This window comes from Molossus molossus, unplaced genomic scaffold, assembly GCF_014108415.1.
Source record: "Molossus molossus isolate mMolMol1 unplaced genomic scaffold, mMolMol1.p scaffold_m16_p_12, whole genome shotgun sequence".
Taxonomy (NCBI): domain Eukaryota; kingdom Metazoa; phylum Chordata; class Mammalia; order Chiroptera; family Molossidae; genus Molossus; species Molossus molossus.
The window spans coordinates 70,235,871-70,293,999 of NW_023425347.1; the positions used below are offsets into that span (position 1 = coordinate 70,235,871).

Genomic DNA, 58,129 nt, shown 5'->3' on the forward strand with positions numbered 1-58,129 from the left:
CTTAGCACCATGCCTAGCACATAGTAGGTGTTCAATGAATGTTAGCTTTAATAGTAATAATATTAACAATTATTATTAATGTCCAGTTAGATATTATTTTTATAGAAAGTATATTTATTAGGGCATTTTCTCTACTGTCTTACTCCAACACTGTTGCCTTTTCTTTCTTTCCATTGCCCCAACGGGAAACTTTGAAATTCTAGATTGTTCCATTACAGGATTGCAAAGCATGACATGAAAGAAAGTGCCTATAGGAAAAGGGTCAATAAAAAGTCTTTGGCTTATTAGCAAATCTTACCTGACTTGTGTTTTATCCACCTCCCTTCGTAGTAAACAGGAACAGGGCAGTGTATTTATTCCCTTTTGCACAGCCTTCAACAAAAGTACTAAGCAAGACCCTCCAATTCACTTGCCAAAAAGTGCAATAACAATATCTCTGGGAAAATGGAGCTTAATTTGGTTTTTCTTTTACTCCTTCTGAAACCCCTCTGGCATTAACTTAAGCCATTTCTTCTTGTTCCATTATCCATGAATATGGAAAAGTTTCTTCTGATTATAAAGGGAGGATGAGGTCAAGATTTTCTCATGAGAACCTTTTGTGTACTTAAAGCCAGAATCGAGTTAGGCCTCATCATCTCTTCTCCAGGCTAAACAGCCCTGGTTTCTTTTACCTCACTCTTAAAACCTATTTTCCATTGCTTTGGATCTCATTGGTCATGCTTCTTTTCTTTATCTTCAGTTTTTCTACTTCTTGGCAATAACCCAGACTGTGCTTAGTCTGCTAATAAGAGTCCAACTTAAAACAGTTTAAGGGGAGAATAACTTCAGGTGTTTCCATTTATTTATTCACATTTATTGAGTGTTTGCCTTGTGCCAGGCCCTGTGCCAGGTGTAGGGGACCTAGATATTAATCAGATATAGTCTCCATGCTATCCCTAGCTCACAGTCTAGGGGGAGATGTGCAATAAAATGTTATAGGTGATTGAATTATGCACAGCTGTGGGAAGCTGGAAATTGTTGAGGACAATTGGTTAGAAATAGTCATTTTGCCTGGACTACAGGTTGAGACTTCTGTAGAGGAATAGTAAGGCATAATGCAGGATGGATGGTCTGGGGAAAGTTTGTGAAGGCCCTGAGTGACAGCACAGGAGCTTGGGATTCTGGGATTCTAGAAGAAGTGGACACCCATTGCAGGTGTCGGAGTAAGGAAGTGACAGGCTTGAATCTGGCTTTTTGGATCAAGGACAGAGATACCACAAGCCTTAGTCTTATCTGCCCACCACTGCTGTTTTCTGTCTTGAAAGTGATACAGTGATGGATCCCTTATTTATATACTTGGTTTTGGTTGGTTGTGGGTTTTTTGCTCTGAAACTTTTTTTTATTTGTTGTTTTTAAATATTTTTTCATTATTTTTTTTTTTAGGGAGAGAGAGATAAAAACATCCATGTGAGAGAGAAACATCCATCAGCTGCCTCCTGCATCCCCCCATCTGCCTTGACCAGGAATCGAACCAGGACCTCTCAGTCCATAGGATGACATTCAATTCACTGAGCACACCGACCTAGCTGCTCTGAAACTTCTGTAAAAAACTAGTTCTTAAGCTCTGGCGAAATTTCATTCCCTATACAGCAAGAACTTCATGAAGAATTGAGAGAGAATTGGGTGCCCAACCTGTATAAGACCCAATGGCAGGCCAATCTATGTAGGTTTGGTCTGGCCACGTTCACCCTTCCCCAGCCCTATGCTAAGAAGAGTACAAGAATGAGGAGAGGATCCCAGGGCTTATCTGGGTATTTGGTAAGGAAAGCTAAGAAGATAACAGGCCATGTGAGAGTCAGAAGTTCTTGCTGAGAAGGAAAAGAGGCTCAAAGGAATTTGGAATGTTGCCAGAAGGAATCATGACCAACCCAAGCACTTGGAACCTGCATCATATATCTGAAAACCTCCAAATTCTATCTCTTTGCCTTCGTACTTTGCTAACGGTTTATTCCCTCATGCTGTCCAGTTGTGGTTTACAGAGTACTTTACAAGGCCACAACTGATCTGGCAAGCCATATACTAAGTTTAAATAATAGTTACTATTTATTGAGCACCTACTATATACCAGGCATTGTGCCGTGAACGGGATATATATTAGCTCATTTAATTCTCATAGCAACTCTCTGATGTAGATGTTATTGTCCCTATTTTATAGGTTATGAGAGTGAAGCACAGAGGAGTTAAGTATTATGTCCAAGGCTACCTGATTAGTATATGGTAAGGCCAGAATCGGAATCTGGGTCCTAATGGCTCGAAAACTCATGTGCTTCTTACCTCTCTAGTCCTAAAGTGGCTTCAAACAGCAGAATAACATGAAGTTCATAAAGAAATTCTGAGGCTTGTTTTTACTGTAGACCTACTAGAGGTGGAAATGGGGTGTGTGTGTGTGTGTGTGTGTGTGTGTGTGTGTGTGTAAGAAGGGAAATAAGCTGGGTTGGCAAACTTGCCTATAGGCCATTTCTGGATTACTACCAGTTTTCATATAGACTACAATGTAGAGAATGGGTTTTACATTTTTAAATGGTTTGGGGGGAGGGATCAAAAGAAGATTCATATTTTGTGGCATGAAAATTCATGTTTCAGTATCCATAAATATTTATTGAAATATAGCCATAATCATTTATTTACATGTTATTTATGGCTGCTTTTTTCTACAAAGGCAAAATTGAATAGTTGTGACAGAGACTATTTGACACATAAGGCCTGAAATAGTTACTATCTGGCCCTTTACAGAACAAATTTGCCAACTTCTACTATAGACAACAAGAAGGAAGGGACCAAGGGATTTCATCCTGTGGCAAGACTAAAGGCAAAGAGTTGAACTTTAAGGTTGTTTCTGGAAGTGTTGTGGCCATATGGAGAGAGTATAACCTGAGCTTCTTTGGGTCCTGGAAATAGTTTCGTTGGGCCACAGAAATTTGTTCAGGAATAAAAAGCACAGATAAGAAGGATTATTCTATGTACTAACATTCTCTATTGGATAATAGAGAAATATTTTGTGGCCCTGGCAGGCTAGTTCTGTTGGTTAGGGTATCATCCTGATAATGCCAGGGTTGCTGGTTTGATCCCCAGTCAGGGCACATACAAGAAGCAACCAATGATGCATAAGTAAGTAGAACAACAAATTGATGTTTCTCTCTCTCACCCTTCCTCTCTTTCTCTGAAAATCAATCAATAAATAAAAATTAAAAAAACATATTTTGTGCCCTGGCCGGTTTGGCTCAGCGGTTAGAGCATCGGCCTGTGGTCCCGAGAGACCTGGGTTCGGTTACCGCTAAGGGTACGTACCTCAGTTGCAGTTTGTCCCCGGCCCTGGTTGGGTTGTGCAAGTGGCAACTACTTGATATGTCCCTTTCACGTCAATGTTTCTCTCTCTCTCTCCCTCCCTCCCACTCTATCTGAACAAAATATCAAAAAATGTCCTCAGGTGAGGATAAGAAAAAAAAAAAATATATATATATATATATATAGTGGATGAAGTAATTCTTTCAGATATTTACTAGAGTCCTCCCTGTTTTTTTGTGCCAGATACTGGCCAGATACTGTGTTAGATGCTGGAAATATATAGATGAAAAAAATACGTCCCCTAGCCCAGCCAGTGTGGCTCAGTGGTTGAACATCAATCCCTGCACCAAGAGGTCAGCGGTTTGATTCCTCATCAGGGTACATGCCCAGGTTGTGGGCTAAATCCCCAGTGGGGGCCACGTAGGAGGCAGCCGGTTAATGTTCTCTGTCATCAATGTTTTTCTCTCTCTAAAATAAATAAAGAAAAAAAAATTAAAAAAAAAAAAAGATAAGTCCCTTCCTTTGAGGAGCTTATGTCCTAGTGGGAAAGCCACATATACATGTATAGAGCTAGCTCTAAGTATTTTAGTAGTATACTGTGGGTTTGAGTCCATGATGGATGAAGCAGAAAAAAGTCAGGGACTGCTTCTGTAATTTGTGGGACTACTTTCAGTAATTTGTGATGGGCCCTGAAGAAAGAAGAGGTGCTATTCTTCAAACAGCTACATAACAGGCTGAGGGAAAGCCTGATACAGTGTTAGTATTTGGAGCTTATGAGACTGGAAGAGAAAGAGGCATGAAATTATTTAAAGGTTCTGTTGCTGGCTGACTGGCAGGATGATAAAATCTGATAGAGAAGAAGGGAAAGGAGGAAGGAGGCAGTGGGTGGGGTTGGGGATGAGTTCATTGTGGAACACATGATTTGAAGAAATGATGAAACACATCCACCATCCGGTTAGAAAACCTTCTTAGAAATTTTGGCACAAGGTTCCCAGAATTCAGATATAAATTGCATTTTCAGAGCTTTTTCATTGGGAAAAGGGGAAGTACACATTCATGTTGTAGAGAAATTCACAACTCTACTTTGACACATGATAATTAGAGCCATGAGATTAAAAACAGCAGTGGACAGGAAATGAAGTCATCAGATAGAAAACTAGCAATAATTATGCATTTGCTATAAAACCTTGTTCCATTCATGCCATCGGCTGCTCTCAGCATCTACTTTATCGTTCTGGCTCTATTGCCTCCTGAGACTTGGATGACAGAGAAGTGTCAGCTTTTACCTTCTGCATGAGACTTCTTAGCAGAGGTGTCCATATCTATCATCCAGGTCCAGTTGTGTCTTTTTGGTTTTAGAATTCCACAGTGGAAACATTCCTAAAACTTTTACTCAGACACTTGTTAGATTGTCAAATGCTTAATCTCCACATTTCAAATGCCCAAATGTCTGATTTTAAGGACTGGGAAAATCTGTGATTGCCTTGTATATATCTACTTACCAGTATAATGCGTAGGTTTGGGGAACACTTAGGTTGATCTTTATCTTCTCTGATTCTTTTAAAGAAGTCAGCATTTTGATATCCTTTCTGTTTCTGCTTTTTGAAGATTTTCATGCCAGATATGAAGAAGCAGAAGCTGAACTGAAGCAGAGAACTGAAGAATGTCTGCTATATACAGAGACCATTGAAACACTTCCTGTGGCTGGAAGACAGCAACCCCCTGTCAGAAGCTTTATTTTATTTGGAATTTCAAGTGTATAGAGGATTTTCTTCCCAAAAGTTGGGAAAACCTATAGGTAAGATTAGATATACATTTTACTTAGACTTTTAGATTGCTTTAGATTAAAATAATCTATTTCCAGAGGAAGGAGTCAGTCAGAGATTTTAGTATTTAGTTAGGCAGCGGGGAGTAGCAGGCTGCCTGGCATGCCTAAGACAGTTTCTTAATAGGGAGGAGCACATTTCTACCAGAATATAATAGCAGAGAGCCTCATAAGGAAAACTATGCAGTAAGTAAAATATATTTGTTTACTTTTCATTATAAAACAACCATATCACAACAAAACAAAATAAAATACAACAGAATTATACAAAGTAAAATTCTGTACCCACCCAATTTTAGTCTCCCAAAGTAACTGTTGTTAAAATGACTTGAGATGTATCTTTTAAAGGGTTGTTTTTGTTTTTATTTATAATATATATGACGTATATAATACATTTTGAAGTGTTCTGTATAACACTCTAACCTGAGGTTTTATCATTCATGCCTGGCAGGTTATAAATAATGCCTCATTTGTAGATTGGGTCAGATGAGGTCTGGGTGAGAATGGTCTTAGCCTGACCTGTGAGTTTTCATGCTTTGCTGCTGTATCACCCTTTGTCTGAAGCTTCCTAGTGGTATACTGTCTTTCATGGCTCCCCATCCCCAACAAGCTTCCCTTCCTGAATTCTCTCCTTCTTTGATGGTCCTGCTGCTCTTAGGGTCATGTAATGTTGGTTAATAAACATATATGAGGCCCTTCTCTGTGCCTGGCTGCATACTAGGCAGTGGGGGTAGGGAGACATGGAGGATAGTAGCCTTTGACTCCATTTGCAGTCGTTTGGCAGGACCAGTTCTGCTTCTTTCCCTTCTTTTCTATCCCTGCCTTAGTTTTAGGCCTCTCTTGCCTTCCTCCAGGTTGTTGCAGCAGCCTCACTCCACCCTTCAATTCCTCTCTAGCCTCCAGTTTGTTCTGCACATCACAGCCAGTTTGATGGCCCTACAGCACAATCTAGTTGTACACAGTCCCTTCCCGTTTTGAGGTACAGTGGTTCACAAGTATGCTCTACAAGCCTTGAGAGGCCCTAGAAACACTTTCAGAGTATCTACAAGGTCAAAACTATTTTCCTAATAGTACCAAGATGTTACAAAGCAACAGTGGGCAAAACTGCTGGTGCTTTAGCACAAATCAAGTCAGTGGCACTAAACTGTACTAGCAATCATTGTGTTTTTTTCACTGGTACACACTCAGAATTGTGTTTTTGGGTTTTTAATATGTTTTTATTGATCTTTTAGAGAGAGAGGACGGGAGAGATATGAGAGATGTGAGAGAGAAACATCAAACAGCCACCTCTTGCACGCCCCCTACCAGGGATTGAGCCTGCAACCCAGGCATGTGCCCTGTCTGGGAATTGGACCAGGACCTCTCAGTCCCTGGGACGATGCTCAATCCACTGAGCCACACCAGCTGGGCAGAGTTGTATTTTTTTTTAAATGCCATTTCACTTAAGAATGTCCTTGATTAAACAGTAAAAATGATTAATTTTATTGCATCTCAACCCTTGAATATACATTTTTTTAATATTTTGTGGGACAAAATGGGAATGTTCATAAAGCACTTCTGCTGTCTACTTCAGTGCAGTGGTCACAAGGAAAAGCCCGTGTTGGATGCTTGAACTGCAGGGTGAGTTATCCAGTGCTCATTTGTACTTGAAAGAATTACTGACTGTCGGATTGTGAGGCTGGAAAGTAGATAGGGACCAGATGTTGGAGGGCCTTGTAGACCATAAGCTTCGGTGATCTGACTCAGCCTGCCTTTTTCAGCTTTTTATACTGTCCTGCTCACTTAAATTCATTATTTGCTCCTGCTTGTTATTTCCACGTGTACATCATACTGATTCAATATTTGTATATATATTGTGAAATGATCACCACAATCAATCTAGCTAACAAGGGTCACCATACACAGTCACAGAATTATTTTTTCTTGTGATGAGCATTTTAAGATATACTCTCTTAGCAGGTTTCAAATATACAATACAGTATTATTAACTATAGTCACCCATCTATATATTGCATCCCCATGACTGACTTATTTTATAACTGCAAATTTGACCTTTTGACTCCCTCCACCCTTTTCACACACCCACCCCTACTCCCCACCTCTGGCAGCCACCAATCTGCTGTCTGTATTTATTAGCAAAGTTTTGGTTTTTTGTTGTTTGTTTTAAATTCTACATATAAGTGAGGTTGTACTGTATTTGTCTTTCTCTCACTTATCTTACTTAGCATAATACCCTCAAAGTCCATCCATGTCACAAATGACAAGATTTTATTCTTTTTTTTTTTCTTTATTGATTTTAGAAAGAGAGGAAGGGAAAGGGAGAGAAAGTTAGAAACAGCAACATTGGCGGGCTGATGCACCAACCACTGAGCCAAACTGGCCAGGGCAAGATTTCATTCTTTTTTAAAATGTATTTATTTTTTTTTATTTTTTTTTTATCCTCACCCGAGGACATTTTTCCATTTTTTGTTCAGATAGAGTGGGAGGGAGAGAGAGAGAGAGAGAAACATCGTCATGAAAGGGACACATTGAGTGGCTGCCACCCGCACGACCAACCAGGGCTGGGGACAAACTGCAACCGATGTACGTGCCCTTAGCAGGAACAGAACCCGGGTCTCTCTGGACCACAGGCCGACGCTCTCTCTAACCGCTGAGCCAAACCTGCCAGGGCTCATTCTTTTTATGACAGTAATATTCCAGTATATGTGTGTGTGCCACTTTTTTTTTTTTTTTTTTTTATCTTTTCATTCATCGATGGACATTAGGTCGTTTCCATATCTTGCTACTGTAACTAATGTAAATATTGCATTGAACATGAGGGTGCATAACCTTTTCAAGTTAGTGTTTCTGTTTTCTTCAGATAAATACCCAGAAGTAGAACTGCTGGATCATATGGTAATTCTGTTTTCCTGCTTGCCATATCTTAAGTACTTTCTCTTCCCCTCCTGCCCTTTCTCTTACATTCCTTCCACCAGGAGATGCAAAGACAGCTCTGAAGGCTGTTTGTGACCCCCATATCAGAGCCGGGGAAGAAGATGTGCCCGAATCTAGACCTTTTGCCTCTGAGAATCTTACTATCCCAGCCCTGTTTGAGGCTGTTATGAGTCAGCACCTTAGCAGGCCTCATATTTCTTTTACTATAGTTGAGTTCACTGCAATCTGCATAATGCTGCCCAGCCTTACTACGCACAAGACTCGGGGAAAACCTGTGAAATACCTTAGTCCCTGGAATCACACAGACAGTCCTTTGATTGAGCTGATTTCACAGATGTCTCCTCTTATCCATCATGTGTTAAATTTGACTAGCTTCTGTCTGAGAGTGCCCCTTCCTTGACCTTGTGCCCTACATAGTAATGATATCATCAGAAACCAAATCAGCCAACTAAGGTCTGGCAGAAAAAGAATGTAACCTTGTACCTGATACAAGAACTGCCATGAAATAACATGGTTGGGCTGGTTTATAGTTCTTTCTGCATAATATGCCAAATACAAAATACAAAGTTATCTCAGAGCAAGAAGAAACTTCTGATAAGTTAGGTTTCAGATTAATTCAATAATGATAAAGTGGTGATAATGTTCTTGCATTTATGTAAGCTAGAGTAGTGCTGACCAACCTTTTTGACATCATAGCACACATGGAAAATGATATGTTCAGCTTGATGAAAGGATCAATATCTCATTCACAGTAAGGAACCTCTGTGTTAAGGTTTCTGAATAAAACCATTCTTATTGGTGTCCGGCTAATTCTGACTGGCTACCCCCTTCTGCCTTTCATCATTAAGGTTTAAATATAGTATAATAGTTTAAAGTTTGAATTCTAAGCCAGAATATCTATATTTAAATCCTAGCTTTGCACTTAGTAGCCATGTGACCATGGGCAAATTACTCAATCTCTTTATACCTCAGTTTCTTCATCTGTAAAATCTGCTAATAGTTGTACTTACCTCATAGAGTTGTGAAGATTACGTAAGTTAGTATATGTAAAATATGGTATTTGTAAAGTGCTTGGAACATCACCTGGCATATGGTAAGCACTATGTAAGTGTGTGTGTGTGTAACTACTTGTAGTAGTAGTAGTATTTACTTTAATGGCTGTTATACTGCTTTGTTCTGGGTTTAGACTCCATGCCCCTCCGATTGCCTCGTCTTCTGCCTCACATTTCTTAATCTTGGCCAGTTCCTTAATAGTATCCGTCCTCCTTCCTTTCACTGTCTCAGTTTCCTTTCATTTTCTCAGTTTCCATTTGTTTGGGGCCCCTCAGCCAGCTGATGCCTGAGAAAACAGCTGAATTGATCATTATACTCATCAGCTTGCTCTTACCGCTATTCCTTTTCTAGAAAGCTCTTGTGACTGAGGGAAATAAGTCTTACAGAATGGGAAGAGGAGAGAATCATAGACCTTGAAAAGAACTCTAGAGTGGTTGGGAGAGGAGCATGAGCTGAGTTAGCTGAACTGTTAGCCAGCAAAGTCTTGTTCTTAGTGCAAAAGTGATCATCTGATTCCACATACCAGAAGTAGGAGCTGGTTAGTTCTGTATAGGCTCTACCAAAATACAGGACAGAGCTGGTGACTTTTGGGGCATTGTGGCTCAGAATACTTCATGGAGAAATGACACTGTTCTTTCAGAAGGTGGGCCTTGGAGTTCTTTCGGGGGAGAACAGTGGGTCAGTATTTGCATGTCAGGAATATCCATTGTCTTTGTACTCCTGCTGGGTGAGACTCTGCTCTGTCAGTTCTCTGGGGCCCTCTCTCTATGCAAAGCTCAGGATCTGTACCTTTAACAGCCATTATACTAGCAGTACAATCAATACTTGTTGACTAATAGGTTTTACAAAGAAAGGAGAACAGGAATTCCTACTCCTGTTTATTTTTTTTACTTCTTTTTTTTTGGTACATGCCCCTAATGGGAACAGAACCTGGGACTCTCTGGTCTGCAGGCCAATGCTCCAACCGCTGAGCCAAATCGGCCAGGGCTCCTATTCCTATTTTAATGGAGAAAATAAGATAAACGTATGCCTAGGACTAGAAACATTTATTATGATTGATGATGATGGTACTATGATGGTGAGACTGCGTATGCTCTGCCTCTTTTCATCCCTTCTGCTCATTTGCCATCACTCCCCCACACCCTCTCTGATCCAGCCAGCCTGAACAAGTTCCAGTGGCATCACCAGCCATGCTGCCTCTTCTTCGGGCCTTAGCACATGCTCTTCCTTTGTCTCTCCCGGCCCCAGCCCTGGCCAGTTCCCACTCACCCTTCAGGTGCCAGCTTCTCTGTCCCTTCCTATAGTTACCAGACTAAGTTAGAGGCCTCTCTTCTGCTCCATAGCACCTGGTGCTCCATCACTGCACTTGTTCCACTGTATTGAAATTGTTTTACATGTCTGGGCAGAGGCTATGTCTTCTCTTACATTCTCACTGTCTAGTACTAGACAATTAGTAAGTGCTCAATAAATATAGTATGTGTGTAATGAATAAGTCAAAAGTGCTTTCATTTCTAGGTTCTTATTTGATCCTCACAACAGCCTTGTGATATAAGCTCCCCAGGCCTTACTGTGACCTCATTTTGTATATAAAGACGCTGATACTCAGAGAAGCTAAGCAACTTGCCAAAGCTCATGCAGAGAGCCAGGATTTAAACTAGTGTCCCTGCCCTGGCCAGCATTGCTCAGTGGTTAGAGCATTGGGCCACACACTAAAGGGTCATGGGTTTGATTCCTGCTCAAGGGCACATACCTGAGTTGCAGGTTTGATCCCTCGCCCTGGTAGGGGCACAGGCGAGAGGCAACTAATCGATGTGTCTCTTTCACATCGATGTTTCTTTCTCTCTCTCCCTCTTTTCCCCTTCCCCATTCCTTCAACTCTCTAAAAATCAGTGGAGAAACTATCCTCAGATGAGGATTAACAACAACAACAAAAAGATCTAAAATATATAGGAGAGAAATAACAACAGAATGTAAAGAATAACTTAAGTGTATGCTACTGTCAAAGATTTAACTCCAGGGGAGAAAAGGAGAAACATCTGTAACAAAAATAAATTAATAAAAATAATTTTTTTAAAAAAAGATTTAACTCCAGGTAATAAAAACATTTTTTAAATAAATAGACTAGTGTCCCTCAGGCTTGAATGTTCAGTTTACTGTTTTGTTTTTATAATCTTCCTTTTTAAAAAATAGCATTTAAAAAGATAACAATTAAAATAGTATTTTTTTCAAGATTATAAAAATATCTTTAAGGCACCAATATTCCTGAAATGATTTTTCTTCACCAAATGTCGAATTTCAATACAGAGAAATCTAGATATGATTTTTTTAAATGTATAATCAGATTCTAAATTCTGTGCATTGGAGAAAAATTGTGTATTTTATTGAAAAATAAAATGTGATTGAAATAATAATAGCATAAAAAGTAATAAATTTTATTGTATACAATTTGGAGAATACTGAAAAATATAAAGAATAAAATAAAAATAACCCCAGCATGCAGAGAAAACTACTATAGATTCTAAATGGCCTGGACTTGAACAGACAGCATTGAGTGTGAATCCCAGGTAAACCATTAATTAGATATTTGGCATTTGGTAGATAATTTAACCTCTGAGCCTTAGTTTCTTCACTTGAAATATGGTGAATTATTTACCATTTAGGATTATTGTAAGAATAAAGATAATGTATAGAAATACCTGGCACATAGTAGGCACTCTTTCAAATTGTGGTAGTATTAACATTTTTGTGTATTTTTGTTGTTGTTTATTCTCATGCAAGAAAGAGACAGACATCCATGTGAGAAAGATACATCGAGTGGTTGCCTCCCGCATGACCCTGACCGGGGCCAGGGATCAAACATACAATTCATGTATGTGCCCTTGACTGGGAATCAAACCCAAGACCCTTTGGTCCATTGACCAACACTCTAACTGCCGAGCCAAATCAACCAGGGCATATTTTTGTGTATTTCTTTCTTTTTTTTTTTTTTTTCTTTATTGATTTTAAAGAGATAGGGAGAGAGAGATAGAAACATCAATGAGAGAGAACATCGATTGGCTGCTTCCTGCATGCCCCCCACTGGGGATTTGGCCTACAACCCAGACATGTGCCCTGACCAGGAATCGAACTGGTGACCTCTTGGTGCATGGGTCGATGCTCAACCACTGAGCCACATTAGCCAGACACGTTTTTGTGTATTTCTCAAATATGTTTTTATTGATTTTTTAAAGAGAGAGGAAAGGAGAGAGAGAGAGATAGAAACGCCGATGTGAGAGAGATGCATCTATCTGCTTCCTCCTGCATGCCCCCTACTGGGGATCCAGCCTGCAACCTGGGCATGTGCTCCCACCAGGAATCAATCCAGGACCTCTCAGTCCATGGGACGATGCTCAATCCACTGTGCCACACCAGCCAGACTTGTGTATTGCTATATAGTCTTTCTACTCTGTTGTGTGTGCATACACGTATGTTTTTTGAAGCACATTTATAAGTATATATATATATATTTTTTTGTACAGATAGAGTGGGAGGGAGAGAGAGGAAGGGAGAGAGAGAGAGAAACATCGACGTGAAGGGACACATCGAGTGGCTGCCACCCGCACAACCAACCAGGGCCGGGGACAAACTGCAACCGAAGCACGTGCCCTTAGCGGGAACCGAACCCGGGTCTCTCCGGACCGCAGGCCGACGCTCTAACCGCTGAGCCAAACTGGCCAGGGCATATAAGTATATTTTTAAACCTATTCTGTAGATGAGGAAACTGAGACTGGAAGAGGCGAAGGAACTTGGACTTGGTGCTATGTCTGATACTATCTGAACCAGGACTCAGTTTGGTCTCCTGATGCCAAACCCATATGCCTTCCCTGTCAGCAGTGTGCTTCCCCCTGCTAGCTCCACTTCCATCAATACACATATGGTGGACCACCGAGCCCTGCCTAAGACAAAGGCAAGGGCAGAAGGTAGTGAAAATGCTAGGAGCCTCCATAGCAGCTGCGTTCAGTTTAAAAACGTAAAAGGAGTGTTCACTTCCTTCTCTGTTATTTCAGATACATTGACCAATCCTATAGCAAAGACCAGGCTTCTTGATAGAAAGTTAAAACCTTTTGGGTCACAGTGCTCTTTTTGAGAGGGAGTTTATCAGGGAATTCATGAAACTAAACAGCCTTACTCTGTGTTATCTACAGGGCAGACAGAAGCGTACCCTAATTTCTTTCAGTGTGTGCACTAGGCACTTAAAGGGCCTGGGTGACATGCACTATACCTAACACCTCATGTGTGCATCATTTTATATCATTTTTATTTCAGTGCAAGTTTTCTGATGGTATATGTCTGACTTATAGGAGATGCAGAGATGAGCAGGTAACAGTCTGGCCTTTAGGAATATTGAGGAGATCTTAAGGCCACATAGAATCAATCAGTGCTATAATAGAGTTTCCAGCAGGGAGTTAGGGAGCAGAGGATGGAGCTCTAACTTCTAGTTCAGTGCAGTAACCTCATCTTATTTGCATAGTGTCTAACAGTGTTTGCACATACCTTAACTCATTCAAAGGGATGGAGACTTGAAATGGGTTTTAATGGCTGAGAAGAATTCTTAGGCCAAAGGAAGGAGGTGAGCCAAGGACCTGCTTCGTTGTGGAACCTTGCCCTCTGAAGAAGCTTTTATCAAGTGATTGCATGCATAATAAATTAAGACCCCCAAAGACCCTGCTGTGGACTGACCGTGATAAAATAGAGTATGGACTGGCTCCCGAGAGGAAGTGTCAACCCCTTGGAAAGATTATGACGCCTCTCCCTTCCCCCTCCCCCAGTGTAAACAGGAAAGTTAGGTATGTTTTTTCACTTCACTGTCTTCCTACATTTTTTTCTTCCTAGTTTCTGAAACAACTCTCCTTCAACAAGTTCTGTTTCCAAGGAAAGTCTTAACCATTTGTCCCTTCTGGCGTACCCTCTTCCAATGAAATCCATGCAGAATAGACCAGGTACTCTATCTTTTTGTGTGTGAAGCTATAAAATCTAATACTGAGTGTGCTGCGGTGCTCAGAGGTATGCTTCTTCCACAAGAGGCTCCCTCAGCCCTGCTGTGGTAAAAACCAAGTATAAATTGCGGCTAACAGGGTTTTCTAGCTAGAGTCGTAAGAATGTTTGAGCATCCCCCGTGAATTATAATGCCGCCAGCCCTCTGGCTCCTCTTCTACATTGCCTGCCTGTTGGCTGTTTTGCTTGTCCTTAGGCCTTCCATCAGTGTATGGGCAGGGGAGGGGAAGAGAAAGAGAAGTGAATCCAAAATCTGTCCAGTCTGCATTGGGCTTGCAGAGCTGATGAGAAAATATTTGGGGACAAAGGTTGAAACTGGACTGCATGCAGAGGCAGAGCAAGAGGGACAGTGGTCCCTCCTTCTCAGTCTGCTGTCCTAGTGGTCAGTGCCCCCTCCCTGAGCTCCTGAAGATGAGGGACCCTGTTTTATTACTATAGGATTTCTCACTATGTTGAACAGCTTTTTTTTCTTTTAATATACGTTGGTGAGGGTGGATATTTGGGTGCTGATATTGAAGTTAAATTTTTTTTTTTTTATCCTTACGCGAGGATATTTTTCCTTTTTTTTTTTTTTTTTGTACAGATAGAGTGGAAGGGAGAGAGAGGAAGGGAGAGAGAGAGAGAAACATCGACGTGAAGGGACACATCGAGTGGCTGCCACCCGCACGACCAACCAGGGCCGGGGACAAACTGCAACCAAAGTACGTGCCCTTAGGGGGAACCGAACCCGGGTCTCTCCGGACCGCAGGCCGACGCTCTAACCGCTGAGCCAAACTGGCCAGGGCTGAAGTTAAATTTTTTTAATTCATAAACTATATCTTGTGCTTGAAGCTGCTGGCCAGAGTAATATTTTGAGATTCTCTGTGGATTCCTTTTATTCCTGTGTTAATTGAAGTATAATTGAAAATCCGTTGTCATCAGATCTTCACAGTGGAAGGAAGAATGCACCTAAATTGAGCTGTCAGACACTTGGCTGCCTAGCCATGCTTTCTGGATTATGGTGTAGACAGGGGCCGTTGTCCTGTGTGCTTTCTCCTAATGGCTGTCGTGTACTTGCTTCTGAGAACAGTGCATAGAAGACGTGCATCGGCTCTAATCAATCTTCCTGAGCAGACTTGCCATTTCTCTGATCGTGTTCAGCTAGGGTCCTCTGAGAAGAGAGTGGGCCTTTTCCCTCAATGGGCAAAGAGCCAGCTTCCATTTCAAAATCTCTCAGAAAAAAAAAAAAAATTTTCAACAACCCAGAGCCTGTGTTTATTGAAGGTTGGTCTAAAAGTCTCTCACATTGTATGCCCCATCAGCACTCGAGTGCCTCTATTTTAGAAGGATGTAAAGGTTTAATCACCCTGGTGGGGATTTAGACCCAGAGACTTCAGAGAAATCTTATTATTTCTAACTGCAGGCAAAGAGTATTAAGGCTCCACTCTGGATCAGGGGCATGACATGTTCTATAAGTAATTTATCTTTACCAGGGGAAGGCCCTTACTAGAGTGTCTTAGAAACAGTACTACGATTTGGTACTGGCTCATTATTTCTCCTTTTCTCTTTCCCCTTCTCAGTCTTCTGCTTATTCTTTCTATCCCTACTTTTTCCTGTCCAATCTATCCAATGTCCAAATTTCTACCTCCCAAATTTTTCCTTGAACAAGGGATGCTAGGTGCTTGCCAGTGAGAGATAATAATGCTTTTTCAATAAATGACCTCATCCAACAGCCTGTCAACTGCAGACTTCTGAATGGAGCCTACCTCTCAAATAAGGAGCAGAGGAGGGAAGAGGATGCTCTGGCTCCATAGGCACTCGTCTGTGCTCTTAGACATGAAGTAATTTAATCCTCATACCCATCCCCTGCCCCATTGCACCTTCCCAGAGGCAGTTTCCACTAAAGGCCTTTTGAATCCCTGTGCACATCCAAACAGGGATGTTACTAATCGTATGATTTCATTTGCATGCACCCTCTCCCAGCCTCACCTTCCTTCCTGCTTTCTGGTGCTGAAGCTAGAGGATGTCACAGGTGGGACGCTGCTTATGGATTCATTGTTCTGTTTGGGGGCTTAGTTTGATAGGTAGCAGATCTAAATCCTTGTGCTAATGAGCTTGGTTAAAGCAGGCTTCGCTATCCTCTTTTAATCTAGCCTGTCTGTCTGAGTTTCTTTTCCCAGTTAATGATCTTCTATAATGGTTTTGCCTTTAGTTTTGCCTCCTGGGTCAAAACAAATCAATAGTCCTCGAAGATTATTTAAAAACCATCAGTGTGAAGCTCCTGGGTCTCCCCCTACCAACCCCCTGTTTTATTTCCTTCTGGTTGAATTTTCAGCTTGATCAGTACAGTGATATTTTCCTTACATCTCCACTTTTCTCCTAGAGATGGGCAGCAGTGAACCCCTTCCCATTGCAGAAAGTGACAAGAGGAAGAAGAAGAAGCGGAAGGCCCAGGCCACTGACTCCTTGCCCGGAAAGTTTGAAGGTTGGTCACATAACTCTCTTAGATCAGGGCCTATGGCTCCCCAAGCATGGGGGGAGCTTCCTGAAAGCCTGTGGGCCTAGATCACAGGATCTGTGTTATCTTAGAGCCAGTTCGTGGTTACGTGTACGATAGGGATGAAAGATAGGGGTGCAAGAGTGAGTTTACACAAAGGAGTGGCAGAGAGAGCAAGCAGAAATGGGAAGAGTCCCTGGGTGATGTTCAGGCTTCCTCTGAATAGTCAGGGAACAGAAAGACCTATCTGTCAGAGTTGTACATGCAATGAGATTGCCTGGTGCGTTTCATCCCCTTTCGGATGTGATCTTCCCTCAGCTGTTCCTGGAGGGGCTGCTGAGAGGTAGAACAACCATGTAAGGGGAAGAGAGGGCTATGGCTGTAAATGAAACTTCCGTCTTCTGTAAGCAGAGAACTTGACTCTCAAGAGTTTGCAGCTACTTGTGCTGTAAGAGTTTGACACCATTTTAAGAGTGAAGGTGGCGTTCAGGGGACACAATGTCGGTCATCAAACATTTTGAACACTGTGAGAGGCACCAGGCTCAGTGCTGGCCCTGTTATCACTGGCATGTGATGGGTAAAGTGAATCACTGGCCGCTTCTGCAGAGGACTGGAAGGATCAGTAGTTACTCCTAGTAGTGACATGGCCCTCTCTCTATTTTGTATCTTTTGTAAAATCTGAAATAGCTTCCCCTCATGGTCCCTTTTTCCAGTACTGCAGATGGACTAATGAATTGATTGTTTTATGGTATAGTTCTAGTGACAAGCCCTTTATGAGTCAGGAATATTGGACCTCCAACCACTGACCTATTCTGACATGTGTAAAGGCTAAGATTAAAGTGTCTATTGTGAGTAAAGCATGTTATTTAAAATACTTATAAAAAACAGTATATATTCTTTTCTTCAACTTTTTATTGAACTTATTAGGGTGGCATTGGTTAATAAAATGATATAGGTTCAAGTGTACAATTCTATAACACATCATCTCTATATTGTATTATGTGTTCACCATCCAAAGTCAAGTCTCCTTCTGTCCCATTTATCCCCCTTTACCCTCTTCTATCTCCCCCACCCTCCTTTCCTTCTTTTAATCACCATACTGTTGTCTGTCTATGAGTTTGTTTTCTGCTTAACCCCTTCACCTTTTTCACCTAGCCCTCCAACCCCCCTCCCCTCTGATAGCTATCATTCTATTTTTGGTATCAATGAGTGTTTCTTTTTTGTTCGTTTGTTTTGTTCATTAGATTCCACATATAAGTGAAATCATATGATATTTGTCTTTCTCTGACTGACTTATTTCACTTAGCATAGTACTCTCCAAGTCCATCCATGCTGTCCCAAAAGATAAGGTTTCTTTTTTTTTTTTTTAAAAGCTGAGTACTATTGTGTAAATGTTCCATAGCTTTTTTTGTTAATCCTCACAAGAGGATATTTTTTCCACTGAGATTTAGAGAGAGTGGAATAGGGGGAGAGAAGGAGAGAGAGAGAGACATTGATGTGAGAGTGACACATCTGTTGGTTGCCTCCTGCACATTCCCAGGGCCAGCAATTGAACTTGCACCCGGGTATGTGCCCTTGACCAGGAAGTGAACCTGTGACCCTTCCATGTGCGGGCCGACATTCTAATCATTGAGCCACACTGGCCAGGGCTGTATCATAGCTTTTTAAATCCATTTATCTACTGATGGGCACTTGGGCTGCTTTCAAACCTTGGCTATTGTAAACAAAGCTGCAATGAACATAGAGGTGCAGCAATGTGTATTCTTATAAACAGCTGCAAGACCAACACATGAGTAAGCAGGGTTTTGTCTGTTTGCTTGTCTTTAACTCAATCAGTGTATGGGGTGGGGCTGGGGGTAAGGGAGAAGGGATGGACAAGAGTCACAAGGTTTCCATATCAACAGGTCTTGCTCTTTCAAGGAATATAAGAGTATTTCCTGTTACTCATGGATGGCTTGTGTAGTTACAGGGCCTCTCATGACTCAGAGTGATAAAATCTGATTTCATGGTTAAAAAGTATTCTGTTCAGTTTGTGGGTTTAAATGCTAGGCTGCCTCAAGAGGAAGAAGCTGAGGAATGGAGGCCAAGGGAGAAGGCGGCCAGCTCAGCAGAGACCATGATGGAGCTGTGGCTTCTTTTGGAAGGGCTCAAAGAGCTTGTGCTATTTGTGAGCTTGGGCAGGTCACCTAAATTTTTTTTCAACCCAAGCCTATTACTCTGTGAGAACCACTCTGACTCAACACCCTAAAAACCTCGAGGCATCCGTTTGCATTTATGTCTGTCCCCTGTTTCCTGTAGGTGACTTCTGGAAACTTCTCTAAAACCTCCAGTGAGTTCCTTTGTGTGCGGTATAGAATAAAAGTGTTTTATTCACCTTCCTATCACCAATGCCTAGCACAGAACTGGGCACATAGTGGGTGTTTAGCAAATGAGTCCATTCAAATTACACCCCTCCTATGAGGATCCCCCAGATTCTCTGAACAGATAGCCATAACCTTTCCCTTCCCTGACTCCTCTTTATTGTGTCTTGTCTCTCTATGGCAGTATTTCCCACTGTCTGATTCTTTCTGGGCTTACTTGTATATGTATCTGCCTTCCCCATTGGACTGTGATTCTCAAAGAGCAGGGACTATATTTCGTTCCTCACTCTGTCCTTATTATGAGTCAGATATGCTGTCTGACACATAGTAGGTGCTCAGGAAGTAGGTGTGCTGAATTGAAACCCTCTCACTGACCTCATCTCTAAAATGGGGAACAGGATCCATGTGGTCTACTTGTTGAGTAACTGAGTCCTGAGATGGCCAGGAAAGCTAATGTTCTTCCTGGTCACTGTGCTGTGGAGTCATTGTGTGACTGTGTTGTCAGACCGAGGAAGCTGAATGACAGAAGTTCTGCGTTCCATCTTAACTTGAAAAGGATGGCTCATTTTGTTATTTCTCTCATCCATTTCATCTCTAGATATATACAAGCTGACCTCTGAATTGCTTGGAGAGGGAGCCTATGCCAAAGTTCAAGGTGCTGTGAGCCTGCAGAATGGCAAAGAGTATGCTGTCAAAGTGAGTGTCTCATCTGGATGCTAGGCTTTACTTTGCAAATAGTCAGTCCTAAACCAAATAAATTTTATATTCCCCTATATGGTGGCTCAATAAGAATTGGGGCTCCAAAGCTGTATTCACTGGATTCAAATGATGGTTTCTCCACTTGCTGTGTAACATTAGGCAAGTTACTTAACCTCTCTGTCCTTCAGTTTTCTCATCTGTAAAATAGATGTAATAATAGAACCTATATAATATTATTGTGAGGATTAAATAAGTTAATAGGTGTAAAGGGCTTAGAACAATACCTAGCTCATAGTAAGTTGCTGCTTATTTATTTATTTATTTAATCCTCACCCGAGGACATTTTTTCACTTTTTGTTCAGATAGAGTGGGAGGGAGAGAGAGAGAGAGAAACATAGACGTGAAAGGGACACATCGACTGGTTGCCACCTGCATGACCCAACCAGGGTCAGGGACAAACTGCAACCGAGGTACATGCCCTTAGCAGGAACTGAACCTGGGTCTCTCTGGACCACAGGTTGATGCTCTAACCTCTGAGCCAAACCGGACAGGGCTAAGTTGCTTCTTATTAATCTGACAAATGAAGTTAGTTTCAGGGAGTAGACAAATATATTTGTAATTAGATGACCTACGTACTTGAATCTCTGTTTTGACAACCTACTACTATTTAATTTTGGGAAGTCACTGAACCTCCTTGAGCCTCAGTTCCCACATCTCTAAAATGAAGATGACAATACCTGCCCTTCCTGTCTCGTAGATTGGTTATGAAAATAAAAATAAAAATGAGCTGGTATTAGTAGAAACAGTTTACAAATGTTGTCATGATAATGAGGATGGGAGCACTCAGCTCTGGGGCAGGAGAGGTGGCTTCTAGCTGTGTGACCTTGGAGTGGCTCACTGCATCCTTCTCTGCTTTCATTTGCTGACCTCCTGTGAAGAAGAGATGGGTCTAGGGCAGTGGTTCTCAAAGTGTGGTCTCTGCACCATGGTCTTTGTATTTTTACCAAGCTTCCAAGTGATTCTAATACCCACCAACATTTGAGAAATACTGATCTAGAAACAAGGTCTTAAATCCAGGGGAGCAATTAAACTTATTTCAAATCATTCACCTGAGCCACAAGGTCTAAGCGCTGCCTCATATGGGCAAACCCAGCCAAATTGACTCCTGAAAGAAGTGTTTGTCCGTTTGTTTAACCAATCAGCCATAGTCCCAGCTGCGGATTTATAAAGGAGAACACTTCCGCTAAGCCTTGTTCCTCTTTGCTGGAGTATTGCTTCATATGGTAACAAAAGCACTGCCTCAGTTTTTTTTTAGAAACAGATCAGTATAAATTACAAAGTGATTTTTTAAAAATATGCCTAAGTGTGCTAAAATCTATAAATGTCCATTGATTTTCAAAAGTCTGAATATGTACATTTATGGATGACAGACTTATTTATTCAAAGTTGGATCACAAGAGGAAAACCAGGCCCATCCTACATTCCCCTGGCATCTTTGGGCAAAGATAGACCTACCTGGCTTGGCAATTCTTGGATTTCAGCCATTCTGCCCATGTCTCATGTCTCTCATGTTCCTTGAAAACTCCTTAGAGATGGGCTGCTTCTACCCACATGGCTCCACAATACTTGGTTTGATTAGGGCTTTCCCTGCCAGCATCCAACTAATAAATACTAGAGTCTCAGGGTGGGAATGGAATTTCAAGATAATCTAGTCCTGAATTTCCTCTCTAACTTCTCAAATAGTTGTCCCATGTTCTGCTCCCCCATCTCTAGTAGTAGGAGCACATTACCTCCTCAGAGAAAATTGCTGGTTAGCTTTCCTGCTAGAAAGTTCTTCCTGACTTTGATCTGAGCTGTTTTGTGAATGAATGAGTTGAATAGCTTCTGTACCCTACCACTATACCTCTCTGTGCAGAAAATGGGTCCAGGGGTTTACTAACAGACAGACTTATTTAGAAAATTACATTGGTCCTGGATGTTTGTGCTGAGACATATTGGAGAAGTTTGTAGTGTTCTACACAGCATTTTTGGAGTAAAGGAACAGGGTGTCATCATCTGGTGCCCACTTGTCACACGAGACTGCAAAGCAGAGCCAGCTCTGCAGAACACGTGCCCACAGGCTCTGCTTACAGTGGGTTGGGGCTCTGGATGGGTCCGCAGAAATGTTCAGAGTCAGCCAGTCCTTGTGTAAACCACCTGCTCATCTGTTGGCTCCCCTGTTCCTTCAGTCAGTACTTGCCAAGCATCTTCAAATATAGGTGGGGAGGGGAGCAGCCCATAGTCCTATAGGAGAGACAGGGCCTCTAGGTTCTCTGAGAGAAGCTGACAGGATATAGGCAGGTACAGGATAGATAAGGGCTTCAGAGGCAGCTCTGGGCATGAATTCCAGTCCTGACACCTTGATCAGAGCTGTGGGCAAAATGTTTTACCTCTTCCTAACTTTTGGGATTGTGTTATAAGGGTTAAGAGATTATGCACTTAAATGACTTAATACAGTGCTTGCCAAAGGGTCAATTCTCAGGACTGCAGAGGGGGCATCTGAATGGGCCTCAGAGCTTTAGTTTCCTGCCCACAATGCCCTTTGTCCCCCTTGCTCTTCCTCCAGCACTCGGAGGTCTTTCCATGGAGCTTGTAAATTCTTACCCAAAAGGCAGAAAGAGATACTCTTGGAGTAAAAGCTGGGTAAAGATAGCTCTTTGTCTGACTGACTGCCTCAGTCTCCCCTGGGCAGCTGGAGACAGCCCTCAGAGGCTTGTGCTTGGCCAGAGTCAAACAGCCCAGCCAGGCTGGAAAGCCCTCAGGCCAGTCTGCCTCTTTGTTGACAGAGCCACAGGGCCTATGTCACAAAATCCTACTCTAGACTTTTGCTTGAAACTGATTTGGGCTAAATTTGGCCTTTTGTTCCACCAGAGGGTTCCTGCTGAGGGGTGTTTTGAGGTCAGGTGGATGTATTTGACAGATGTTATTCTTCCCACAGATCATCGAAAAACAAGCAGGACACAGTCGGAGTAGGGTATTTCGAGAGGTAGAGACGCTCTATCAGTGTCAAGGAAATAAGTGAGTATAGTGTTGGGTTAGTTGCTGCTTCTCTGAGGGGGCGCTTGGCTGCAGAAAAAGAAGTTATTTCTCCTAGCTCTCCTTCCCCTACAACTGCGTATAACTCCTTCTGTCTTTCAATATTTAAAAAAAGGGAGAGGAGAAATAACAGCAACAAAGAAGCTATCTCCTGTTTAGGCTGAAATACTGTAAATATCAGCAATTCAGGCACATTAGAAGAGTGAGCAATCTGAATTAGTGCCTGGGGAAAAAAGAGGGTTTTATTTCTTTCAAGTGCCTACAGAAATTAGGCTGAGTGTTGCCTTGTGGGAACCTTTAGGAACCTGCTTTGATTCATAGATGAGAATGATAAGAACTATTAAGAATACTTGCTGCTGTTTTCTATTCCTAGGATAGTCACATATGTGCAGCTACTACTGAGGGTCCTGAGACCTGGCCTAACCCTCTGCTTGACCACTGGGCCAAGGTGCTCTCTAGCCCCCTCTTAGTCTGCTCACCACCAGCTCCAAATGAGTGGCCCTCCCGCTGTGGCTTTAAATCAGGGTCACCTCTAAGACTTCGCTTTCCCCTTTCTTTCTCTCCATGGCAGGGTCAGCAGGGAGCCAGGGGCCCGGTATTGATGGCTTTGTCATTAAGCTTGGAGGATGGGGGCTGCTGTTGATTTAACTCCAGGCACTGCCTCTACAATCTTCTTTCAAATTAGGCCATTTTGGCCATCTTATTTGGACGCCTTCACACTAGTAAAAGCCTGGTATCTCCCAAAGTGGTCAGCATTTTTTTATGAGGGACAGATTTTTATTTTCAGCCTGCAGCTTCTGAGTTCAGCATTAGAGACTCTACTTGGTTTATTTCGTTCTTTAAAAGAAAAAAAGCCCCCAACATCTCCAATATCCAGGCTGGTGACTTCCCTACTGAGTTACAAGACGACCTTGTTGGCAGAGCACAGTAATGCTCAGGCAGACAGAGAGTGCTCACCGGGGAAGGCCACAAGTGCTACGGTGGCCGGGAACACGGCCGTTTCATTAAGCAGCGCTTAGCAGTTAGGGTCTAGCGGTGCCCACGTTAGGCCCCAAGTCTATTTGACAGATGTTTCCATTTTCTCCAGGCAATGTAAATACTGCCTCGTGATTTATGGGCAAGAGGGAGGGCAAGTAATTATTTGCTGCTTGCCTCCAGGACACACACCTACTATTCAGTGTTATTAGCCGCAATTGCTTCCAGTCGGCTGCAGATTTTATTCAGTTTAATGTGACCAGGACTTTTTTATAACTCTACCTAGTGGGTTTTAGGGTTGGGGTTTGACAGCACAGACTTGGTGAAAACACCAGAGACTAAACATTATGGAAAGATAAGGTGACCTGAATCTTGCTAACACCATTGGCTGCTTCTCAAACATGGTTCTTTAATAAGCATTCTGATTTCAAGCTGATTTCTGCCCTGTTACAGGGCGTTCTATATTTTTTTCATTGTATATTTGTAAATGGGCTTTAAAATATAATACCATTTCTCCTTTTTTCCTTTTCCTCCTATTTTTCCCTATTTAAGGAACATTTTGGAGCTGATTGAGTTCTTTGAAGATGACACAAGGTTTTACTTGGTCTTTGAGAAATTACGAGGAGGTACTTACTGTTGAGTATGTGTTTGGACTTCTGATTAAGATCCAGGGTGGTGATCATCCATCATGAATCCCAGAGACTTCTAAAATGAGTCAAGCTAATAAAAAGGATGAAGGACTTAAAACTGCCCTTGATTTGGGAGAAGGGAGGCCGGAGGGAAGGATGATAATTAGCATTTTGCAGAGCTTAGAATGTCACCTGTGTGGGCATTCTATAAATGCCTTCTTATTATAATAGGGCTCATATATAGATACATGTAGTCATCAATTTATCAATCTATGTTTTGACACATTCACTATTCAACAGAATTAATCGTGGGGTGGAAGCTCTTATATACATTGAGAAGTCCAGAAGGGCTCACCAGGGGAGAGGAGGGTCCCATTGTTTAGGACACAGACCCAGGATAGGGAGGAGGCCTGAGAATGTGCCACCCTTCAGATAGAAAGGTGCCATTCTTGACCTTCACACTACTGCCATCTCCCATACACATAGTCACTGGGATGCATACTGAAGCTGCTTTTCTGACAAAGAGAAGGAGATAGAGAAGCCCTTGTCCTCCCATCACTCACCCAACCCTAGGACCACATTTGCAAGGTGAAGTTTAGGGAGGATGTCTGGAGCTGAGTGGAGGGCTACATGGAGGGGCTTGGTAGTCAAGAGACCATGCTTTAGAAACCAGCCAAGCTAAGTTTAAGTCTGGTTCCATCACTTACTAGCTGTGTGACGACAACCTTTCCAAACACTATTCTCTCATCTATAAAATAGGGATAATGATAGCACCTACCTCCTTGGAATACTTGAAGGTTAAATGAGATAATTCATGTGAAATGCTTGGCACAGTACCAGGTAAGCACTGAGGGCTTAATTGTCAGCTGTTAATATTATTGAAACAATTGGCTATGGTAGGGGCTAGCTAAGAGGTATGTAGAACGTTACACTCCACATTTCTTTTTAACAAATTTGGAAACAAGAGACTCCCTACAGTAAAGCAAACCTGAGATCTAGCCAGGAACTGGTTTTCTCAGAATGTTTCCTAGCATGTTGGGATCCCTTGACTGTTTAATCTGACAAGTGAAAGATCTTTCATCCTGTCTGTGCCAAAACCAGAGATAATAAGTAAACATGTATCATTTTTAGGACACAGGGATGACACCTTCAGTCCAGAAGTACTGGCTTCCAGTAGTGAGCATAGACCTCTTTGGAGCCAAGCCATATGTTCATGCCTGTGCCTGCCCCGCCCCGCCCACAACACTAGGACTTTGAATTATATGTTTTAATGCTACATGCAGCTGGGCTCATCTGAAACTCAGAGTGTAACTCTGTTGAGGCCAGACCCAAAGGGTAAAGGGGGTATGGTTGGCTCAGGGCAACCCATCCCCCCAACATTCAGCCACAGGTCCTCCTAAGGGGAAGTCTGCACAGGTTCTGAGGCCAGACTGGCTGGATTTAAGTCCTGATGCCACTACTTACTGATCTTGAGCAGGTTGCTTAACCATTCTTGGCTTTACGTTTACTATCTATAAAATGGGGGATAACTGTATTTTGTACATTTTGTACAGTAGCCATGAGACTAAGGCAAGCTATTTAAAGAGTATTACACAGTGCTTGGGACATAGTAACTACTCAATAAATGTTATCCAACAAAATGAACCTGGTCTTTGGGAAATTGCAAGGAGGTACTTACTGTTGAGTATATGTTTGAACTTCTGATTAAGGTCCAGGGTGATGATTCTCCATCCTGAATTCCAGAGACTTCTCAAACGAGTTGCCAACAAAATAATAACTGATAGTAATAGTAATAATAATAGGGAAAGTTGAGGGGAAAGCAGTCTTTACTTTTTTTTTAGACCTTTGTATATCTGGTGAGGGTATGACATCTCTGTTTGTAGTTTGTGCTCTTGTTTGGATCTGAGATCAGATGCAAAGGAGGAAACGTTCCTACAGAAAGGCCCAACCCCAGGTGGATTCACTTGTAGTTCTTTTTGATTCCAGAAGCCAAATGGCATTTGTATCTTTTAGTCATTTAAATAGTTGTTCTCGCTCCCTTCTGCACTCATCAGAGATAGGTATAGAAGATAGCAGTTCAGTTCTGTTCAGTAGAGGTTTATGCTGGTAGCTCCTCTGTGCCAGGAACCACACTTGGTGCTGGACATTCAGCAAGGAATAAGCCCCATCCCAAACTTGTGGACACTTGGCCTCTGAGAAGTTCTACTTAGTAGAGCCTGAAAAGGCATTCCCCTGTGTCCCCTCTGCTCCCCAGGCTCCATCCTGGCCCACATCCAGAAGCGGAAGCACTTCAATGAGCGAGAGGCCAGCCGAGTGGTGCAGGATGTTGCTGCTGCCCTTGACTTCCTGCACACCAAAGGTGAGCCAAGCCTTTGCCGTGGTGGGTGGGTTGGGCTGGCCAGCCTCTGGGGACCAAGGGAGAAAGGCAGGCCAGGGGGAGGGCTGGGCCAGGACAGCTGGCAGGCCCACCTGTGAGGATGAGGGGGAAAACCAGAGTGGCTCCAGACTTCTGATGTGGATGGTAAGTAGATGTGGAGCTATTACGAGTGATAAGGATTACAGAAGAAAGAACAGGGAAGAGAACAATGCATTTTATGTTGAACAAGGTATACATGGGTGTGTGAATTTGAATGATTTTCTTTTCCTTTCCTAATGAAGAATGCAAACCATGCATCATATAACCTTTCTGGCATAAATATTTGGGTGTTATTCCTTCTGGTCTTTTTTTTTTTCCCTCACCCGAGGACATTTTTCCATTCTTTGTTCAGGTAGAGTGGGAGGGAGAGAGAGGAACAGAGAGAGAGAGAGAAACATCGATGTGAAAGGAACACATCGAGTGGCTGCCACCCGCACAACTGACCAGGGCCGGGGACAAACTGCAACCGAGGTATGCGCCCCTAGCGGGAACCGAACCCGGGTCTCTCAGGACTGCAGGCCAACGCTCTAACCGCTGAGCCAAACCGGCCAGGGCATTCCTTCTGGTCTTTTAAAATACATCACCTACGGGCTGGGGATGAGAGCGGGGAGGAGGGTGTCAATGGGTGGAAAAGGAGGGACATCTGTAACCAAAATTAATTAATTTTAAAAAATAATAATAATAGCCCTGGCCAGTTTGGCTCAGTGGTTAGAGCGTCGGCCCGCGGACTGAAGAGTCCCGGGTTCGGTTCCGCTAGGGGCACATACCTTGGTTGCAGTTTGTCCCTGGCCCCGGCTGGGGTCTGTGGGTGGCGACCACTCGATGTTTCTCTCTCACATCAATGTTTCTCTCCCTCTCTTCCTTCCTCTCTCCCTCCCACACTATCTGAAGATAAATGCAAAAATGTCTTTGGGTAAGGATAAAATAATAATAAGAAGAAGAAAATAAATAAAATAAATCACCTATATTGGAATGATAGTATATATGTAGTTTTATATCTTGTTCACAATAAATGGAAAATGCATTTTTCTATTAACATAGTAAGTTCAAGGTATCTGTTGAACCTCACAGTGGAAAAGGGCAGGGTTGCTATTGTTTGAATTACACTTTGGTTTACAGTCTTCATTTAGGACTGATTATTTAAGAACTTTTGTAGTATATTAAATGTTTTTGCAAATTGAGTGTTTTTGCATTTTCATAAATATGTTTAATTATCACATACATTTTTTTAAAACAGTGCCATGGAAAAAATGAATTCTGGCTTTACCTTTTTACCAGCTATAATAATTCCTACCCAAAGAGTTATGTCGAGAATTAAGGAAGAATTATATCACCAACAGTAGTTAACACTTAGATAGCACTTGTTATGTGCTAGGCACTATTCTAAGCCTTTCTTTTATACTTCTTGGCTTACATAATTGTGTATGTCCTATGTGTGTATTGTATATGTACAATATAATTGGAGCATAGTGCCTGGCACATAGTACATAGTTCTTCAATAATGTTATTTCCTCCATCCTTATCTCCCACCAGGCAGAAAGCATTTTTATTCTTCATACTAATTCCTTTAAAGCATTCTGCCTGGTGGGGGTAGAGAGAAATATTTGTAACTTAGGCCTGCTACCTTCACTTCTGTAGAACTAGGCCACCTTGGTTATGAGTGCTCAGGACCACTTGTAGGCATCCTGTTCATGCACCCCACCTTGTGTCGGCAACACAGTGCAGGCTGCTGTGGCCTGGGTGCGGAGGTTCAGGTTCATGGATTCTGCCTCGCTTCCTCCAGTGGCTGGAGAGAGATCGGCAAACTGACAGTGCCCATGTTGAGGGCCTGACTTGTACATAGGATGAAAATTCCTAGAAGGGGGTGTCTGTACTTTCCACAGCATGATGAATAGCAGCGGTTCTGTTTCTGAAAGCTGGGATGCATGTAGGTAACACCTGCCTGACAAAGATTTACAACTGCTCCCCAAGCTGCCTCTGTAGATTGCAAAACTGGGTCATGCTTTTTACAAGATCCATACCTTAGAGGGGGGCAAAGGGGGCTTTATTTTTTATTTATTTATTTTTTACAAGAATGCACTAAAGGGAACAGAGGCTGGTGGTGTCTGGGAGTTCTGAAGTGCTTGTTAACATCTAGCTGGCCAGCTGCCCATGTGCCTAGAAGTTGGAGGGGATGAAAAACGATTTCCAGCTGAACTTGGCTGTTTTCTAAATAACTTCACACTGGGAAGATGAATTGGGCAAGAATGGGTCAGCTCGGAAACAAGTTCCATACTTTTAAATACTGGACACACTGCAGCTTAACCTCTGGGAAATGAACCAGAGCAGCTCGATGGCTGGTGTGCTCACAGAGGCAGGCCTATTATTACACATGGCCCTCGGTTCTCAGGCTGGGGGACGACTGGGCCATCAGCACCTATTTGGAGAGCAAGGCTCCATGTGTAGCTCATGATCCTTCTGTGGGAGCACTTGCTGTAATGGAAAATATCTTTCACTTTTAGTGCGCCGAGCTGTAGCCCGACTCAATTTGTGCAGCATGGACTGAGTTGCTCTGGGTTCTCATTCAATTAGGTGACTGATGAAGTCACTGAGCCTGCTGGAGCTCAGGTTTTTCCTCTAGTGAAGAGCCTCCAGTGGGCTGGGCCTCTGTCACCAACTAGGGAGTCGGAGGGCTGCCTGAGAAATTGATCATCCAGGGAGTTTTAATAAAGCTGACTCTGCTTTTCCCTGTTACCCAAGAATCCTCTGCTGCTTTCCAGTACTTCCAACCAGTAGCTGTTCATTTTTTGCTCAGCCTTGCAGCCCTTCTCTCTCTGGATCATACATTCTGCAGGTGGAAAGAGGAATGGGAGGTTTCTAGGTCCACCACTAGAACTCCATGGTTCTATGAATTGGTTCTTTGTCCCCGTCTTTGGTTAGAAGGTGGTTTTCCCAAATATGCTTTTTTGGCCCAGTGGGTAGCCTTTAAGCCCTCATGCGGTCAGCTGCTGTCTGCAGTCTCCTTCAGGAGGGCTGGCCAAAATGCAGGGGGTAAGAGGGCTTAAGAACAGCACCGTGGGCCAAAGCTGTCTTTGTTGTGCTTCTGGCAGGACTGCCGTGGATATGCGGAGCAGGAGAGAAGGGAATTGGACGAGCTTTGGGAGATTTGTTCGCTAACACCCGATCCTCTGAACATTAAGGAAGTCCCACTGAAGGAATCTTTTTTTTTAATCGGCCACATAGGAAGAAATGAGGTAGAGCAGTCTCAGCCCCCTGAGATGCTCTTAAACAAGGCACTCATTATTTCTGCATTGCTGTTCCAAGCATGGCTGTTTGCAGAGCTCTTTGCTCTGCTTCGTATTATGCTTCTTATTCTTGGTTGTCCCTGCAGTGCTGAGAGGTAGGCTGGCTGGGATTCATTTAGCCCTTCTTATCCCTGCCAGACTTCTAAAGCTTCTTGCATAAAAGGAACTTACAGATTCAACAGTGCTTTTGGTTTGTCTCTGGTTACTTCTGCCTCTTGCAGCTCGTTGACTTTTTAATGTACCATAATTGGGAATTAATCTGCGAACAACAGCATTTGGGAAAAATTAATTGTGTGTGCAATGTTTGATAATTATGTGCTTATGTTAACCATTTCCTTGCTCTTTGTCATTTCAGGCATTGCTCACCGGGATTTGAAGCCAGAAAATATATTGTGTGAATCTTCAGAAAAGGTATTTAGGGCCCCACTTCAGATATTACAGTGTTTGCACTGATGGGGGAAGCCACCCTTGCTGTCAGTATAGGTTGTTAGCAGTCCTCTCAGCCTCTGGTACCAACATGAACTGATTATTATGGACATGTGAGAACGTACCTAATGTGTAGTGTTTCTGTATTCCAGGTGGGCTTACTCCTTGTCCCTTCTTTGCTGTTTTCAGCAGTGGGATTGGCTTAAGCCTGAGAGTTTGTAAAATATGAGACCCACACAAAATGAATGTTTTCTAGACCAATACACCTACCTTTAGAGCAGTTGATGGGAGTCATAAACCACAACTTAATCTTATCTGAAGCAAATCTCTGCCTATAAATGATGTTTATATCATGGTATACATGTCACTACCAGTGATAATTAGGAAGCAGGTTCTCAAAAAAGGTTTCTGTTTCTATTTTGGTTGTCTATTAAAAAGAAAACACTTATACTTGGTGTTGAACAAATCCCATCTATTTCAGGCCTTCTCCTTCAACTCAAACTACTAGTAAATGGAAGTGTTTGCATTTCCATAGGCATGTATGAATTTGATGAATTCTGTTTGTTAGAATGGTGGTTTTGATGGCCCTCGGTCATACTTCTATGTGTGTATATGTGTGCGTATGCATGAACACGTGTGTCTTGGTCTGAATTAAGGGACAGCTCATACATAAGCAATGACCGTGAGTGAATATGTGAGTTAACTTGGTACTTACAACTCCTGTGGGGAATAGTCATGTATTAGCTCCAGTAAGATCTTGGTGCCTTTCTGTCAGGGGCTCTGACATTAAACTATATAATTTATCATTATGATTATTAGTAATAATTATAGTTAAAAATGTTTAGTGCTCACAGTGTGCCAGCACTTATTTAGTATTTATAAAGTTTCATGAGATAGATACTATTATCATCTTCATTTTATGAATGAGGAAACTGAAACTTAAATTAAGAAATTTGCCCAAAGTCACTGAGCTGATAAGTAGTAGGACATAGATTAAAACCCAGGTAGCCTGACCCAGAACTCTATGGGTGTTCTGCACTTCTCTGTTACGTCACCTGTGGTTTACGTTGTACTTCCATGCTCTTTGCTCCATCTGATCCTTGTGGCATGGATTTGTTGCCTTTTACTATGGTTGGAAAACTAAAATTAAGAGAAACTGCATGCCAAAAGACATTATCAAGAAAATTTTTAAAAGATAAAGGAAGGTATAAATAGATAAATAGTGTCAAAAGGAGACTTGACTTTGGATGGTGAACACACACTAACCATACAGATGATGTATTATAGAACTGTACACTTGAAACCTATATAATTTTATTAACTGATATCATCCCAATAAATTCAATAAAATGTTTTTAAAATTTTTTTTCTTTATTGATTTTAGAGAGAGAAGAGGGAGAGGGAGAGAGAAATAGAAACGCTGATGAGAGAGAACATCAATTGGCTGCCTCCTACATGCCCCCCACTGGGGATCGGGCCCACAACTTGGGTATGTGTCCTGACCGGGAATCGAACTGGTGCATGGGTCAACACTCAACCACTGAGCCGTACCGGCCAGGCCAATAAAATTTAAAAAAATAAAAATGAAAGGATAACCCACAGAATGAGAGAAAAAAATTGCAAATCATATAACATAAGGGTTTAACATCAAAATCTATAAAGTACTTCTAACATCAAAACACAATCCAATTAAAAATGGGCAAAGGTTGCCTGACCGGTGTGGCTCAATGGATTGAGCATCGTCCCATGAACTGAGAGGTCCTGGTTAGATTCCTGGTCTAGGCACATGCCTGGGTTTCGGGCTCAATCCTCATTGGGGAACATGCAGGAGGCAGCCAATCGATGTTTCTCTTTCTCTCTAAAAAAATCAATAAAGCCCTGACCGGTTTGGCTCAGCAGTTAGAGCGTTGGCCTGGGATCCAGAGAGACCCGGGTTTGGTTCCTGCTAAGGGCATGTACCTCGGTTGTAGTTTGTCCCCGGCCCTGGTTGGGTTATGCGGGTGGCGACCACTCGATGTGTCCCTTTCATATCGATGTTTCTCTCTTTCTCTCTCTCTCCCTCCCACTGTATCTGAACAAAAAAATCAATAAAAACATTTTTAAAAAACGGGCAAAGGACTTGAATAGAGACATTTCTCCAAAGAAGATATACAAATGACCAATAAGCACATAAAAAGATGCTCAACATCCTTAGCCATTAGGGAAATGCAATGAGATACCACCCCTCACCTACTAGAATGGTTATGATAAAAGAAATTTAAAAAACACCAAGTGTTGATGAGGATGTGGAGAAATTGGAACCCTTGTTTGTATATTGCTGATGGGAATGTAAAATGATGCAGCCACTGTGAAAAACAGTTTGGCAATTCCTCAAAAAACTAAACATAGGATTACCACACTACTCAGCAATTCTACACCTATGTATATACCCAAAAGAATTGAAAATAGAGACTTGAACTTGAAACCATTGTTCATTGCAGCATTATTCACAATAGCCAAAAGCTGGAAACAACCCAAGTGTCCATCAACAGATGAATGGATAAACAAAATGTGGGCATATACATACAATGGAATATTGCTCAGCCATAAAACAGAATGAAGTTCTGACACATGCTACAACATCAGTAAACCTTGAAAACATTATGATGAGTGAAATAAGCCAGACACAGAAGGACAAATATTGTGTGATTCCACTTATATTAAATATCTGGAATAAATTCATAGAGATGAAAAGTAGGTTAGATGTTACTAGGGCTGGGGATGGGCAATTGGAGAGTTACTGCTTAGTAAATACAGAGTTTCTGCTTGGGATGATGGAAAAGTCTGCACAACAGTGTGAAGTTCATTAATGCCACTGAATTATACACTTAAAAATGGCTTAACTGGCATATTTTATGTTATATATATTTGTATTATGATCAATACATATATATTTTTTATCATAATAAAAAAGAGGCTAAATGGGAAAAAAAGAAAAGAAGAAAGAATGTTAGAGAAAGGAAGGGAGGGAGGAGAAAAGAAGAGAGGGAGGAAAAAAAGGAAAGAAGAAGCAGTTGGGACTTGTCCAGGCTCCCCCAGCAGGTAAATGTCTGAGCTGAGACTCATAGAACCAGCATTTTTGACTCACTGTGCTGCTCCCACCACACAGGCCATTCTCATGCATGCACACACACAGACAGCCCTTCTGCTTGGCTCCAGGGATGACTCATGCTGTCTGTGGTCTCGGGCGCAGCATCCAGTTCCGGGCCTGGCTATGTCGATGCTGCCTGGAGTGTCCAGCCATTCCAGTTTGCTTTGGCCTGAAGGGTTTCCTGAAACGCAGGACTTACAGTGCTTAAATCAACAAAGTCCCAAGCCAGCAAAGTTGGTCACCCTAAGCCACCTGAGGTGGTCAAGGGTTTTTTTACTCATAACTCCTTTGCCCTCCACTGAATGGTCTGCAAGGAGCATCCCAGGAATACATACTAACTTCCCTAACTTGTGTTGCACCCTGTACCTTTGTTTGTTGGCAACAGTTCCATAGGTTTGCTACTTGTCGTACACTAAAGTCACAGTAGTCTGAACCACACAGTGCACGTTTTCTCTTAGTTGGGAAATACGGAAAGAGCATGGGGAAGAGGACACCTTCGGATAAATCCTCAGGTGATGGTTAATTAACCCGAGGAGAGTAAGCATGACCTGACAGGTAAAGCTGGGTTACAGTGTGGCAGCCACTAACTATGCACCCACAGAGTCACCTTGGTCTCCTCATGCCCGTTGATTTCTTATATTTGTAACCTTCACTCTCTGCTTTCCTTTTCAGGTGTCTCCAGTGAAAATCTGTGACTTTGACTTGGGCAGCGGGGTGAAATTGAATAACTCCTGCACCCCCATAACTACACCAGAGCTGACCACTCCAGTATGTATGGCTGGGCACCCTGTGCCACCTCCTTCTGAGCTTCTGTACATTTGGGGTACCCCTGATCCAAAGCTCTGGAGTCCAGAACAGAGGACTAAGGAAAGAAAAGCTAGTGTATCTATACTTCTTCCTGCTGCCTGAGTTGTCCTTTGGCTCATTGCTCTGTCCTGATTCAGAACTCCCTGCCCCAATGCCTAGTTGCTAATGAAACTGACGTTAGAGCTTGGGGTGGCTCCTCTGTCAATGATGAGACAAATTATAAGAGCAGGCTATGCCCTGGATCCTGACCCAGGTAAAGACAGACACCATTCCCAGGCCCGCCCTTTGGCATGTGAGCACGTGATAGCTCTGAGAGTCCTGCTCCCACTGCCAGAGTCCTGGCGCATCACCTGGTGGTGGAGGATGGGGCGTGTGGCCTCTGTGGTGAGGACTGAGGTCCCGGGCTCTCTGCACAGGGGCTCACTCGGCTGAGTTGCCCTGTGGCTTCTCTCACTTCACACTCCATGCCCAGATGGTGCTGCTCGGAGCTTTTTCTTCCTAAGACATCTCTGTACATATTTGATATACTGTAATTATGATTCTATTGAGATCTGCCTGCTTTGTAAGTGAATTTCCCTAATAACCTTTTTAAAGATACGCATTTGACTATGCTCATGTCTTATTCTAAGCAACATTATTAGACATGTTTGTTTATTAGCTTTCACAACACTGAGCTACCTTGTTCTCAAAGTCATTAACTCTAATTGCCAATAACAAAGAAAATGTCCTTTCTCGACTTACCATCCTTCTATCAAATTAGTTGTGGGTGTTGGAGGTTTGTGGAAGGGTATCTCTTAGTGAACCTGAAATAACGAAGAGGGAAGCAAAAAGAATTATTTATTTTTATCAACCGTTTTCTATGCAAGGATGGGAGGAAGGAATCCTAGATCCTGGGTTTGCCATGCCTGTGCATGACAAATCCCTGTCCCAGGCTAACACTTGGTTTTGCCATCTATAAATGGGAGAAGTGGGGAGATTGGATTTGTTCTAAGAGTTCTCCTAGCTTTGATGGTTTCTTAATTCTAAATCCTTATACTTCCTTGCTCTGAGATAGCAGGGAAGCTTGGCAGGACTTCACTTTAAGAAATCCTTGCTTTATGTAATCGATCTCCACAGATCTCTCGCAGAGCCGTGCTTCTGATACCTTGAAGTACCTGCACATTAGTTGATTGGATACAGAGCTGAGGCAGGGAGAGAGTCTTGATCTTCTTAACAAAGGGTCTCTGCCTACTGGAGAAGGGCCTGAAGGATAAGAAGGTGATCTGGAACTGGTCACATGGATCCTGGCGAATGATAGGACTCAGTTTCCAGATGTTCAGTCGGCCCAGCTTTCCTAAGTGCCGTGGTGGCATCAGGCGAGCTCTCTGGCTGGCTCTCCTGACAGCTTCTTGCTCTGTAACTCTGTCTCTTGCTCAAATCCCATTACATTCTGCTCTTTGCCATCCCCGCTCCCTGTCACTAATCCTCTCTCTTCTCTGTCACTCCCCCTCCCCAACCTTGGCCCTCCCAGTGCGGCTCTGCAGAATACATGGCCCCGGAGGTGGTGGAGGTCTTCACAGACGAAGCCACGTTTTACGACAAGCGCTGTGACCTGTGGAGCCTGGGTGTGGTCCTCTACATCATGCTAAGTGGCTACCCACCCTTTGTAGGGCACTGTGGGGCCGACTGTGGCTGGGACCGGGGAGAGGTCTGCATGGTGTGCCAGGTGAGCGCAAGTCCCGGGACCCACTGCAGAGGGCCAGCAGGTGTCAGCAGGGCTGGGATGCCAAGCAGGCCTGGGTTGGGAATTGTTCCTGATCTGGAAAGGGATACATAGTGCTCCTTTCCTCTTGTGTCCAAGGGCAGCCGCAAGGTGAAATAGAGATGATTGGGCTCTTAGCCCAGCCAGTTAGAGAAGATCATACTGGAGCTGAGTCTGAAAGGATGAGTCTTGAGCCTCAGGGGAAGAGGGGCAAGAAATACAAGAAGAACAGCACAAGCAAAGACACACGAGGAGGTTTGCACGCGTAGAGGGGAGAAGAGTAGACGTATAAGGCTGACTGAGGTGGGAAATGAGGTCTGAGAGGTTGCCAGGAGCCCGTTCCTGGAGGGTCCTGTATGAAGGGCCAAGGAACCCAGGCTTTGTTCTCTAATGGATATTTCCCACGCATCACCCACCAGCCTGCCAAGTAGAATAGCCATCCTGACCACCAAGGGCACTCTGTGTCCTTTGATGATTTAGGGGAGAGTGTGGGGAGTCTGTGGCATATCCCAGCCATGAGCTGCAGCTTCAACTGAGGTCAGTTGGACTCCGGGTGACCAGATCAATGACAGGCACATCCTGCCCATTCCTGGCCAGTGTTGTCTCAAGAGAAATTTTCTTTACCTAGAACAAGCTGTTTGAGAGCATCCAGGAAGGCAAGTATGAGTTTCCTGACAAGGACTGGGCACACATCTCCAGTGAGGCCAAAGACCTCATCTCCAAGCTCCTGGTTAGAGATGCAAAGCAGAGACTGAGCGCCGCCCAAGTTCTGCAGCACCCGTGGGTGCAGGGGGTGAGTGACCCAGGGAGGGGTGGCATTCCACCTCCTCAGGCCTGCAGCATGGCCATGAGGAAGCTTTTATACCCAGGTGGCTGACCTCAGCTGGAGGGAGATCATGTAGCAGTTTCGATTCCTGTACATAGAGTAAACTGACTTCCAACAGCCCCAGACTGAGTCCCACACTGGTCACAGACTTGGCTCTCACACTGGTCACAGACTAAGGCCCTGGCTGACCCATGCTTCTCTAGAACAAACGGAGGCCTCTGGGGGATTCGGCACATGCATCCAAGTCTTCACTAGAAAACATCTTTAGCCCTGGCCGGTTTGGCTCAGCAGTTGAGTGTCGGCCTGCGGACCAGAGAGTCCTGGGTTCAGTTCCCACTAGGGGCACGTACCACAAAAAAAAAAAAAAAGAAAAGAAAGAAATATCTTTAACCATCCTTCTTAGTCAGTCATGAGACCTGACCTCTGGCCCTCCAAGGGGTCTGCCAGACCTCCTGGAAGTCACTGTCTCGGCCTCAGTGGCCCTGGCAGCCCCATGTTATAGGTGAGGGCCCAATCCAAGTGTCTCTTCGTGGCTAATTCCCAGCCACTCAAGAGTGGCTGTCTTTACTGAGTACCCACCATGTCAGACACTGATAATAGTGGGATGAGTTAGACCCAGTCCCTGTCTTCATGTTCTAATGGGGAATAAATGACAGGATAGTATGGCAGATGCTTGGGGCACCAATGGGCAATGACCCACCTCTGCTTAGGACAGGCGAGGATTGGGAGGTGGAGGGAAGGAGGAATGTCTCACAGGGAAGGACCCTGAGCTGGGTCTCAGAGGGTGACTTTGCAGGCAAAGAGAGGGCTCTCCATGCAGAGGCCGCTGGGTTGAGGGCTGTTCCTTGCTTGCTCTCTCCTTGGAAGAGCTGACCCTGCAGGCAAGCCTGGCCAAGTTCTTGTGCTAAGCCAGCGCCTATAGTAACCTGCCCACTCTGTGCTGGCGTGGGCGGGGCAGCTCTTGAAGGAGGGGTAGCGCTTACCCACACATCTGTCCTTCCCATTCTAGCAAGCTCCAGAAAGGGGACTCCCCACGCCGCAAGTCCTCCAGAGGTAAATGCTCCCACCACACCCAACACCCTTTCTTCTTTGGCTTTGACTTTCTCTCAAGTTCTCAGCTACATTGGGGTGGGGGTAGGGAGTGGGGAGCCCATCTCTAGGCTCAGGTATCTTCCGCCTGAAGTGGCTCACTGGCCTGCCTTCTCCCCACTTCTCTTCCTCTCTTTATCCCCTGCAATAAGTATCTCCCTCTCTCTCTTCCTCACCTGGATGCTTCCCCAGCCCTCCAGCACCTTCAAGGCCCCCCCTGTGCTGTGTGCAGGAGAAAAACCCATTTTGCATCAACACTTGGATCCTAATTGGAAATCACCATTTGTAGCCCTCAGACAGACCTTACGTGGGTTATTACACCAAGGTTTCCTTCTGCTGCTGTGGTTTAGTGAGAGGAGGAGGAATCGGGGCCACTGTAAGGCAGTGGGATCCACTGTGATATATATACCATGAGACAAACAACAGTAATAATGGCTACCGTATAGTAAACGTCACGTGCCAGGTGTGATACGAGGGGCTGCACACAGATTGTATCCATAATCTCCGCAATCGATTTCAAAGAGAGGTGTTCCTATCCCCCCATTTTATAATTTAGAAAACTAGGGCATAGAAAGATGAAGTTAATTTACTCAAGGCCACATGGTAGCCTTGGGAATTCAACTTTGAACCTGGATCTGTTTGACTTTAGTACCCTTTAACACTAATCACATTCTTGGTGTGCACTGCCTTATTCCCCCAGGGCCAAGGCTAAAGTATTGTGGGAACCCCTCCAAGAACGAACCTCGTGGCCAATTTATAGGAATTACACAGGGAAGTCTTACGCCTTTGTAACCTCAGATTCCTTTGAGCCAGAATGCTCCTGCCCAGCTTGGGTTTCTACCTGGTTCTCTGGAGCTGCATCCAGAAGCTTTGAGGCTCCAAACTTCAGATCCACCTAAGCAGACTACTCTGCAAACCCAGAGTGCCGGTTCTGTGCCAGCCCTGCGTGGGGAGAGGGATATACATGTGTGGGGCTCATGTGCTGAGGCCCTTCCTCTGATAGAGCTCTGTGCAGAGCCTTGGAGGCTCAGAGAAGGGTGGGCTGAATGAAAAGGGCATTTGTCCCTCAAGTCCTAGGACAGTGACTAGGGCCTCATTGAAGTCCGATTCCAAACCCACGCGAGCACAAGTTTGGAGAGAGCAGCCCTGTGCAGCTCATAAAAACCCAGTGGAAGTACAGAACTGCAGCAGTTGGTGGGTGTGCCCAGGAGCTGGCCTGGCTGAGGCCACTGAGTCCTGCCTCCCCCATTTCTCTGCTTTTCCTTCTGTCCCTGCAGAAATAGCAGCACGATGGACCTGACGCTCTTTGCGGCCGAGGCCATCGCCCTTAACCGCCAGCTGTCGCAGCATGAGGAGAACGAACTGGCAGAGGAGTCCAAGGCACTGGCCCAGGGCCTCTGCTCCATGAAGCTTTCCCCTCCCTCCAAGTCACGCCTGGCCCAGCGGAGGGCTCTGACCCAGGCAGGCCGAAGTGGAGACGCAGACGAGGGGCCGGGCCCAACACCCACAGCTCTCTGACCCACTCCAGTCACACCTTTCAGGCCCAGGCCTGTCTAGGCATTGCCCCTGGAAACCTGTGAGACCAGAGTCTGCTTAGCAGGCGGAGGGACCTGCTGTGTGGCTCCAGCCAGGCTTTCTCATTCACAGAGGCTCTGAGGTTCCCACCCAACCCCCCCATTTCTCCAGAGACTTCAAGGAAAAAGCTTTTTCCAAAGGGGTTGTCTTTGAAAAGGAAAGCAATCACTTGTCACTTTGCATAATTGCCTGAGGCAGAGACATCTCTGCTGGGCTCCTGCCCACCTGCTCACCCGCCTGCGGATCCTGGATCCCGCCTGCTCTCCTGGATGGCGGCTGGGGCGGCTGGGCTGCAGCCTTCGGGGAGCCAGCCTTGAGAAGCGTCAGTTGACAAGAGGCCCTTCCTTCCCTGCACTGTCACCCCCCCACCCCCGTCTGTCCTTCCACCTTCCTCTGTCCTCCAGATGTCCTCCCCCTGGGCTGAGCAAAGCCATCGCCTCAATTCAGGGAAGGGCAGAGACACGTCACATTTCGGAAGCCAGATCAGTCTTCCAGTCTGTAGCTCAGAGAAGCACATAATCTTTCTTTGCCGTGACCGAAACGTGTCCCTCATTTATCATCCTCTTTCTTGTTTGGGATTGCTGCTAAAGTCAGTATTATTTCGTTTTAAAATAAAAAAAAATGTTTTAACCATGCTCTTCCAGCAAAGATGGGAGTTAAACTCCCCCTGCAAGTCCGTGGACTCGCCAGAGCAGGCAGAGGCTCCCTGTTTGCCGGAATGCCCATGCTTTTGGAAGGTTTTAATCAGCTGCTTCCTATTATTCTAACTGGTTTTAAGCTCTCTGCTGCTGCATCTCAGGCCTGCGGCGGAAGGAGCACGGGTCTGCCCGATGCAGAGCCCAGTCCAAGGCAGCCCGGCTGCCTGGTCTGAGCATCGTGGCGCTCGCCGCCACCGCAGAGCATGAAGGCGGACCTGGCGTCGGACAAGCTGAGCTGCTGAGCTACCTAAAGAGAATCTACATGCATGTCTCAGACATTTATACAACCCGACGATGCTATTATACATTGTGCTTGTTTTAATAAAACTTTTGAACTGTAGTTGTGGCCTTCCTGGTAGTCCTTTCTTCACCTGCAAACCTGAAGAGGAGACAGGACCTCTAAATATAGCACCTCACTGGACTCATGAAACAAGGTGAAGGAGCCCTGGCTGGTTTGGCTCAGCGGTTAGAGCATCGGCCCATGGACCAAAGAGTCACGGGTTTGATTCCAGTCAAGGACACGGACCTCGGCTGCAGTTTGGTCCCCGGCTCTGATTGGGGTCGTGCAGGAGGTAACAATCGATGTGCCCCTCTCACATTGATGTTTCTCTCTCTTTCTCCCTCCTACTCTACCTGAAGATAAATGGAAAAATATCCTCAGGTGACGATTAAAAACTAAAAAACAAAGTAAAGGAGACATGATTGTTTTTCTTTTTTGGATGAAAAAGTAAAATTCATCAAACATTTGTCGGTCTGCTGGTCTGTGCCAAGACCCAGAGGTGAGTAGGAAACAGCCTCTGCCTTTTAGGACCTCCCCATCGAGGGAAGGTGGTGTCAGCAGCCATCAGACAAGCTAGCTTCAAAGCTTTAGCAGATGTGCCCTGTGCACGGCCCAGCCCACCCACCCACGTGGGAACAAAGTCCCCCTGTGTCTAAAGCAGTACTAAGCCTTTCTTGAGGATCCCTTGTGTACCCGGGACTGTGCTTGTCCTGCCAGAGTTGGCAGCAAAGAAGAACGGCGCCTCGCCCGCAGCCTGCGTGTCCCTGCAGGGGCCTTTCATGTGCGCGGCCCGTGTAATCTCAGAGCAGGCTGGAGAGGACTAAGGAGGAAGGGTCTTCATGAGTTCCCAAGGTGGCAGCAAGAGGGAGGTCTGAGGGTCAGGGCGGTGGACTGGTGCCCTGGCAGCCCCACCCCCCAGGGATAGCAGTGTGGGGAGCTGGGATTAGGAGGGCTTCCCTCGGGGCAGGCGATGGGTCTGCTACCAGCTGCCCTGTCCCGTGAGTGCCTCCATGTGGACAGCATACCTCCTGTTGGCAGTCTTCCCTTTGCAGGACCCTTACCACCCTCACATCCCATCTTCATCCGCCCGGAGTGGGATCGGCGGGAAATCAGGCCTGCACAGTCTGAGCCTTCGGGCCCAAAGTCTCCCGGTCCCCGGGGACTCGGAACCAGGGTATGAGTTTTGTCTCTGGACTCCAGCTCCAGCCTGGGCAGTCCTTGGGGTTGGCCCAGCGGGGATGTGACTTCCAGGGGCTTCCTGGATCAGGCACTCCCCGTGCCCAGCCCACCCTGCCCTGCACACAACTCCAGCTGATCACTCCTGACTGCTCATCTGTGCCCTCTACCGCACGGCCCCCACCCTGGCCGGCCTGGCGAGACCCCTCCCCCCCTCCACGCCTCTGCTCAAATGCTACTGTGCCAGTCTGGGTTTGCTAACATTAGTGTGCACTTAGTAACAGGTTCTCTCTGAGAAGCTTACAGGCATTATCTCATTTAATTCTCACAGCAGTCCTGTGTGGTAAGGTACTATCATTTCACCCTGCTTAACATGAAAACCAAGCAGAGGGAGGAAAAAGTAGCTTGCCCGAGGCTGTACAACTAAGAAGGTGGAACTGGAATTCTTTTCAGAAAGACTTGGAACCCAGACACCTCTGCCACTTACCAGCTTTGAGCCTTGGGCAAGTTACTTAATCTCTGAGGGTCTGGGTTTCTTTAACCTAAAACTGGGCAGGCTGTTGTAAAAGTTACAAAGTAATAGATGTAAAGTATTTAGGGCAGTTTCAGGCAAACACAGTAAGTATTCAATAATTGTTAGCTATGATAGTTTGGGTTATTTTTATTATTACCTCCTGGGGGCAGAATTACTCAAGTGGGTCCCAGTGATGGAGATGAGTGGCCCCCCTTTCTTGGCTTGTGTGGGTGAAGATAGGTCTGGACTTTCCAGATGGGTCTGGCCTCTGGCCCTGTATGGACTCGTCCAGCTGACAGTCTGCTCTGCCCCCTGGAAGGGGGTCCCTGTCCCCAAAGGGCAGCAGTAGGGGCCAGGGGCCCTGGGTTCTAGTCCTTCCTCTGCCACTGTTTACTAAGTAGCCTTGGGAAGTGTCTTACCCTTTCTGAGGACCAGGCCGCATGCCTGGCTCTGCTGGGCAGGCAGGTATGGCAGACACAGAGGGATGCTCTGGGCCCTGGACCGTGGCAGCCAGCTCCCAGGCGCTAGTGTTCACACTCGGGTTGGATCATAGAAGAGAGCTGCCAGACAGCAGAGTGTCCCAGACCTCAGGCCTCAGCCCCAGCCCATTCTGGTTCGCAGAGCCTGAGGACTCCTGTGTGAGCCCCATCTGGGGCCCAGGCAGAGGGATCAAGTCTTTCTCCTTCCAGTTATCCACCTGCCGGAACTCTGGGGCCCCTCGTCCCTCCTGGCTGACTGCCCCTCACCAAACTTAGCTCCAAGGACAGCAATGCCTTGTCCTGTGCCAACTGCTCCAGCTACTTAGGTCTGGAGGGGATGGAGGAGCAAGGTTCCCCCATGGCTGGCACTCTTGTTGCCATGGTAGCAGTTGCCTTGGAAGCTGCTTCCAGACTTCAGCTTCCAAACAGCCCAGGAAAACTGCCTGTCCCCCAGGGGATCAGTGAATTAATCATGCTCTTTTCCAGGGTCCTCACCCCTCAAGGAAAATAAACAGAACTAAACCAAGCTGGGGCCTTTCGCCCACTCCTCCTCCTCACCCCCACGCCACCTCTGGATCTGGGAAGGAAAGGTCAGAGTCAGGCACCCTCCAGTCCTGCCCTCATCAGGAGACAGAGACTGTAATGAACTCAGCAGTGACCAATGGCCTAGCCACACCCGGAGTCTGGGGCCTGGAGGACCCGGGTTTCAAGGAGGAGAGCTCTGATGCGTGTGGGGCGGGAACCGTGAGTGGCCCGGCCGAGTGCCTTGAGCTTCCATCTTGCTTACCTGTTGTGGCAAAAACATCACCCAGGGACAGACACGTATGTCAGAGATGATGCAGCCTGTATGGAGATAAGAACTGGCAAGCCTTCCTCTCTCCATATGCAGTCAGTGGAGGAGCAGGCATCATAAAAGTTCCGAGCAGCCGTGAATGACTATGATGTAGTCTGTTCTCCTGTGATGAGGGAACAGACGCAGGCCTGGACTGATTCCTCCAATGGCGGGGTTGCCAATTCCTCCCACTTCAAATAAGATAATTTAGAAATTCAGGAGCAGAGATATGCTGGAGTACTTCCCAGCCAAGCAGGGACTCTGGCCACGGATGTCCTATCAGAGACTGGGACAAGCCTTCTACTCCCACGTCTGTTTCGGCATCTGTTCGAGAAGTGAGTCGGCATAGTTCTGTGGTTCCGTGACCTTGGTGTGTTTTTTTTAACCTCAAGACATTTTATCTTAATGAAGAAAGAAATGTTTGCTTGCGAATCCTAAACATGCCTCTTTCTGCAACCTAATATATATGCTGAGAAAAGGTCTATGGTTTTTTTCTATAGAAAAAGCTGACACTTGAGGAATGGGATTTGAGTTGGGAACAGACGTGTAACAAAACTCAATGAAAGACACCTAGAAACTGTGGGGAGTGGCCACTCCCTTCAAAGCAGCCTGCATCTTTTGGTTGGTCTGGGTCTTAAAGCATCACTAAAGGGAGACATCAATTTGTTGTTTCACTTTCTGATGCATTCATCGGTTGATTCTTGTAGGTGCCCTGATCCGGGATTGAGCCTGAGACCTTGGTGTAGCGAGATGATGCTCTAACTAACTGACTGCCCGGCCAGGGCTCTCTGTGATTTTGTAATTGATAATGGCTTAATGTGTCTCTCCATATTTCCTCCTCTGATTTCCTCCTCCTGAAGGATTTACAATGTCAAAGAAAAACTCTAGTTTGGAATTTGGCCTTTAATTTTTAGAGGTCAGAATGTTCTCCTGGAACCTGAAACTCACAGTGCACAGGCACCCAGACTCCAGCCTCTGCCATCCCCGTATCCATTCACAAGATGAGCAAAGCAAGGCTTAGGCAGATGGCGTGGCGGGTCCAAGACCTGCCGCTGGAGGTAGGAGACGTGGCCCGAGAGCTTCCGTCTTGCTGATGGTGTGGGAGCACCGCGCTCAGCTTTACAGAAGAGGAGCCAGCACGGCCTTGCCCACCCGCCTGGGGTCACGCAAACACATTTTGGAAGTGGGGCTCTGTGGGGGATGCTCAGATTCCCAAAGCTCGACATCCCAGGAACGTGTTTCCATGGACAATTTTGACTGCTCCTTCTAAAACGCGTCAGTGGGGGATCAATTACATGTAACAGAGACATAGTTTGTCATTTGATGCCTAATTAGAGGACTAATCAAACCTTATCCTGGTGAGAGGCACGGGGGACGCTGGCAGCAGGGGCTGTGGCCAGGCAATGCCCAGCTTCAGGGGCTTTCTCTTGTGAGCCAGGACTGGGCCCAGAGAGCCCATCCCAGCTCTGCAGGTACCCTCCTCTCGACACACTGAGTTCACACCTGTTCCCGCCCAGCATCTGGGCAGTGCCTTCCCTTGGCTGAAGCTCAGTCAGGTGACCCTGGCCTCCCTAGGCCCCCACCCACACCAAGGAAAGCCTCTTGTTAGAGACAGAGTTCCCTTGGTGCCCTCGGCCCTCCCCTTTGCCAGCCTGAGGTGGTTGTCAAGCCTTCCCTGAGCTCTGCCTTGTGTCCAGAAGCCTGACCCGGTCCCCTCTGGCCACGGCATTCTGTGGCGCTCACTCCGGGTAGCTGCCATTAGGGCCTCAGAGAGAATGAGGATGATGGTGGACACTTCGGAACATGGCAGCAGAGACAGGCAGCCCCCCACTCAGGCACCATAGAAATGGCTTCGCAGAGTTGGGGCTGGCTGAGCAGGGGCCTGCAGGATGAGGTAGTATTAACCAGACTGGAGGGGCCAGGTAGGCACTCAGCAGGAGGGCAGGAGCCGAGGAGGGGCGGGCAGGGGGCAGCCTTGGAGGAGAAGACAGGGGGACAGAGATGGGAGATCCACAGAGAAGCCAGTAGGGTTGGTGATGGGACCCTGGGGACTATGACCAGGTGTCTAGGTGCAGGGCTGAGGCCAGGGCCATATTCTGGGGCCAGAGAGCTCCTAATCCATACTGGGCCAGAGAATGCAATGAGCGAGGAGGGCTGGAACTGGGGTGTGGCAGGGCCGGGTGAGCGCTGCTTGGCCTCAAGTTGGTGGATCCTGCAAGTAGGTCAGACTGGTCAGAGGAGCTCAGGCCAGAGGTCAGGAGGCGCCAGTCATGTTCCAGTCTCCTGACCCAGACCACAGACACCCAGCCCCCACCTAACGTGATTCCAATTTCAATGCCTCTCCCAGCCCTAGCCCATTAGTGTTTCCTCCTCCCCTGTGAGCCCCAACTCCGCTCTTCCCTGTCAGCTCCTGGCCAGGGTTCCCAGGAGGCTAGAAGGGCTCACCCTCTTAGCTCACTGAAATTAAAAGGGAGTTGGTGCCAAGCCTAACTAAGAAGAAGGGGGAGGGGGTCTCAAACGAGGACCCCTCAGCCCTGCCTGGGAGCTGGAGGTTGTGGGAAGGGGGCGGGCAGCGGGGGGAGCAGGCACGCAGAGTGGATTTGAAGGGACACTTCTCCTCCTTCTGCACACTGAGTCTCCTCCAGGTGCTCTTCCATCCTGTGTCTCTGACTCCCCAAACAGAGCCCCCAGGTGCACTTCCAAAAGAAAGGGACAGCAGAGTGGGCCCTGAGCAAAGAGCCAGGGGGTCTCCTCCCATCCCTGGCTACTGAACCCCACAAGAAGCCAGCAGCTCATCCTGCCCTGTTGGGGACCAGCAGTGGAACCTGGGCTGGCTGCCCTCATGGGCCTCTGGGACCCAGGCAGCAGCTCACATTGCAACCTCATGAATAACTCAGCACCTCCCTGCTGCCTGCATCTCAGAGCAACCTGGCCCCTGGACCAACCTCCCCCACTACTTTAAACTTTAATAGGCCAGCGGCAGCTGAGCAGGCTCCAGGGAGCTGGGCAGGTGTCCTGGGTGGGGAGCTTGGGCTGAGCTCTCCCAAGAGGAGGCTGGCCGTGGAGGAGCCCGTGGGGCAGGCCCAGCTCCCCAGAACTCTGGCAGCTGCTGCTGGAAGTGACCAGGCAGGAGTCCCAGAAGTGGCCCCCAGCTTCAGGGACCTTTAGGGGAGGATCAGTAAGCTGGGGTGACCTGGAGGGATCTTAGGTCAAGGTTGGGGGGGCACCGAGGAGAGCTGTGGGATAGGGTTGCAGATAAATCTAACGGTTACAAGCCCAGAATCTTACTGCCCAGAAACTCCCACCCCGAGAGCGGAGCTGCAACAAGGGACAACCAGGAGGACCAAGACCTCCAGGGGTTTTTTGGGGACAGGCCCCACTGGCTGGACACAGTGCCCTGGGTAGACCTGCATGGACATCCCCATCAGCAGCAGAGACTTCCGCTGCCTGCAGCTGGCGTGTGTGGCCCTTGGCCTGGTGGCCGGCAGCATCATCATCGGCATCTCCGTGTCCAAGGCTGCAGCTGCCCTGGGTGGCATCTTCATTGGCGCCGCTGGTCTGGGTGAGCAGGCGCTGGGCTCGGAGAGGGGCAGGGGCGTGACCAGGTGAACAGGAAATGGAGGGGTGGGCTGGGACAACAGGAATTGGTTGGAGAGGTGGAAGCTAGAGGTGGAAGCAAGGCAGCTTTGGGGTACAGGGAAGGAGAGGAAGGTTGGAGTGAGGCTCCCTCCATGGACTGCCAGAGCGGGGAGACGGAGCAGGGAGCTGTGCCACAGTCCCCTCTGGCTGCTCCCCTGGCTGTCCTGTCCCAGGCCTGGGCTCTCAGGTCTGTGGTGGGATTCATACGCCTGTGGGGGTGGACTGGTGAGAGCAGGTACAAGGGGACAGAGTTCCCAATGGACCCTCTCTGAGCCAAGACAGGATGCAGATCAGACAAAGGTTTCCTTTTTTCCCAGTATAACCCAGCAGCAGATCTGTCTGTCCAGGCATCTGTCCATCTGTCTGTCTGGGCCTGTCCTACTGATGTCCCCACAGTGATGCTGAGTACCATCCCTTGCCCCACTCCACCACCCCAGGCCAAAAACAAAACCAGAAGCACTAGACCTGTGGGCTCTGGGCATCTGTACCTGCAAACTCTGGCCACAGACACTTGGTCTGGGGATAGAGTGGGTCCTGCCTCGCCCATCCCCATTCCCAAGGTGACAAGGAGCGTGCTGAGGAGCCCTCGAGTCCTACCCTGAGGGCCCAGAGGAGTGTGGGGCAGGGGAGAGTTGGGAGTGGTGATGGCAGCTGGGCTCATTCCCGGCTGGCTGGGTGGAGCCGGGAGCCTGGGCCTCCACAGCCTGCATCCCCTTCCCCAGGCACTGCCCTCTGCCCGTCCTGGGCCAGGTGTTGGAGAGCCACCCCAGGCACACCCACAGGCTCACATTTACACACCCACAGTCCCAACCTGCACACTTGTGCTCCTCCATGCATGCCCAAGATCACCCTCATAAAGCACCCCCAGGCTCCCAGCCCACCCAGCTCCATGTAGCTCACACCCACCAGGTCCTTCCCCATCACAGAACCCCTGTGTCTCATCTCAGGGTTCCTCATCTTGGCCTACCCCTTCCTGAAGGCTCGCTTCAACCTGGACCACATCCTGCCTAACATAGGTGAGTCCCCCCTGCCCCCAGCAGTCTCTGCCAAAGACTGAGTGAGACCCTTTGTGTATAAGTCTGTGGCCCACGGTGTGGGGGAGCAGAGCACACATGTGCGACTCCTGGCTGTGTGTGTGTGTTTGGGTGTTTGGGTGTGTGGTGCTGGTATTGCTATGACAACAGTACAGCAGACTCCAGCCTGCTGCAAAAGTGCCTGAATCAGCTCAGAGCACCCAAAACTCCTGTGTCCCCTGATAGATTTTCCATCTCCCCCAAACCTCCAAGATCTCCAGATCACCCCACTTCATCCCTGAGCTACCATAAAGACCTATCTCCCTCAAGACCGTAGGACCCTTGAATAGCTCCCCACTTCATCTCACCTCCCCACATACCTACTCCCATCTCCATCAATCCTATGGGGCTTTACATATCCTCAGTTCTCCCCCAAACCCCATCTCTTTACAAAATCTGCCATCTTCCCTTCAAGGGCCCACTCCCCACACCCCAACCCCAACACACTAGCTCAGATCATGTGGAAGACCTAAAGGAATGCAGTGGAGCAAAGACAGCAGCAGAAATGGAGATTAGACAACAGGAGATTAGACAACTTCCCTTTCCAAAACTGGACTTGATTTGAGAATGTCTGAGTGACCAGGGGGCCTGGCGTGATCTCATCCTGCAGGGAGCCTGAGAATCCACCCCCATCAAGGACCAGACCAGGGGGAGGGAAGATCCAGCGCCAATGGCAATAAAGAGGGTAAGTTCCAGAAATTCCAGAATCCATCTTCCACCTTTTCTCTCTGGCTGAGCAGCTGTATGGGACCCATGAGAAACCTTGAGGGTCAGGCAGAAGGGGTCTCCCCAGTGCCAGAGAGCCCACAGAGGTGGGTGATTCTTCCATGTGTTTCATCAAAACCCTTCCCAGTAGGGACACCGGGACAGAAGGCACCTTGCTGCCCTTCCCCTCCCCTCCAGCCCATGCCCCAGTGTATTTTCTCACTCTCCTCTCCCACTGTGGAATTCAACTCTGAGCTGGTACCTGAAACTGGGCATCTTCCTCTGCCCCATCCCCGTGAATATCCAGGGCAGGAGTTTCTCAGAGGTGGAGCCAGCCTACAGAGTCTGCCGGTGGCAGGGTGCCTAATCTCAGCTGAAGGGCCCATGCCAGACACTGTTCCAGGCACTTTGCATGTATTCATTTGTTCCATTCTCAGAACAACCATATGAGGAAGGTACTATAATGAGCCCCACTTTATATATGGGGCACAGGGAAATTAAGTGACACAGCTTGGAAGCGGCGGGGCCAGAACTAAGAGCAGGCAGTCAGCCCCAGACTCCTGCCTCTAATCCCCCCACCCACCACCAGGCTGCCGTCCTCTTGAAGGGCCATTCTGACCACCCGTGCCCCGTGCCGCTGTGAACTGGGCTGAAACTGCCTCCTGGGACTCCCCTCTCTCCCTGTTCTATCCCACTCTGCTCCAGGGTTCCTCTGGGATGCTCTGACCCAGAGGTCTGTGTACTCAGGCAGCCCTGTCCTGGTCTCTCCCCCAGGCGTCCGCAGCAGCCTGTCCACCGTGAGCAGAACCTTGGAGAAGCTGAAGCCAGGGGGCCGGGGGACTGGGGAGGCCTGAGGCCGGGGCTGAGGAGCTGCCCGCTGCCCTGCCCTCCCTACCTGCCCGCCACCTCAATTTCAGAGCCCTCCAGGGTCCAAACCAGAGATGAAGCAAGCCCTGGAGATGCCAGACCTGCGTTCCCCTGGCTGAGGCTCTTGGTGACGGAATCCATGGAGTGCGGGGAGCGGGTGTCTGAAGCAAGATGTCACTGGAAGCCCCACAGGGGTCCTTGTTTTAGGCTCTTAACTTAGATTTTTTTCTCTCCAAACTGCAGCTCAGTTTCCTTCCCTTTTTGATCTATTGACTGGTTTCTGTGGCATTTAGGGCCCGGGGATACCCTAGTCCCTTGCTCCAGCCTGGCCACAGAAGTGAACCACAGGCCCACAGGGACCACAGGCAGGGTCCTGGCTGAGCCCCACAGCCCCCAAGGTCTGGCCGTGCATGGGCCTCTAGGGCTCGCCGGCTGCAGAGAGGGGCTGCCTCGGCTTCCTTCTGGGATAGCAAACCCTGGGCAACTCCTCAGGGACCTTAGCAGCACTGAACCAGATTGGTTGGGGGTGTCCAAAAAAGTGGTTACTGTCATGATGAAGGCTTCCAGGAGGAGGCGGCTCCTGAGCTGAGCCTTCCTCCGAGACTCTGGGTACTTGACTCCAGACAAGACTTCCGGCCTTCCTTCTTCTCTCCCCCCCTCTCACTGCTTCTGAACAACCTAACCGCACTGGCTTGGCTTCTGTTCTCCTGGAGGACCCCTGCTCCTCTCTATCAAAACCCTCACTTTTGAAGGCCTAGTTCCAAGGATCCCCCTAACCATATGCCCTTCTGTTCCTCTTCCACCAGCCTGTGTCTCCCTCTCTTGACAGTCTCCAGGCAGGTTGAAGTTTTCATTTTTTTTATCCTCACCTGAGGACATTTTTCCATTTTTGTTCAGATAGAGTGGGAGGGAGAGAGAGGAAGAGAGAGAGAGAGAGAAACATCGACGTGAAAGGGACACATTGAGTGGCTGCCTCCTGCACAACCAACCAGGGCCAGGGACAAACTGCAACCGAGGTACATGCCCTTAGTGGGAACCGAACCCAGGTCTCTCTGAACTGTGGGCTGATGCTCTAACTACTGAGCAAACTGGCCAGGGCAAAGTCTTCATTTTCATACAACAATTTTGAATCCTATTTAAACCTACTGTATGTTGCCCTTTTCCAGTCACCACCAGTGCACGCAGTAGGTGCTAAATGTTAATGGCTTAAATTTAATGGAAAAAAAAAAAGAACATATTCCACGGGCTTTCTCTAGAGATCCACCTCAAGGCCCCATGTACCCACAAGGTTTGGGGTCAGGAGGACCTGGTGCAGGTGTGTGCGGCTGTGCAGAAAACATTCACCTTCATGATCTTTACAGAGACATCTGCTCCTTGTGGCCTCTGTCCTCGTTTGGTGAGCAAAAGACTCTCATTCTTGAAGGATCAGTGCAGGTGGCACCTCCTCTTGGAAGCCTCCCCCGATTTCTCTGTGCTCCCAGCACTCCTGGGCTCCCTCCATCACAGTCCACATCACTCTGAATGGCCCTTGTCTATTTCCCCCTCTTGAGAGTAGGAGGCAGAGGGCTGGGCCTACAGAAGATACTCAGCGGATGTTGGACAACCCAACCGATAGTGGCAGAGTCCATCTTACTGTACAGATGGGAAAGCTGAGTCCCTGCAAGAAAAGGACTCATCAATTCATGGTGGGAGACTGTGGAGCCAGCCATGCCTTGCACCCAGGGCTCCTCTCTCCCCCCCCCCAAGGCTCTACCCTCTGCTACTCTCTGCACAGGCCACAGGGACCAGCTCTCTGACCATGAAGGGACAGACCTCCCTAAAGCGTCTCAATTTTACATACTCTGGCCAGTGTGGAGGGTTTGGTTCTTCCAGCCGAGGGGAGTCAGCTCCCTGCTTGGCCTTTCCTCCTCTCCTCCTTCCTGCCGGCACCTGTCCCTTCTTTCCGTCCTCCTTTCCCTCAGCCTCATTATCGTCCATGGTAACTCAGGTCTGGTGGCCCCTCCTTGATCAATAAGAACCCATCCTCCTGTCTATCTTCAATCCTCACCTGCAGCACCCCCAAAATTGCCCAAGGGTTAAGGGGTGGGCGTGGGGCAAGTGGAGCCCGAGCTGTGGGGAGGGTGGTCTCCCACCCGGGGCTACATCAACCCTTCCCATCCATGATCTCCCCAAGGCAGGGCTATGGTACCCCTGCAGGCTGACCGAGCAAGGCACAGAGCAGTGTTGGGGATCAGAGTGGAACAGATTAAGAAATGAACCCATAGAAAGGCAAGAGCTATGTCCATTGGAGAACTGGGTAGAGTTCAAAGGACCCTTGAAACTGGGTGGGAGTTCTTGAGGCCTGCCTCTGTTCCTCTCCCCTCCCCCTGTCATGGGCTCCTTGAGACTCCCTCCCCCCAGTGCAGGTGAATGTCCAGGTACCCGCTCCCCAGTGTATCTCCACTCTGGGTGCCCCGCTCCCTCAACCTGGTCACAGGAGCGGTCCATGTGGAGACACGTGCCTTATCCCCAACCATGTTTTGGAAGAAGGTGAGGTGGGGCAAAGGGGGAAGGGGTGGTGGGTCATATTAAGGGGAAGTGCCCCCTCACCTCTGAGCAGCTCCTGAACCTTCCAATATTTAAGCAGGGAGAGGGTGCGGCCAGGGCCAGGTCATTGGACCCTGCTCTGCCAGCGGTCTGTCCGTTCAATAAACAAAATCAGTTCTGTCTACTAGCCCTGTCTGGCCTCACCTGTGGCTGTGCCCCTGGCTGGGTGGTGGCAAAGCAAACAAAGCTGGGCAGCGCTTGATCCAGGCAGCCCTCTAGACGTCCCATCCCTGCCCCCTGCGGGCCAGCCCGGGGGACTGACCAGGCTGGGGATGGGGTCTGGGGATGACTCACATCCTGGTCGGCGCCCTGGGGCCAGGCAAGAGGCTCTGGGACCCTGTGCCTCAGTTTCCTCATCTGCAGATGGAGAACAAGGACAGCACCGGCACAGGGCCCCTGTCAGAAGACAGGGGCGTGGCCCCTGCCCACATCAGGGAGACTTCGGGAGAATGCATGAAGGGGGAGGCTGGAGGTGCTCTTCCAGCCGAACTCCAGGGTCTGGAGTGTCAGCACCTGGACGCCCACCCAGTCCTCCCTAACGCAGTCCAGGCTGGGGGAGACAGAGCTCCTGGGGGCTGCTGGCCACACCCCTCTCTAGGGGCAGGATTGGAGGAGGTGATGGGAAGAGCACCCTCCTGGGAAAGCCTCCCCGCTCCCACGCTCCCTCCCCGCCCCCTCCAGGGACGGTGGGGATCCGTTTGAGGCTGAAGACAGCCAGTGCGACCTGCACCCCTCGCTGTCGAGCGAGTGGCAGTGTCTCCACCTCGGACTCAAGGAAAGTCCAGACCCGAGCCTGTGGGTGGCTGGGGGTTCTCCGGAGGGGGCTCGAAACCCAGGAAACCAAGAAGGGAGGGGAGAAGGGCGGCGCGAAGCGGGAGGCAGGACACTTCGGGAGATCTCCTCCTCCTGGGGTCAGAGGGGAGCCGAGGGGCCACCACCAGCTGGAATCCGAGCGACTGGCCGCTGCCCACACTCGCCTCGGCCCTTCCACAGCGGACGCCAGAGACTGCTGGGGGTGGGGGACAGCGCCCCTGCCCACCAGCTCAGAGTCCCGGATCAGCGAGCAGCCAGGCGGGTGAGTGAGGGCGACCACCCGCCACCCCACTGCACCCCACGTGGGCTTCGGGAATCTCTCGGAACCCCTCCCTCCTGCTGGCCCCGGGTGCTCAGGGGGCCACCAACTGGCTCAGGCGAATGAAAGCCAGGAGTTGGAGGGGGCTGGAGAGCGGGCAGGGAGGGGAGAAGGGAGGGGAGAAGGAGAGGGCAGTGAGGAAGGCTGCTGTGAGGGAGGAGAGCCCCCAGGTGGCTTGGTGGCTGAGCCAGGACCCATGCACCCAGAGGTCGCCGGTTCATTCCCAGATGTGGGCTGAGCCCCGTGGGGGGCTTGCAGTTCTTATCCATGTTTTTTTCTCTCTCAAAAATCAATAAAGAAAAGGGGGAAAAAAGGAATGGAGGAGATATTCCATCCAGCCCTAAGCCCCGGGGAACTGAGTGGTGCCTAGACAAGAGGTCAGGGACCTGTCACCTTAAGACAGAGTCCTTTGAAGAGCGATGAGAAAGACAGAGGGAAAGAGGAGGGAGACTGCACAGCATGACGCCTTGGGCCATCTCTGCTGCACCTTGATCTCTCCCCATCTTCAGCTCAGTAAAAATCTGCCCTGGAATCCAACTCCTGTCCCTACCCAGCTGCTCACCACACCCTCCCAAAGTGAGGAGGGAATCAGAGAGAAGTGGGCACAGAATGACTTCAAAACCAAGAGGGAGATGAAGACAGGAGACACGGCAGAGGCCCCTCAGACCAATTCCTTCCTTTACCATTTGTTTAACCAGTATTCCCGGGCCCCTGGGAGACTCGGGCACTGCCCTGAGGATGCAGCTTCAGTGGACCTAATCCTGGCCCTCAAGGAAGACCACTGGGGGATGCAGATCTGGACACAGAAGTCACCAGTTGCCTGCTGATTGGGGAGTGAAGGAAGGCTTCCTGAAGGGAGTGATGTCCCGGCTGCACTCTGATGGTTGGGCTGGAGTTAGCAGGGGAAGATCAGGGGTGCAGGCCCAGGGAGCAGCATGCTCTCTAGACCATACCTGGTGAGTTCAGCTCTGCCCCAGCACAACCACAGGGGCTACCTGGAGGGAGCCAGGGCTGGCATTTAAACCAGTGGGGAGAAATGGAGAAATGGGGTAGCAGTGAGACCAGAGAGGAAGGGCTGGATTCTAGAGACACCTGGAGGGCTGGGTGGCAGATTGGATTGGGGATTAGACTGGAAATGTTCCGAGGAAAGCCTGAGGGAGAAGGAGGAGCGAGGATGAAACCTGAGTTTCTGGCCGAGTCTGGGCTTTGTGGGAGAAGATGAAGTATAAGGAGCCTGTTTGCAGAGGAAGAGAATGTCTCCAGGAGGGAGCACTCAGAGCTGTGGAGAGGCCAAGTTAGCTAAGGACTGACCAGCATTCCTTGAATTCAGCGGCTGGTGGCCTTGGAGAGAGCAGAGTGATGGGACAGAGACCAGATGGGGTGGATTGACTCTTGAGAAGGAGGTAAAGTAGGGAGTGTAAACAGCACTTTCAAGAAAGGGAGAGAGGCAGATATGGGATTGCAAGAAGGTTTTAAGGGGGAGAGGCTTGAGTGCCTCCGGGAGGAGGTATAGGTGCCGAGAGAGGGGTTGATGAGCACTAAAGGGGGAGGTTTCTTGGGAGAAATGCCAGAGGTGCAGGTGCGCAGAGGGCCTGTGCTGCTCAGCTCGTTTTCTTTTCACCTACAAGGCTAAACAGTCTGGGCATAAATTTAGAGGAGGCAGGAAGCTGGACTGATACAGGGTTGAAGTTTTGCTGGACGAGAAATTAAGTTCAAGAAAAGATGAATTGCACCCTGGCCAGTTTGGCTCAGCGGTTGGGGCGTCGGCCTGCAGTACAGAGAGACCCGGGTTCGGTTCCCGCTAAGGGCCCGTACCTCGGTTGCAGTGCAGGTGGCAGCCACTCGATGCGTACCTTTCACATCGATGGTTTTTTCTCTCTCTCTCTTCCTCTCTCTCCCTCCCGCTCTATCTGAACAACAACAACAAAAAAGGTGAATTGCAAGAGAGTAACTGCAGTGAGGGTTCTCAGTTGCTGCAGAAGGAAGCAGAGGAGAGTTCCAGGATTGCACCAGCTCGGGGAACAGTTTCCGCAAGAGGCACTGTGGAGCCCTAGTGAAGAGCACACAGGCTTAGAAGACACACAGCCTAGATTTGAATCCCAGCTCTGCCACAGATTATCACCACGTCAATTGACCTTTCTGAGCCTCTGTGTCCACATCTGAAAAAGATGGCAAAAGCATCTATCTATGGCTCAAATGAGTTAATAGTATATAAAGGGCCTAGAACAGTATTTGACAGTAGTAGGTGTTGCACACATATTTCCACAGTGGCAGCAATAGGGTTATAGTTGAGAGCAGGATGTTTGGGTTTCTGAGAAGTGAATGGTTCAGAGTGATGACAAGGGTGGTGAGGTCCCCAGGTAATGAGGAAGGGGTAGCAGAGTAGAACGGAGGATTGGGCGTTGGAAATGAGGAGTCAAGGAACCAGGGGGGCACAGAGTGGGCCAGTTGTGCAAAGGATGCTGAAGTCCCTCAGAGGGGCAGGTAGGACTTGAGCTGGAGGGGGAAGAGCTGGCCCCACAGCTTGAAAGGAGGTAGGCAGGAAGGCAGTTTCAATCCAGCAAGTCTGCAGTCCCCTCCCCCACCCCTCCCACTGGGTCCAGGCAGCAGAGTCAGGGAGTAGAAGCTTAGGCTCATGCTGAGGCTGGGATTCCAAGGCTGGCCACAGATATGGCCCCTGCTGGGACTGTGTACCAAGGAATCTGGTGAGCACGTCTGAGAGCACCAGAGAGGACTGGAAGAGAGCAGGAGGCCTAGGGCAGCCAGGGTCACCTCACCTTGCTGGGACAGAGTTGGTTTAATGAACACAGAGCTTGATTGCTGCAGAGAGAGTCCTGTGTCACTGGGGCCTCTCAGCTGAACCAGAAGCCAGGGCCAGCAGAAACCATCTAGACCAAACTCAGCAAGGTTGCACTTGCCTGTTGCAGGCATGGAACCCACTGGAGATGGGAGGGCACCATCAGGACAGCTGGAATGGTCTCTGCCCCTCATCACCTCTCCCAGGGCGCCCACTCTCCTCACCACCCAAGTAGCTGCCCTGCACCCCGACACTTCCAGAAAGGAGAAATCAGAAGTCTGCAGAGGTACCTCTGCTGGGCAGCAGCTCATTGCCACTAGATAGGCAGGTAACTGAGAGAGTGTCTGCCTACCTGTTGGCCCGTGTCTGCAGTTCTCAGTGTGTACTTCCTCTGTGTTTGTATTTCTTGGCATGTGTGGTCACTGAGCACCCATGTGTGATGTGTGTGTTCATGCAGTGCACATGCACTCAAGGATAGGATGACAGGGCCCAGGAGTCTGACACAGGAGCTGGGAAGCCACACCTTCAGGCTTTATCTGAAGCCTTTGTTTCCAGTATATATGTGTGTGTTGGCGGGGGAGGGGTGTTGCACATGCCCTGGCCTGTCACTTGGGGTGGGGAGGGACCTGTGGAATAGGCTGGAGTGGGGGTGGTGGCAGCTCCCTGGGCTCTGGAGAGGCAGAGTTCAATTGGCAGAAACTGAGAGCTTTCCAGGGTGGTGAACAAGCAGTGAGTAATGGTGATGTGGGAGGTTCCCTGAGGATGGGGTGCAGTGGGGAGGGGAGGAGGTTAGGGATAGAGAGAGCACTGGGGCTGGAGGGGTGGCCAGAGGAGGGGGCTGGCCCAAACTTTCAGGGACTGAGGGGGGACAATGGACTGAGATCAAGGGGAGTAGAGGGACTCACCGTGAGGGACATCGCACTTGGAGGACAGGCGGCTGAGACCAGTGGCTGATGTCCAATGTCGCCCAGAGGCTCTTGGGTCCTGAGAGCAGGAACCTGGGTCCAGGAGACCTGGCAGCTGCTTCTGGTCAAGCAACTGCTCTTGTACAGCACAGACGTCCCAGACCCATGGCCTGGGCCGGGTGGGCAGCAAGCTGACCGCAAGGGGCTTCAGACAGAGACCCCTTCCCAGGAGCTCTTTCCTCCACCTGCTGAAGACCTCCCCTCTTGGGCCCCAAATTTATTGATGATTGGCTGGATAACAATAATCAATTACTATATACTTTCAATCATCAAACACCTCTAGACCTTGCAATAAGCAGAGAATCTGGTGTAGCAGAAACAACATGGGCTCTTCAGTCTGATGGCCCCGGGTTTGAATCCCAGCTTTACCAGTTACAGCCAAGGAAACTGGGGAGAGGTCCCTCAGCTCCGAGCCTGCCTCGCTGTGAGCTCACAGGGCTGCAGTGAAGATTAACTGTGGGAACATAGGAAAGTGCTTAACCCCTGTGCAGCAGGCTCCGTCGCAGGGGACTGGCTTAATCCCAGCCCAAAGCAAAGACCAGCCGTGTTACAGATAAATACCGTTTTCATGAGCCCTTTTGATATATTGGCAGTAATTCCTGAACAGGTTTCCGTTTCCACCTTCACAAACCACAGGTAGCTGAGGGTGGGGCAGCAGAATGACAAGTTCGGAGATGATGACTTGGTTAAACCTTTCCCTTCACAATC

At 47.5% G+C, this 58,129-nt stretch overlaps 2 protein-coding genes across 16 annotated transcripts; both read left to right on the forward strand.

Moving 5' to 3' along the window:
- Nucleotides 1-5,005: 5,005 nt before the first annotated feature.
- MKNK1 (MAPK interacting serine/threonine kinase 1) lies at nucleotides 5,006-40,870 on the forward strand. Of its 15 annotated transcripts, XM_036257462.1 has the most exons (15): nucleotides 5,053-5,122; nucleotides 6,723-6,769; nucleotides 8,010-8,044; nucleotides 14,009-14,115; nucleotides 16,533-16,634; nucleotides 19,605-19,702; nucleotides 22,683-22,762; nucleotides 24,308-24,381; nucleotides 26,639-26,743; nucleotides 30,440-30,495; nucleotides 34,313-34,408; nucleotides 35,958-36,152; nucleotides 36,817-36,981; nucleotides 38,024-38,067; nucleotides 39,381-40,869. In XM_036257462.1, the coding sequence occupies exons 4-15, from the start codon at nucleotides 14,091-14,093 to the stop codon at nucleotides 39,619-39,621; spliced, it is 1,281 nt and encodes a 426-aa protein (XP_036113355.1). In that variant the 5' UTR covers nucleotides 5,053-5,122; nucleotides 6,723-6,769; nucleotides 8,010-8,044; nucleotides 14,009-14,090; the 3' UTR covers nucleotides 39,622-40,869. The 15 variants fall into 15 exon arrangements, with proteins under 15 accessions (XP_036113353.1, XP_036113357.1, XP_036113360.1 ...); XM_036257460.1 differs by lacking the exons at nucleotides 8,010-8,044; nucleotides 14,009-14,115 and adding an exon at nucleotides 5,277-5,335 and having other exon boundaries at nucleotides 5,006-5,122; nucleotides 39,381-40,870; XM_036257464.1 differs by lacking the exons at nucleotides 6,723-6,769; nucleotides 8,010-8,044 and adding an exon at nucleotides 5,277-5,335 and having other exon boundaries at nucleotides 5,006-5,122.
- A 6,198-nt stretch (nucleotides 40,871-47,068) lies between these two features.
- KNCN (kinocilin) lies at nucleotides 47,069-49,928 on the forward strand. Its single transcript, XM_036256803.1, has 4 exons — nucleotides 47,069-47,219; nucleotides 48,244-48,312; nucleotides 48,980-49,054; nucleotides 49,849-49,928. Exons 1-4 carry the CDS (start codon nucleotides 47,069-47,071, stop codon nucleotides 49,926-49,928), a joined length of 375 nt encoding a protein of 124 aa, XP_036112696.1.
- Nucleotides 49,929-58,129: the final 8,201 nt, after the last annotated feature.

Excerpts from the sequence above, each read along its gene's own strand:
- MKNK1 (XM_036257460.1), top strand. Across the intron at positions 22,763-24,307 it reads TATCAGTGTCAAGGAAATAA|GAACATTTTGGAGCTGATTG; the intron begins GTGAGTATAGTG and ends TCCCTATTTAAG. Across the intron at positions 38,068-39,380 it reads ACGCCGCAAGTCCTCCAGAG|AAATAGCAGCACGATGGACC; the intron begins GTAAATGCTCCC and ends CTGTCCCTGCAG.
- KNCN (XM_036256803.1), top strand. The coding sequence starts at position 47,069 with ATGGACATCCCCATCAGCAGCAGAGACTTCCGCTGCCTGCAGCTGGCG. Across the intron at positions 47,220-48,243 it reads CATTGGCGCCGCTGGTCTGG|GGTTCCTCATCTTGGCCTAC; the intron begins GTGAGCAGGCGC and ends GTCTCATCTCAG. Across the intron at positions 48,313-48,979 it reads CCACATCCTGCCTAACATAG|GGAGCCTGAGAATCCACCCC; the intron begins GTGAGTCCCCCC and ends CTCATCCTGCAG.